A 72089-nucleotide genomic window follows, 5' to 3' on the forward strand; every position below is an offset into this window, starting at 1 on the left:
TTTTAAATGACAACATAAAAATTCTCCCCATATTATGCCCCCTCTTATATTTTGGACACAAATACCCTCCTCCCCTCCTCACTCAAATTTAACACTTCACTCTCTCTATCTCTTTCTCTCATCCCTCATTTACAGCCATTTTTTCACAGCTCGGAGGTGGAACGGATTGGAAGTTTCTTGGCATTTTTAAGAGAAAAAATCATGGGTAAGTATCATTTTATTAATTTACTTATGAATATGAAATGCCATAGTTAGAAATTAGATTTGAACTGTTCCGCAGTTGAGTTTATATTTTTTTCTGCAACTTTTGAACTGTTCTTCGGATCTGAGATTTCCAAAATCGATAGTACATCGATGCTCCATCGATTCCCAATCGATTCCATGTCGATGCTAATGCGAACATCTAAATTAGATGATATTTTCGATGTAATATCGATGGTGTATCGATGTTGCATCGATGTCATATATGTTGATTTGGTTCAGCGTCGATATGGACTCGATATGGACTCGATGTGGCATCGATATTACATCGAAATTGAATCGCATACATAGGGCAACCATCAACATCGATTCCACATCGATTCTACATCGATTCCATATCGATACTGAGGCAAATTTCGACGTTAGTATCGATGTAATATCGATGGTGTATCGAAATGCAATCGATGCCATATATGTTTATTTGGTTCAGCGTCGATGTAGCATCGATGTGGCATCGATGTAACATCGACGCTGAACCAAATAAACATATATGGCATCGATGGCATTTCGATACACCATCGATATTACATCGATACTAACGTCAAATATATAATTTCGATGTTGGTATCGATGATGTATCGATGGTGGTATCGATGTTGAATCGATGCCATATATGTTTATTTGGTTCAGCGTCGGTAAGGCATCGATGTGGCATCGAAATGGTATCGCATCGAAATGGCAACCATCAGCATCGATGATGCATCGAAATGTCATCGATGTGGCATCGATTTTGAACTACAATACAGATTTTCATAGGCATCGATTTACCATCGATTCTTCATAGATTACACTTTATTTTTATAATTTTCTTATGTTTTTTTTTTTGTAAATTTGCAGGTTCCAGAGTTAATATAATTGTTTCTTACAACGGTGTTTGGGAACAGAAAGGAGAAAAATGGAATTTCAAAGCTGGTTCGAACACTATAATACATGTACCAATTGATGTTGGTTACATAGAATTATTGGAGAAGTTGTATTCAAAGTTGAAAGTGGATAGGTCATTGTTTGACTTAAAGTTGGAAGTGTCGTTTACATGCAATGATTTTAGTGTAGATCCCATTGAAATCACAGATGATGAAGGAGTTAGTGCTCTTATTCTTGAAAATTCAAAGTCCTTAAAACATCGGGTTCCTTTATGCGTTAGTTCGATTGCAAAGAACATTGCTCTTATTGATCCATCTCCTAGAGCGAGTGTTAATATGGAAAATCATAATCAATCATGCACGGCTATTCCACAAACAGCTACTGGGCCAAGTGTATGCATGGGAGGTCCTAGTCATAATGAAACTATTTTTCCCCCAACAAATCTCCCGCATGATGATGGGTATGAGTATGAGCCTTATGTCAATGACGATCCAGTTGCCCTTTTTGGTGATGATGATGAAAGAGTTGAGGGGTGCAGTAGTTCTGATGATAACTCAGAGGATCAGTTGTCGATGCTACATGTGGTTCAAGTAGATAATTTAAATGTACGACCATTGCCAAGTCGTCAAGAAAGCCAAGGACGGAGGACTACTGGATCAGAGAGCAGTCGTCCAACTACACAAGATGATGGAAATAGATGGAGTTCTCCAGCGTATACTGCTAAAGATATCCCATGCCCCTCTTATGTTATCCCCACGTTATCTGGGGTGAGTTGTGGAGTAATAGAAGTTGGGAAAGTTTTTGAGAACAACTTAGAGTTGAAGACAAAGGCACACTTGTATGCAATGAAGCAGAACTTCGAGTTTGTGGTGAAGAAGTCAGGTACTGAAGTTTGGTATATCACTTGCAAGGATCCTGATTGTGGGTGGAGATTGAGGGGGAAGAGAATTCCTAAATCTGATATGTTCGAGATAACTCGTTTCACCAACAAACACACTTGCTCACTTGACCTCCGACATAAAGGCCATCGCCAAGCTGCACCTTGGGTTATTGGTCATTGCATAAAGAAAAAATATCAGACTGGATCGAATGCGTACATGGCAAACAACATAAGAGAGGACATTAAGAATGATTATGGCATTGAGTTATCATATGGAAAAGCTTGGAGATGCCGAGAGAAGGCTCTTTCTTATGTCAGAGGGACACTGGAAGCATCCTACCAGAAGTTACCATCGTACCTGTTCATGCTTCAACAGAAAAATCCCGGGACGTTGACAGATTTTGTCACTGAGGAAGATCGATTCAAATATTGCTTTTTCTCACTCGGAGTTAGTAGAAGAGGGTTTCGTACATGTCGTCCTGTGTTATGTGTGGACGATACCTTTTTAAAGACAAAATACGGTGGGCAGATGTTATGTGCAGTCGCACTGGATGCAAATAACCATCTATATCCAGTTGCATTTGGTATTGTGGATAGTGAGAATCATGATTCTTGGAAGTATTTCATGTCAAAGCTAAAAGAAGCGATTGGGGAAGTCGAGGACCTGGCGTTTGTATCTGACAGGCATGCAAGTATTACACATGCCTTGGAAACTATTTTCCCCGATGCCTATCATGGTGCTTGCTACCACCACATTAGTATGAATGTGGTTGCTAAATTCAAGACTGATCATTGTCATGTGTTGATGTATAATGCGGCATATGCTTTTAGGAAATTCGAGTTCCACGCTAACTTCGAAAAAATCAAATCAAAAGACCCAGCCATTGCTCAATACCTAGAAGGAATGGGTTTTGATAAGTGGTCCCGTGCTTACTTTCCTAGAAATGGGTATGTCATTGTCAATTGTATTTTAATTTTTGAAATCTTCTAAATGTATGTTACTATTAAATTTTAGTTTTCCTGGATACTAGGTATAATATAATGACAAGCAATTACGCTGAAAGTTTCAACAATAAGACCCGGGACGCTAGGAGCTTTCCGATAACTACATTCGTCGAATTTATTCGCTTCACACTACAGTCCTGGTTCTGTAATAGGAGAGAAACTAGCGAGAAGACAACTACCACTCTTGCACCGACCTATGAGAAAAATTTGGTGGATATGGCTGAGAAAGCTCGATTCTTGATTCCTTATGCAATAGGGAGGCATGAGTTCCATGTGTTAGATGGTGAGCTGAATGGTGAAGTCGACCTCCTGAATAAGACATGCACATGCGGCGTGTTTCAGATTATTGGTATCCCATGTGCTCATGCACTATCTGGATCCCTTAAGCGAGGGGTGAACTTTTATTCGTTGTGTTCAGATTACTATAAAATTGAGAAATGGAGGTCCTCTTACATAGAATCTATATATCCTACTAGTAACGAGGAAGAGTGGATTGTTCCACATGACATTATGACAATAACAGTGAGAACACCTGCGCAGAAAAACCCGGTTGGTCGTCCAAAGAAGAAACAAGGTAGGCCTAAGACGAAACGTCATCCTTCCAATGGAGATAAATTGGTTGTTCCACGCAAGTGCAGCACTTGTGGAGGTCTAGGCCATAATAGGGCAACTTGTAAAGTTCGTGTTTGAAATTTATGGCATCAATGTTAAACTTTTTATTTGGGTACTAATGGTCTTTGTTACTCTTTTTATTTGTGTATTGATGGACTTTGTTACTCTTTCTATTTGTGTATTAATGGACTTTGTTACTCTTTATATTTGTGTATTAATGGACTTTGTTAATCGAAACGACATTTTTTATATACAATACTAAGGAGAAATATACTATTGTGTGTCATCGAAATCAAAATAAATGTTCTAACATTAAGGGTACACATTCTCATAAAAAATGTCGATGCATAATTTATCCCTGAAGTACTGAATGTTGTCCTCGATGGCATATGATAAGGGAATGTCTCCAAGAATGAACTCCAAGTGTTTGATGGCGAATACACCGCAATCTCCGCTGAAACCAAGAAATCTTTATTGTGAGTGTATTGAAAATTAAAGGAGAACATTATTGAAAATATGAATTTAGTACGTCTACCTGGTTCTAGACTGTGGGACAATATCAGTGGACATGCGCCGCCAATCAAAGTTTGGAACGGTGATCTTCGGTCTAGCTATTTTTAACTTGGGGTGTCCTTTAAACATACCAGAAGCGTTGAGTAAAGATGGAAGCATCCTAGTCCAAGGCTCCATCAACTCAGACAACTTATTATGGCTAAAGTTAGAATGATCTGAGTCAAATACAGTGATCATCCAATCAGCGAAATTTATTTCGCAAAGGACCCAGTGCCGATTTTCCATGCACCAGTGGAAGTAGACCTCGTTGCAATCACCCCAAGGCTTCTTGTACTTTTTGGCATCTCCTTTCAGGAAATCAAGAATGTCCGAGTCCCATTGGTAAGTCCTGCCATTTTTCTTGAATTCCTCGTATCTGGCAGGAATATATTGTGCAAATGATAAATCAAGTACGGTGGCTTTCACGGGGTACGTCTTCGGCAACTCAAAAAGACGTCTCCGTATAAGATAATTCGCAGCGTCGAGATGCTGCAAATAAATAGAGTAACGTTAAGGAAGAGTGGATTGTTAAAATGAGATAAATGTTCTAACAAACATAAGAGACTTACAGTTTCTGCCAACCATTCTTTTGCCACCTTCAACTTCAAGAACCAAACAGGGGTCCCATCACAACATTCCAACTTCCTCGGTCTGCTGTTATCAATCTCACCGAGTACCCATCGGTTAAAAGTTGTCAACATTTCTTGATCCAACACCTTTAAAGGAAGGATCGTAACTGGGTCCTTGAACTTTGGTTTCTTGGCTGTTGGAGTATAGTCCTCGTACCTTACTGGTCTCTGTCTAGTACGCTTACCTGTAAAGGAGCAATTAGTATCTAATCTTTTTAAAACAAAAAAAAACTCATGGATTAGTCGTACCTAAGACCGTCTGCACTGGCTGAGAAGGTGTGGCTTCTCCAACAGAAGGCTCGTAACATGAGGGGAGAATGTCGTACTCTACATCATCTGTTGGAGTGGGTGCATGAGTATGTGCAGGAGTAGGTGCAGGAGTAGGTATACTACCTAGTGTTGCCAGCTTCTCTAATATGACTTCTTGATTTTTAAGGACGATACCTAGAGTGGCCTTAACATCGTCCACTTCACCTGATAGTCTGGCTATCTCACCCAACACCTCCTCATAAGCCCCAGGAGCAGGAGCAGGAGCAGAAGTAGGTTCTGTACTAGTATCTGGAGCAGACTCTGTCGGGGCATCCTCCACAAATATGCCAGCCTCAACGGCTATCTCAGCCACCGCAACAGCCTCTGCCTCAGGATCGTAAGGTCTTCCATCCTCTGGTGCAAGCTGGATCATATTCTGCAGCATCGCATACCTAGGAGCATCCCCCTCTGTCCTCTGATATACGGCATCAAAGAAGTCTCGCTCATTTGGTCGAGGCCTTAGGATAGAAATGCATGACAACTGTAATGGAAACACAACAATCAAATTAGAAATGACATAAGTTGATTAGTATAATTCAAAATTTCTTGAATTATTTAAATGTTTTATAACTTACATGTCTCCTCGCAAGTACATCCTTCAAATGCAAATGCTTCGGCTGGCCTATGCTCTCCCACTGTAGCATCCTAGGGAACTTGAATCCACAGGGCTTGGCGTGTTCCTTCTGTAAATCAAGAATCGTCTCGTACGCCCAATATTGCAAGGCTGGTGGATACCCCTTGCAAGTGTACTTTGCCTCCACCTTAAAACCCTTAGAAGACTCCGCCTCAATGATCTTCTTCGCCTTCTTACCTGGTATTGTACCACCAATCTCTTTCATATCTCTATTGAATTGTTTCACAGTTGTATCGAATGAAAGGGATCCCCATGGATACTTCTCAAAATAATCTAAATCCTCGACCATCGACAATGAATCTCGCCAAATAGCATTGTCGTTCTCAGCGCCCAATAGTATCCCCTCCACAAAGTAAACCAAACCGAGCTTGTACAAATCATCAGGTACATCGCACATACTAAAAGCTCGTTCCAAGATACTGAACCGAATGTCTTTTTCGGGTTCCACACTGAAATATGTATCAACTAGGCGGGAGGAAGTAATGTGAGGTTCAATGTCAACGGCAAGTGGTGGACAGGAGCAGCTCAGGCCGGTGATAATGGTGAACTCGTGCACCCCAAACTTACATAAGTTTGGGCCCATCAAGAAGTGCACCTCATCGCCACGCGGAGACTTGACCTTTCGCAAAAGTAGTGTGTGAACCAATGCCCCAGAGAACGAAAAGGGAGGGGCTGTGAAGAATGGTCCAAAAACAGACTCATTCACCCTCCCCAACAATCCATGCTCCTCAAATCTTTTCTTCAATTTTGTTAACCTCCCGGAACCCCTATAGGTCATACGACCGACATAATGATCCTCCATAGGGATCTCAAGTGGTGGGATACGTTTGGGTGGCATCTGCAAAATATCAAAAAAAAAAAAAGAATTAGTTGAATTTATAAAAAATACTCAATCTTTTGTTCAGCATCGAAATGGGCTCGATGTACCATCGAAATAGCATCGATGGAGCATGGAATCAATGCCATATATGTTCAGCATCAATATGGCATCGATGTGGCATCGATAAACCATCGTTTGCCATCGATTATGCATCGGTATCGACATGGCATCGATGTAGCATCGATGCACCATCGATGGCCTTTCGATGGTACATCGATGCAGCCTTTCGAGTCCACATCGATGCTCCATCGATGCCATGTCGATGCTGATGCGAACATCCAATTGAGATGTTATTTTCGATGGTGTATCGATGGTGTATCGATGTCGAATCGATGCCATATATGTTCAGCATCGATATGGACTCGATGTGGCATCGATGTGGCATCGATTATACTTCAGTATCGATTATGCATCGATTATGAAAGAATCGACATGGCATCGATACCATTGATGGAGAATCGATGGAGCATCGATTACTCACTGTATGTCATCGATGGAGCATCGATGGAGAATCGATGTGGAATCGAAAGAACATCGACCCACAAAATTTTTGCAGAATTTGCAGAATGCACATAGAATCAAACCCATTTTAAGCTACATTTTTTGCAAAATAAAGATTAACAATCAAACCCATTTCATCGATTTATACATTACGATTCAATTTTTTTTTAAAAAAAACACATGAAAACCGAATGTCTTACCTTACCGTGGCCGGAGATGGAGAAGACGGTGGCGACGGCGACTGTGGGGGAGAGAGAGAGCTTCGCCTGTGATGGTGAGAATGTGACCCGAGAGAAAATAATGAGATAGAAATGAGAGAGTTTGGCTGGGAAGAGGGAAGAATTTGGTTTGGCTGGGAAGAGGAAAGAGTTCGGTTTGGCTGGGAAGAGAGAAGGTGAGGGGTCCTGATGGGTATTTTTGTCCACAATTTTAAAATGGCATATATATGAGAGATTATTTTATGGTGGCATTTAAAAAAAATTAAGTATGTTATTACACATACTGTCTAAAATTTCCCTATATAAATTACAATAATATTTAAAAATAAATTAATAATAGAATAAAATAAAAATAGAAAAAGTTATAGTGTAGAGTGGTATATACATGCATCAACTATTTTTAGTTTATATTGTAACTCGCAATGTCCTTTGATGAATTTGATGAAGAAAAAAAGATTCAATCATATTAATATTATACATGGATTTTAAATTTAAGTTTGCTGCTAGTTTTTTTTTTTTTTTAAAAAGTTTGTTTCTAGTTGATAGTAGATTATATTATGTTATGTGTTTAATATGATATTATTCTAATATGTGAAGTTTAAGTTTAAATTTTATTTAAATTATAGAACGTATGATTTTATTATTTTTAAATAATTGTCATTGTAAAATATCTCAAAAATATCATATTTTAATTTGTTTAATTATTTATTTATTTTGATTTAAGTTTAAATCATGTTTACAATCTATCGTTAAAAATAAGAATATTCTGTTATATATAAAAAGATTCTGTTAAAGTTAACGAAAAAAAATAATTAAAAGTAAGAATTTATATTATCTACACACTTATTATATACAAGAGATATATATAATTAAATAAAATATCTTTTTTTAATAAAAATTTTATTCTAAAATCTTTTAAATAGTTTTTTTTAACAAATAATTTATTAAAATAATTAAAATTTTATGAGTATAAGTGTGCATTTAAGTAAACTAAAACTAGAAATAAAATGGTATATATTATTAATACTCTCACTAAAAAATAAAATATGATGACTTTAACACATTTAATAATATTTTGGGTCATTTGTCTCATTATTAATTGATTTTGAAATAAAATTCAATAAATATTAATAGGTGGTATTTGAATTACAATGTGTGAAATAACTTACATATGTGAGTGAGAGTCACAGTCATTGAGCTAGATTTTTTTTAAAAAAATAGTATTTTAACTTGTGGATTTTAATTTATTTTTGGTAACTATAAATTTTTAAATAATAGAAAGTAGTTACTACTTATTCATTCTGCTATTTGTTTAAATTTACAGTTTAATAATTAAATCTTTTTTTAGGGTATAAATACATTCCATTACTATTTCTTGACAACTATAAGTATCTCATCGTTATATGACGCTTAGACTACTACATGTCGATATTTGATGGGGCCACATCATTTAAAATTTATACAGTCATTTTCTGGTCTTCCACGTCACCTAAAATATGTCAAGTCACCTTTATTTTATGCCATGTCACCATTTTTAAAAAATTATTTTAATATTTTTTTTAAAATAAAATATTATTTAACTAATACAAATATAAATAATTAAACTTTTTAGTTATTAATAACACATAAATATAAAAAATAATTAAAAAATCAAATATCTTCATCAACCATGACTTCTCCTCATCTTCTTCTACGTGACTTTGATGCTTCTTCTTCTTCTTTTCTTGTAGGCTTGGGATATCGGTCAGGCCTCTAACATCTCGCAACTGGGACATTTGTGGCATCAAATGGAATCTCATATCTGAGAAGAAGTCCACATCTCAAATTGATGAATCTCAAATCTAAGGACAAACCCACATCTCAAAGAAATGAATCAAATAGAAGCTTACGACGGGTCTACGGCGGTGGCAAGGCTGAAGTTTTCAGATTTGGCTTGTTGGGTTTCACGCGACAGAGCTTTGATAGGGTGGGTGACAGAGCTTCAACGGAGGTGGGCGACAAATCTGATGAAGGAATAGACCTGGTTGACAGGTTTATGTTGAAAATGAGTTTCAATAATTTTGGGTATGTGTTGAACATGGGTTTGAATGGAAGGCCAATGAGTTTTTGAGCGAGTATGAGTTGGGAATAATAAGATTTTACTGTAACTTTGTTGTTATTAAAATTATAATATATACATATATTTATTTTATTCGATCTGTTGTTGGATATAATGTTGAATTGAAGAACATCAATCTCCAGTCATTTGTGGAATTGGTAGAAAAGCTTGTAAATAGCTTCCGATCAGATTTGGGTTTGATCGGGGTATTGAGTTCAAAGTTTGCACCTGTTTTTTATTTGTATATTTTGGAATATAGTGTTTTTTTTATGGAAGAACATCAATATGAGTTTGATATTATGGACCACAAGTTTCATAAAGAGAAGAATTAGAAATCCATATGAGTTGGTTGCAGGTTTCCAATTAAATAACTCCATTTGTTGGGCATGCAATCTCTACCAACCAAGGAGAAATCTAATTTGGATAAATGCTGAACTTATTGACTGAGTATTCTTTAGTTTTATAACAGTATATTTCATTCAATTTTTTCAAATCAACCCAGTAATACTCTGTGATGTGAAAAAAGAAATGAAGTACATGAAGATGCTCAGGTATCACCCATCGGAAAAAAGAAGAAAATGAAATAAAAAAAAATTATACATTTAAATTTTAGTGAAGATGAAAATGCTTATTTAAATTTTAAAAAGTTTAAGTTCAAGTGAACGACAATCTGAAAAAGTTTAGTCTAAATGAAGTTTGAATTTTTTTTTTTAGTTTAATTTTTGAATAAAGTGAATTTAAAAATGAATTTCAAATAATTTTTATTTAATTTTATAATTGTTAAATGATTTTCTTTTAATTTTAAATTAAGTGACATGGCAAATGATTTGGCAAAGTTTTGATGACATGTAAGATAGTTTGATGATTGGGCAAATTTTAATTGACGCGGCCCAATCAAATCTCGGCATTTGGTAGTCTAAGTGACATATAACGGTGAGGTACCTATAGTTGTACATAAGGTATTTACGCCATAAAAAAAGACTTAGGTATTAAACTACTAATTTTGAAGAACTTATGTATTTTCGTCACCAATTACTCGAGAATAAGCCGACAACGTAAAAAAGTGTAAATGTGGTTTTTTCAACCTTTCATTTTTTTTTAAATAATCATTTTCATAATTAAGCACCACCTCACCAAGACGAGATTGTGGACCAAATTACAGCCCCAACAAGTGAAAAAATTATATTAAAATTATTAGAATCTTTTAATTATGATGTGAATATTACAAAGAGCATGTTTGATTTGATGGAATACAAATTCTAATTCCTTTGTTTGCCCATGGAAAGTCTTTCCCTAGTAATCTTAATTCTATTATATGTGAGTTTTGTTTTTCTTACGGTGAACCTATACATAGAAGATTTCCGTTACCAAGACACAATAAATGGTAAGAGAAATGCTTGTTCTACCCTTTCTTTTTTAAGTTTTTGATATTTTAAAATATATAAATAAAAAATTAAAGTAGAGACTTTTTTGGCAATACACTGTTTATTTCATTTTAATACCAAATCAAACAAAAGAAGTGATTATTATTCCAATATTCATTCCATAAATAAACCAAATATCATGATCAATTTCTATTACTATTCTTATTCATTCCATTACCATTTGGGAAATTTGACTTTTTATATTTAATAGAGGGTTGTAATTCAAAAAAATACTAGGAATTTTTATCATTACAAAATAATGCCAATTCATTTTAGCATACCCAAAATACCCCTATCACAACTATCTCCTTTCTTCCCTCCTCTCTTCCCTCTTCTCTTCCTTCTTCTTGTTTCTTCCTCGCTCTCTTTCACTCACCTCACCTCACACCGCCACTAAGAGCACCACGGTAGAAGGAAGTCGAGCAACCCCTACGAAGGAACCCCTACGAAAGCCATTTGTAGAGATCAAGACCAAAGTAAGGGTTGAGAAATCTTGGAGAAAAATCTTATGGGCAAGCAATTTTTTCTTAAATACTTGGATTAGTGATGTTTCCTTTAAACTTTTTGGGCATTTCAAATAGATCTGAGCAATATTTGCACATATTTTTTGTTTTTTTCTGGTTTTTTGTCAATCTGCGTTTTCTAGAAATTTTCTGGATTTGAGTTGTGCTCGATGGCACATCAATTTTACGGTTGCATGTTGTGCTCGATAATTACTCGATAGCTACTTGATGGGTGCTCGATGGTAATGTGCATGATCTATATTTCATGCATGCTCAATGGTTGCTCGATGCCTACTCGATGCAGGCTCGATGGCACATCAATTTTTACGGTTGAATGTTGTGCTCGATGGTTACTCGATACCTACTCAATGGGTGGTCGATGATAATGTGCATTCTCACTATTTCATACATGCTCGATGGATGCTCAATGCCTGCTCGATGCAGGCTTGATGGCACATCATTTTTACGTTGCATGTTGTGCTCGATGATTACTCGATACCTACTCGATGCAAGCTCGATGGTAATGTGCATTATCACTATTTCGTGCATGCTCGATGGAGGCTCGATGGTCATGTTTTTCAGCATCCTTAAAATACCATTTCCTACCATCTGGTTTTCAACTAATTATATTTGTGTTTTTTTATTTCAGGTTCTACTGTTTACGTATTTGTTTCTTACAACGGTGTTTGGCAAACAGATGGTAGGAAATGGTATTTTAAGGATGCTGAAGGTGAAGTGATACCAGTAGAGAATGATGTCACTTACTTGCAACTACTTGACATATTGCACGAGACATTTCAGGTGGATAGAGAGGTGTATGAATTGAAACTCGAGGTGCCATACGTATGCGGCGACCAACCATTTGCACCGATTCTATTGAGGAATGATCGTCAAGTTTGTGTATTCTTAGGAATAAGCTTGAAAGAATGGATAGTCTTGTGTATGACTCAAGTTAAGAAGAATGTCATATCAGATCATTCTCCTAGTGTGAACAAAAAAGACACGACCAGTGTCGATCCATCTCCTGCAGGTAGCAGTTACAAGCATCTTAGCGAGGTGGGCACTTTTGTTCCAGTTACTGATCCGATGGCTACTATTCAGCTTGTTATACCACAAGGAGATCCCACAGGTGTGCTTGAGGCATACGAGTACGATCCCTATGTGAATGATGATCCATTTGGTAATTTCTTTGAAGATAATGATGATGGTTTTGAGGATGACTCGTATTATAGTGAAAATGTTTCAAATGAGGAGTTAGACATTTCCCAAGCCCAACAAGTAGAAGAAGAGTCAGGACTGCCTCTTGCACAGGTACACCTCCCAACTCAAGGATGTCGAGCACTTGCTAGAAGCAGTAATCAACCTGCTAGGACAGAAGATAACACTTGGTGGAGGGAGACAATTGTATCAAGAGAAGATCACACCAGATGGAGTGCCCCAATGTTTACAAAAGAAGATATTGAGGCATCTGCTAAAACCCATTCCTCATTATCTGGTGCACCAATGGGAGAAAATATTAAGTGAATGGATCCGCCCATAGCTGCCTATTTGGAGGGAATTGGTTTCGATAAGTGGTCTCGTCCTTTCTTTCCTAGAAAACGATACAATATAATGACAAGCAACTACGCTGAAAACTTCAACAACAAGACCAAGGACGCAAGAACCTTTCCAGTTACAATTGTTTTGGAATTCATTCAGTTCACACTACAGTCTTGGCTTTCTGAACGACGTAGTGTGACAGAGAAGACTACCACCAAATTATCCACCCTGATGGAGGCAGATGTATCGAACAATGCTGACAAAGGAAGGTTCATGAATATCTATGCCCTTGGCCAATTCGAGTTTCATGTAACTGGTGCAGACAGCGATGCTGAGGTGAATTTGATAACGAAATCGTGCTCATGTGGGGTATTCCAGCTCATAGGCACACCTTGTCCCTATGCAGCTGCAACAGCTATAGAGCATGGGTGAACCTTTACTCTTTGTGTTCACCGTTTTACACCATTGAGTCATGGAGGAATTCATACAAAGAAACCATTTACCCAACTAGGAACGAGGATTACTAGATACTTCCAGATGACATTAAGAATATGGTAGTTGGTGTACCCATAGAGAAACAACAAGTTGGTAGTCCAAAAAAGTCAAAGCTAGGAAGACCAAGGATAAATTGTTGGCCATCCGGCGGGGAAAAACCAGTTACAATGCGTAAGTGCAGTAGATGTGGTGGTCGTGGCCACAACAAGTCCTCATGCAAAGCTCAACTTTGAGTTTATTTTTTGTTGTATTTTATTTAAACTTGAAGTTGAAGGTTATTTTTTGTTTTGTTTTTTTATTGTCTTTAATAAATTTTGGTCGCTTGGATTTTTACTGCTAATTGTCGTTAATGATTTACATGCTCGATACAAAATTTTTTCTTAATAACTTAAATTTTAAGCAAAGAAATATAACAAAAAGAGAATGTTCAATGTCTAACATTCTGATACCATAAGTCGACTGTCCATTTGTTTCTGAACAACTCCATGTTGTCATCACAGATCGTGTGAAGTGGTAGCCTACCCAATAAGTGCTCGATGTGCTTGATGGCGTACACACCACAATCTCCACTGTGAAAGAAACATAAACTGCAGTAGTAACAACATCAACGTAGAATTTAATTTAAAAAACTTGAATAAAAACTAGAATTTTGATTACCTAACTTTGGTTTGGGGTACTGAATCAACTGGCATGCGGTGCACGTTGAACTCTTTGCATCTTTTAGCTTCAGGTGGAATCGTCAACCAAGGGTCGTCCTTGAAAAGTTGTGATGCAATAACAACGATGGGAACAAAGTAGACCATGACTTCATAAAGGATTGCAGTTGTTTATCACTTATCACTGTCACGTCTGAATCATAAACATTCAGAGTCCAAGTAGAAATGGAGGCTTCAACTGCAAACCAATGCGCTTGAAGGTAGTTCTTGTTAGGAAAAAATAGATTACCCCAATGGAAATGGGTAAGAATATTACAACTCTATGCAATAATATTACAGATAAATATAGATTGATTAAATAAGGTTACAACTCTATAACTGAAAATACAAATAAACTAAAGAACAAGAAGAAGAGAAGAAGAATAGAATAGTGAAAAATACAACTCAAAGTAAAATATTACAAGTAAAGTAAAAGTGTTTTGAAATAAAGAAAAGAAGATTACAACTCAAAACAAGAAATACAAATAAACAAAAGAGAAGAATATGAAGATGAAGAAAAATAGAACAGAAAGAAAGAACAAACAAACTAAATAGAAACAACTCTCACTCACACTACCAAAGTGAAGAGTGTTGGGGACACCAACTTGAACAAGGTTTGAAACCTTTGTCCAAAAGCTTATTTCCCCCTAACTCAAGCACTAAGGGATCTCTCATAGATTTTGGAAATGCTTTATGGAATTATCAAGCCTCAAGGTGTTTCTAGCCAAGTGCTCTAATGGATAGAAATGTTGTGTCTTTCAAGTGAGCTATAGACTCATATTTATAGAGTTTAGAGACACTCTTTGAATTTCAAATTCCACCAACCACCATGGTTGTTACCAATGTTTAATTGGATTAATATGGAATTAAAAATGAGATTTGGGAGTTATTTGGGTTTTTTGAGCCGTTCAACAAAGATTGAAAAAACTGAAGAAAAAAAAAATGGCCAGTTTTGGCCTGTGGCCGCGGGCAGAGACATTAGTGGCCGCAGCCACTACTCTCTGTCCCACTGGCTGCGGCCACCAACATTCAGTGGCCATGGCCACTGACCATTTTCAGCACAAAATTTTGTGCTGTTTTTCTAAACGGTTCCAAACCCTCCCAAATAATTTTGTAACCCCCAAAATACATTATTGGGGTTAAAATCATATCTCTAACAGCCATTTCACATATGGATTTATGAAATTCATCTCAATATTGTGTAACACCAAATTTACACAATAAATGGTAATATTTGGAAGTTACAAATATGTAACACCAAATATATTGCATTATTTGGATATATCTCATATATCTAAATATTGTAACTCTCTATTATATGTTACAATATGTGACACTCTTTGTCACATTTATTTAATCTAAAACATTATATTATAATATAATATAATATTACATTATATTATAAAATAATATAACAGTTCTGGCACCAATATACAGTGTCTACTCCCTTCCACGACACAAGAAATTGATTGTCAATTCCCGTAATCATTGATATCACATCTGAATCCCACAAAAACCTTCTCTTATCCGCTTCCTTGGCATTCTGATATGCATCATAACGGGCCGGTACCACTTGTGAGAACATAATATTCACCACAATAGCATCTTGCCGATATGCCCCGGGATAGAATTGTTGACGCCTACGTAGCATATGCTTGGCCGCATCAATATGCTGCAAAAATGATAGGAAAGCAATTTTTAAACCATCAGCCTCTATCCATCGAACCAATATCGAACCCCTATTGAAACCCTATCGAACCAAATTTAATGCTACTACAACCAAACCATCTGCCTCTATCCATCGAACCCCATTTAAAGGTACTAGAACCCAAACCATCTGCCTCTACCCATCGAAACCCCATCGAATCCAACTTAAAGCTATTAGAACCAAACCATCTCCCTCTATCTATCGAACCAACACTGAACCCCTATCAAACCCCATTTTAAGGTACTAGAACCCAAACCATCTGCCTATCGAAACCCCCATCGAACCCCTATCGAACCCCATTTAAAGCTACTAGAACCAAACTATCTCCCTCTATCCATTGAGCTAACATTGAACCCCATTTAAAGGTACTAGAACCCAAACCATCTGACTATTGAACCCCTATCAAAACCCATTTAAAGGTACTAGAACCCAAACCATCTTCCTATCGAACCCCTATCGAAACCCCATCGAACCCCTATCGAACCCCATCGAACCCAATTTAAAGGTACTAGAACCCAAACCATCTGCCTCTACCCATCGAATCCACATCGAACCCCTATCGAACCCTATCAAACCCACTGTTTATACCAGATAACAGATATTGATAAAATTACTTACCCCATCATCGATCCAAAACTGTGGTGTCTTCATCGTCAAAAACCAACTCGGACCATACACACCAGTTTGGACATCTCTCTTCGTCTTGTTCGGAATATCTCCAAGAAACCACTTGCCGACCGTCCTGTACTGTGTAGCAAGTGGCTTCTTCAGAGGGTCAAGGACTAATGGCACGTCATCAATCGCATCCAGACGAGCTTTCCTCCTGGTTGGGTCGGTGTAGTCTTCAAATTTCTTAGGTTTGCGTCTTTTCCTCTTGGCCAATTCAAACTCTACACCAGCAACATCCCCAGGTTCTATAATAGCAACACCTGGGGTCTCAAGATTTTTTGTGAGTACTATCGGGGGAGGAATACCTATGTCATGTACGACAAAATCATCTGGGAGGTCAAGTGAGTCGGAATCAGAATCATTTAGAACTTGTAGATCTTGTATGAATGTCAAGATCTTATTGATGGCATCCATGATGACCACCTGGTTCTTTAGGATGGTATCCTGACGACTCTCGACTCGCTCCAACCTCTCCAACACCTCCCGTAAATTAGGTTGATCAGGATTGGGGTGTACCGATGGGGCCGGGGCCGAGGGTGTGGGGGCGATGGGGACTGAGGTATCCTCATCATCAGGGCCATCAACAAAAATATTGGCTGCCCTCGCAACCTTAGCAGCCATCTCCGTCACCTTCTCAAAATCAGTGGGAGTTTCTACCTCTTCTTCTTGGCCCAACCCGGGATACAAGGGAGCATCACCCTTAGTCAGAGCGCTATAATAATCTATCTCCGAAGGTCAGGGCTTCAACATGGACAGCACAATCAACTGCATCAAATACAAAGCATTAAGTTAGTTTGAAACCACCAAAGAATATTGTATTTTGACATAATATAGCAGAACTTACACTCGTCTTCTTGAACATCGGTGCAAGGTCGGCCTTCGAAATAGGACGCTCCTTATTGCTCGACCAACTGAGCATCCTCGGAAACTGGTTTCCATGGTTAATACCATACTCACGTGCAAACTGTTGGATGGCTTCGTATGCCCAATACTGCAATGCAGGAACATAACCATACAAACTTTATTTTTCTTCTTTCTGTTTCCCCTTAACTTCATTCTTCTTCTCATAGTTCCTCTTCTGATGATGCATGTCTTTTTTACATGAATCCATAAGCTTGTCAAAAGACACCTTCCCCCTTGGGTAAGTAAAGAAGTACTCAGTGTCCTCCACCATCTTCAGCGAATCTATCTAGACATTTAGCTTGCTCTCTCGTGCAAGTAAAACCCCCTCAACAAAGAAACATAGGCCCAACTTGTAGGCATCTTCAACTATAGTGAAATTTTTTAAAGCAGCCTCCAAATGCATTATCTTCATTGTTTCTTCATCATTAAAGTACTCCTTGATTAAGCGGTCACTAGTCAAGTGTTTCTTCAAATCAGTCTTAGATGGCCCGGAACTGAAGTTCAACCCTGTAACCAAAGCAAACTCGCCTCTACCAAATCTACAAGGTCTAGATCCCAAATGAAAATGCAACTCATCCTCTTTGATGCACTGGATCTTGCGCAACATTAATTGATGTATGAAAGATGCAGAGAATTCTAACTTCTCAGCAACGAAAAAATGTTTGAAAGGGGATTCCTTCACCCTTTCTCTCAACCCAAGCTTCTCAAACTTGTCTTTGATTGTTTTAAAGTAACCATTACCCCTATATGTGACTCGACCAGGAAAGTGATCTGTCAAGGGAAAAAGAAACTTCGGCATTTGCAAAAAATAAAAATAAAAATAATACAGTTAAAGTCGCATGAAAAATATATAAATAAACATATATGCAACCATCGAACCACTATCGAGTACCCATCGAACACCAATCGAACCCCTATCGAACTGGACATTTCCATAAAAAACTACTGTAACGCCCTGGCTACCCCAGAACAGTTACGGTGAACGGTGGACCGGAAATTTGACTCATTGCCTGAGTCCTTTGGTCAAAAATGTGCTCTAAGTGTGATTAACAGGTTAAGGTACAAAACCAATAAAAAGGACATGAAGATTTTATTACAAACTGCTCTGCAGAGCTAAGCAAAACATTTACAAGTGGTTCTCAGTACAAAATGGTCATTATAGTTGTAAAGTTACAGTCCCGCCAACCTAAGCGGCAAAAATAGGGTAAACCCCCTAGTTCCTCTGAGAACACCTTGACTGTGGTGGTCAAGCGGCCGCATATGTACACATCACCACATCAGCTCTCCACTCAAGGCTAGGTGAGCTTCTCTTTCCCTTTACCTGCACCACATAGCACCCATGAGCCAAAGCCCAGCAAGAAAACATAATACTTTTCATAACATCATCAAATGATTATCATTATAATCACACTGAGTATAAAGCTTTCAAACAAATGAATAACACATGATTTTAGCAGGAGAGTGGCTGTTAAGTAAGCCACTAGCCTCCAAGCTCTCTTTTCTAGCGGGAGAGTGGCTGATGGGTAAGCCACTAGCCTTCAAGCTCTGTTTTCTAGCAAGAGAGTGGCTGATAGGTAAGCCACTAGCCTTCAAGCTCTGTTTTGTAGCGGGAGAGTGGCTGATAGGTAAGTCACTAGCCTTCAGGCTCTGTTTGTTCATCGACCCTCAGGGTCGGTCAGGCATTAATGCTCCTTGAGTCATTCAATGCTAATGGTCGATTAGATCTAATCTCTGTTGGCTTGCGTGATTCACGCTAAGACCGTTCTAACAAGTAAGTCAGCGCTTCCTGACCTGTGTCCAGTAACACTGCCGAGCCTGACAAATAAGTCACAGCCTCACAGCTGATACTAACACTTTTGTCGATTCTGTATTCAATCCATGTCCATATTTATACAATCAACATGCCTCACAAATATCCATGCATGTCACACTTTGGGTGCAGTTTTCTTACCTTTGATTCGAGCTAGAATGAGCAAAAGAACAACCTTTGAGAACAGTTTAGCTTTTAGTCCTTTAGCGGTTACCTAATCACAACACATTTGGGATACCATTAATAATCAAGATAATCAAGGGTTCTCAAACCATTATCTAACCTCCAAGAGGTCAATCCAAACTAATCCAAGTAGCAAGGACACTCTCGAGGCCTAAAACTAGGTTTCCGGGGTCAAAACGAGCAAACGGGGCGAAAACAGGGCAAGGGCTGCGGCCCTAGCACCTTGGGCCGCGGCCCCCAGAATTTTCCAGAGGCAAGCGCCGCGGCGCCCCACACAAGGGCCGCGGCGCCCAGTGAAACAGTAAGGCCACCTGCTTCTTCAAAGAAGGGCCGCGGCGCCACAAGAACAGGGCTGCGGCGCTCCACCCTGGGCCATTCCCAACCGCGTTTCTAACACTTCAAAGCCTCCAAAATCATCCCTAAACATTCCCCAATCATCAAAACAAATTTCCCAAGCTTCCCCATGCATCAAAACCCTCAAAACCCAAGGCTCGAACGAACCGAAAACTCAAAAATTCACAAATTCAATTCAAAGCTTAGAAACTCGGAAAAACTCAAAACTTAAACTTCGATTACCTTCAATTGGGTTGTTTTCCGTCAAATCCTTCGGTTAAGAAGCTTCTAATCTTCCCTAGGATCGATATGCCTCGATCCTCACTCGATTCTGACTCCTAGAACTCAAGATTTCGTCAAAAAGGCTTAAACGGTAAAACGAACTTTGAAAAGGGAGAACGGAAGGTTTCCTTATCGTATATTCTATCTGATAAGCTACTTCAACCTTAAGTAACCTCAAATAAAACCTAATGCTCGGGGTCCCGAAAACACCCCCGGGGACATTATAGTCAAAACCTCCAGAATTTCACCCTGATCTCAAATATTTCCAATGTATCATCAAATGAACATTTCTATTACCCCAAAATTGACCCCATTATGGTAAAACCGCTAATCCACTAAAAATAACTGTCTCATGTCAAATAGCTCGAATATATCTCCATAATAATGGAATCTCATTCACAAATCACATCATGCACCCAAATACACAAATTACCCTCAACGGGCCAAATTATCATCATACCCCTGTAATTGTAAATATGGACTCATATGCATGCATTTCACATCATATCATAATATAATCAACATATACATGCATTTAATCAATTAATAACATAATTAAGCAAGTATGGCCCTCCTGGCCTACTATTCATGCCGTTAAACTCATCGGAGAATTCGGGGCATTACAACTACCCCATCGAACATCCATCAAGCATCCATCGAATCACCATCGAACCAACCCCTAAGACCCACCCTATCGAACAACCCTAGAGCATGCATCGAACCACCATCAAGCATGCATCAAACCATAATTGAGCATGCATCAAATCACAGAAGCATAAACCTAAAACCCCAAATGACCTAACCTATCGAACACAATCGAGCATGCATCGAGCGCCATCTAACAACCATCGAGTATGCATCGAACCCCCTAAATGCCTACCCATCGATGCTCATTGAACCCCCCAACGATGCCCATCGAACCCCCCATCAAACCATCGAGCAACATCAAATAAACAAAGCAAAAGCTCACACTCGATATTCAACATACCCATTCCAAAATACTCAAATAAATCAGATCAATATGCTCACACATGTAAAGTATACAACATTCACACAAAAAAATTTAAAAAAAATCAAGGGAAATCGACCTACACCTTTGTGATTTGATAAGGAGGAGAAGAGATGCAGAGGTGGGGGGAGGAGAAGAGATGCGGTCGGAGGGGTCTCGGTGCTTCGACGAGGGGGGAGGGGTTGTGTTCGACGAGGGCAGAGGGGTCTCGGGGTCTCGATGCTTCGACGAGGGCAGAGGGGTTGTGCTTCAGGGTCTCGGTGCTTCAGAGTTTCGACGGAGAAGTGGACGGAGGCCAGACAGTGGTTCGACGACGGCGAGACAAGCTTCTCTGATTGGGTTCGATGGGTATCGGGGGGGGGGGGGGGAGATGAACGGAGAGAGAGAGAGAGAGAGAGAGAGAGAGAGAGTGAGATAGTGGAAAGAGAGAGAGAGAGAGGAGAATCAAAAGTGTGGGAAATTTTTTTGTGACAAGGGCATTTTGGGTACTGTTAAAAGTTTTGGCATTATTATATAATGATAAAAATGCCTAGTATTTTTTTAAATTACAACCCACTGTTATGCATAAAAAGTCAAATTTCCCTACCATTTCTACTACCATTAATATTTTATTCTACTGAAACAAACGCCACCTAATATTATTATTATATAGATTTAAAGAATCTTGATATTTATATATTTTTTTAAAATATCATTATTAAAAAATAAACACCAAAATGAAGAGAACCTATCTTTTTTAAACAAATAAACAACCACATGACTCACATTATAATAATTAAAAGTTATTATTTTATTTTATTTATTATATTATATTAAAAATATTATTATTAAAATAATTTATCTAAATATTTTTAAGTGATGAATGTTGCTGAGTGCTCACTATGAGCATGGTGCAATAGTCTTAGGGTCTTATCCATAAAACTTCTAGAGGAAGCCAAAAGCAAAAATGCACTTTTCTTTATAACCGCTCTTATCAAATAGAAGCAATAAATAGAACTAATAAAGGAAATTGGTTGGAAGACAAAAAAAAAATCTTATTATTGGTTCTTATTTATATATTTTAAAAATATAAAAAATAAAATAAAATTCATTAGGACACTCCCAATAAATAAGCTAAAATAAGTTATTCTTTATAATATAGAGAAAAAATGGTTAAGTAGTCTTCCGATAGTGATGTAAAGTTATATTTTTTTACCTAAATTAATAGTATTTCTCTATGTAGTGAAATACTATTCATCAAGATATAAATATTTTATTATTTTTTTATAAACTTTTGTATATATATGAATGTGATACAATTATATTTAATTAATTTATTTCTTAAAATGAATAAAATATTTTTTAAAAAATATAATATATAAATAATGTAGAGAAAAAATAGAGAAGTAGATGTACAGTATAATGTAAAAGTTTGAGGTAAATTATAAAAATGTATGTTTTTGTGATATATTTTGTAATACACTTTCTCTATAATATTTAGCTAAAACTCATAAAAACATCTTCCATCAGCTCCTTTATACATATATTTATAATAACTATGCATAAACTCCAATTAATACATATCTACATTTACATATAATTTATATAATATTGTAATAATTTTTTTTTTATAAGCTCTCTTTCCATTTAATATATATTTATTATTTCTTTTTTCTTTTTCAAATATTTTATTTTACTTTACGTAATAAAATATATTTAAAGATATAATATTTAAATGATATAAATAAATATATAGAGAAACTGATGTATGATATAATGTAAAACTTAGAGATAAAATAAAAAAATGTGTGTTTTAATAAAGTATTTTAAAAAAGTGGAAATTAGATCCAGTACCCATTTTAAATTATCAATTTTAATTTTTACCCACTATTTTTAACTCTTATTTTAGTACCCAAATTTTTAATTAATGTACCAATTATACCCCTTCAATTACATGCTTTTTCTTCTCCTTAAACACGCTACAATTAGAATGCATTTCTAATTTAATTATAATATGACACATATAATATACATTACAATAACACTTGGAAGTCTCATGATAATAATGGGTAAAGTTCAACTAAATATATTTAGTGTCTAATTTTAGTTAACTAATCCTAATAGTGGGTAGTTCTCAACTTTTCCCTTAAAAAAATGGAGTAGAACACTTATTGAAAATGCTCTTAGAGGTCCACTGATCAACATTCACTTCTATCGCAATTATTGGGGTTGTTGTACTGTTTGTTCATCTTCATCACCTAATTTGTTTAATGAACTCCCATCCCCACTACTTGTTTTATTTTAAAAAAAAATTAATAATTTGAATAAGAAAGAAAAGATTAAAGTGTTTTGGTTAAATAAGTATAATTTATAAGAGTATGTAATGGTGACGAAGGCAAGAAAAAACATCCCAACCCCATTTAGTCGAGGAATCCACTCTAGGCTCAATCTTACTGAGACAATATGCACGGTATCTCTCTCCTGAACATAACTATATAGGCCAAATCTTTAGATACATGAGCGTAACTATATAGGCCAAATCTTTAGACATAAGTTATATATATGAAAAACAGAGTTGAAAGTCAAGTCAATATAGTCATTATCATGGCATCATCTCAATTAGTGCACTCCTAGAATTAGTAAAGTAGTGACAATTTTTTATTTTTTTTATTTTCACTTTAGAGTTATTGTTTCTATCTTGTAATTGATAATTTATTATCCACAAACAGATTACGGAGAATCTTCACTGCAGGCTATTTTCCCCTATTGATTGTTGAGGGCTACCAATATTATGTAAGCATGTTATATGCAAACGAAGCAATAAACCTCTCTAAAGTAGATAATTAACACAAAATTAAGATGAACAGAAAGCTATAATATTAAGAGAACAACATTTTAACCCTGAGTCTGACACTTCCATACAAACAAGAGAAAAAACTTGAAAGTGGATACTAATATAAAAAATGAAAAATGCATAAAGTTATAATTACTTTGTGTTCTTTCCTAATTGTCTCTCCTCTCTTCTCTTTTAAGTATTGAAACCAAACTGTTGGGGTTTGAGTAGGACCTGCACAACACAACCAATACAGTGCACAAAGAATAGCAACAAAGAAGAACAAGTAATAGATAATTTAAACAAACCCAAAATAATCAAAAGGAAAACACAAAAGAAAGAACACCAAGAATACTTGGTTCAGATACAACCAGTTTGGTTGATCCTACATCCAAGGCCAGGCAGCAATGCCTAAGTCAAATCCACTATATCTGAAACCAGATTATACCCTCCAAGCTCTCAAGATTACAACAACACTCATCCAACTTCTCTTGAAACACTCTCTCACTAGAGTATTACAACACAGTTCTTGCTCTCAGCCAAAACTCTCAGAAATTGAATACACTTAGGTTGATCAGGCCTAAAACTATATATAGGGTCGAGATACAATGTAACGACCTCCTTTCTTAACATACATATATAGTGTAAAAACAAATTTTAACCTAAATATGACAATACTGAAATTCTGAATTTACAAAAAACTTTATTAAACAATACATAAATAATGTTTATAACCTCAAACCACATAATACTCACAACTAAATAAAAACTTTATCTTACATACAAAATCTTAATACTTTTATAAATCATTTTCGTGGCGTTACTACACCTTAACGTAGAAATGAAAATGTATCCAACTGATAAATTGAAAAGCTTTATGTAAATTACAAAGTTCATGAAATACTTTTAAAGCTTTAAGTAAATGATAAAGTTCACAAAATACTTTTAATGAAATATAATAAAACCAAGTTTCTTGTTTATTTATGAAATAGCATAGCAGAACTCCACTCCCTTCAGGTCAGCCCCATATGTACAGTCATGTTGGCCCCACGTATACTCATCAACAATTTATATTTGGGGTCTCTTACCTACAATACAAAACATTATCTGATGAGCTAAGGCTCAGTAAGTAGAATAACTACCTCATATGCATTAAAATAAACATGCAACATGCTATGTATTTTCTTTCTTTCACTTTCCTTTCTTTTGGGCCCTAGAGGAAGCTGCTGCCGGCATTACATAGGGAATCACATTCCCACCTGAACATAAACATGATAATAGGGAATTTCCCTCATAAACATTCATCATATAGGGACGTACATCTCCCTCCTTACATTTTTGGGACTTAGGTCTCCCAAGCAGCACCTCTACTTTAACGTTTTCAATAACTTGTCTGTGAACATTAAGCGTGCTTATGCATAATATAACATTCTTGAAAATAACTTATGCATAAGAACAATATGACAGATTAACATATAAAGCATATAAATGCACATAAGACACATAAAATACTTGTATTGTAGATGAGGATTCTACTTACCTTGCGTCTTGATAAAACAATCGAAATTGTTAGCTTCCTGATAAAAACACAAACTATTAAATTACATAAAATCTACATTATGAAATGTTAGCTTAATATTGTTATTATCCCATTTTTCCTGTTTTAGTGCTTATTTTATGTCCAGGCGTATGGTCATACTATAGTTGTCCATGACAAGGTCCTGATCTAAAAGTCGTGGTCATGGTCATACTAAAAAGTCCAGGTCATAATACTTGTCCATAATAATAGGGAATAAGGTCATAAGAGTCCAGAATAATAGTCCAAAGTATGACCATAGCCTATATAAGTTTACTATTATGAGGATACATAAAAAAATAGTTCATATTTCAATTTTGGCATTTGTAAAATATGACGACATGGTAAAATAATCCATATATAAATTTTAGCATTTTAATGGCATAGTAAAGTAATCTATATAAATTTTGGCATTATAATGGCATGGTAACATAATTCATATATAAATTTGGCATTATAGTAAAATAATCTATATATAAATTTTTGGTATTATAACGGCATAGTAAAATAATCTACATATAACTTTTGGCATTATAACGTCATAGTAAAATAATCTATATATAAATTTTGGCATTATAACGGCATAGTAAAATAATCTATATATAAATTATAACGGCATAGTAAATTAATCTATATATAAATTTTTGCATTATAACGGCATAGTAAAATAATCTATACATATATAATAACTAAATAACTGAAAAGAAAGGCTCGGGAAGAGCTTACCTAAAAGGCTAGCGTTATGGACAGAACTTCGCCTAGATCTTCGAGGTTTAGAACTTTAGAAGGATGTTAAGAATATTTTTGGGTAGAGTAAGAGAAAGGAAATGAGGTTTTTGTGATTTCAAGATGAGTTTTGGAAGGGCTATTTATAGGAAAAACTTGGGATACTATTCTAATAAAATATTAAAAATAATAAGCATAGTGGAATAATAACATATTCAAAATATCAAGCATAGTAATTTGCTTAAGTCATCAATGTGTCACTACTGCATCAACATGTGGAACCCATGGGGTGGACTCTGCTGTGGGACCCATGTGGACCCTACTGTGGGACCCTTGCGGACCCCACTGTGGGACCCACTATGAATAGTACCTGGTGAATAGTAAAAAAATGAAAATTTCCCAATCTTCTTATATTACTTAGTCTAGCATTTTTGACTCACAAACTTTTCTGAAAAAGTTTCTCTAACACCCATAAATTAATTATTCCCACCTATTGGTTACTTCAACAACTTAGAATTGTTAAAATCCCATAATAGAAAACAACTACACCCCCAACGGTCATGAACACTATTCACCAACGGTCATAAACGGCTAGTTTTTGCCCTATAAATACTTGTTCCTTCAACCATTTATTTGCACAACTTCTTCATCTCTTAACCTTCTAGATAAAATTCATCATCAAAACATGAATTTCTCTTTATTTTTCATAACTTTAGTGATTGTTTGCTTGTATTTAGCATCATTCTATGGGTATTATACTAATGAAATGCCCACGAATGTTATAGTTGCATATTCATTAGTTATTCTTCCACTTTACTTAATAGCTCTAACATTCGGTTAGCATTGTAATGCACTCAAAAATGAATAAAAATATCTTCTCTATGAGCTTCAATTTTGCTAATCTTTTGATTGGTTGAGGAAAGAAGTCACAATCTTCACAATTCTCCACCTTGACTTCTTATTCCGAAACAAGGTTCAGTGGATTAGACAATGCTGCCTTAGCTTTAGCTCTAAGGGATTCCCATCTTGATGCCAAGCAAGTTCAAGGCCGAAGTGAACTTGCTCACGGGTATGACCTTAGTCATCATATCAGCTGGGTTAATCTCAGTGGATATCTTCACAATCTTAGCAAGTTGTTTTGAGACAATATCCCTGAGAAAATGGAGCTTAACATCTATGTGTTTCGTTCTTTCATGAAACACAGTATTCTTAGACAAATGTATTGCACTTTGTGAATCACAATGTACAATCACATGATCTTGTCTAAATCCCAGCTCACTCATCATCCCTTTTAACCAAAGAGCTTCTTTTACTGCTTCTGTGAGAGCTATGTATTCTGCTTCAGTCGAGGAGAGAGCCACAACATGTTGTAAATTAGACTTCCAGCTTACAACATTCCCTCCAACAGTGAAAACATACCCAGATAAAGATCTTCTTTTATCATAATCTCCAGCAAAATCTGAGTCACAATACCCCATAACTTCACATTGTTTCTGGTCTGATTTTGTGTACAAAATCTGTAGGTTTGCAGTGCCCTTCATGTACCTTAGTAACCATTTCACAGCTTGCCAATGTTCCAAGCTTGGTTTGCCCATAAACCTACTAACCAAACCAATTCCATATGCTAAATCAGGTCTTGTTGATACCATAGCATACATAATGCTACCAACAGCATTAGCATAAGGAACTCCCTTCATCTTTTCTTCTTCAAAAGACGCTTCTTCTTCTGTAAGAGACTTTAGCTTGAAGTGGGCTCCAATGGGAGTGTTGACAGATCTGGCTTCCTTTTGATCAAACATTCCCACTACCTTCTTGACATATCCTTCTTGAGACAATCTCAACATGCCCTCATTTCTGTCTCTAGATATCTCTATTCCCAAAATCTTGACAGCAGCCCCCAAATACTTCATATCAAATTCTTGACTTAGCATCTCCTTGAGCCTTTCCATTTCAGATCTGTGTTTACATGCTATAAGCATGTCATCCACATAGATTAACAAGTAGATGTAGCTTCCATCTTCAAGAACTTTGAAGTAAACACAACTATCAAACTTTGATCTTTGAAATTTCTGTCTTAGCATAAAATCATCAAATCTGAAGTACCATTGTCTTGGTGACTGTTTCAAACCGTATAGAGATTTCTTCAGCAAGCACACCTTCTCTTCCATCCCTGGCTGTATGAATCATTCAGGTTGTTGCATATGTATTTCTTCATCAAGATTACCATGAAGAAATGTTGTCTTCACATCAAGTTGATCCAATTCTAAGTTTTGAATTGCAGTGATAGCCAATATAATTCTTATAGAAGTGTGTTTGACAACAGGAGAAAATACTTCATGATAGTCTATCCCTTCAACTTGAGAAAAGCCTTTTGCCACCAACCTTGCCTTGAATCGAGGTAGCTCAACTCCTTCAATCCCTGGTTTTCTCTTGTAAACCCATTTGCACCCTATTACTCTTTTGTTCTTAGGTTTATCCACCAGAATCCATGTCTCATTCTTGGATAAAGACTCAATCTCTTCTTTCATAGCCTTATTCCATTTACTCCATTCAGCACTATTCTTGGCTTCCTTGTAGCAAATAGGCTCATGTAGCTCTAGTAAATCAGCTACACTAAGGGCAAAAGCAGTAATATCAGCATGTGCAAATCTCTCAGGAGGTCTGATCTGTCTCCTTGCTCTATCTCTAGCCAAGAGATAATCTGAAGCTTGAGTATCTCTGCCATCAGCTTCAGTGCCATCTGCATCACTTCCAGATGCATCTCCAAGTTCACTCTCCTGAACTCCACCTTGGTTCTCATTCTGTGATGTTTCTCTCAATTCAATCTGCATAGTATCTTTCTGCTCAGCTTGTTTAGAGCTGGCTTGATCACTAAATTTCATGTTAGTTTTATAAAAGCAGTGCTCATTGAATATAACATCACGACTGATAATGCATTTTTTCTCATCTATTAACCAAAGTTTATAACCCTTGACACCACTTGGATAACCAAGAAACACACCCTTCATAGACCTAGGATTCAACTTCCCCTAACTAATATGAACATAACCTATACAACCAAAAGGTTTCAGGTGACTGTAACTTGGTTTATGACCGGACCAAACATGTTCAGGAACCTTACAATCTAATGCAGATGAAGGTGACCTATTAATGAGGTAGCAAGCAGTAGCAGCTGCCTCTGCCCAAAATGTTTTTGGCAAACCTGAATCAGCTAGCATGCATCTAACCTTATTCATGATTGTTCTGTTCATTCTCTCAGCAAGACCATTTTGCTGAGGGGTGTTCCTAACCGTATGGTGCCTAACAATGCCATTTTCAGTGCAATAAGAATCAAACTCAGCATTACAGAATTCCAAACCATTGTCAATTCTAAGTTTCTTAACTTTCTTCATGGTTTGATTTTCTACCATAATTTTCCATTCTCTAAACCTTCCAAAAGCCTCATCCTTAGTTCTAAGAAAATAGATCCACACTTTCCTAGAATAATCATCAATAATAGAAAGGAAATATTGAGCTTTACCGAGAGATAATGGAACTTGGGATGAACCCCATAAGTCAGAATGAATGTATTCCAATATTCCTTTGGTTTGATGAGTTGAACTTGCAAATTTCAACCTGTGAGCTTTTCCTACTACACAAGTTTCACAAAACTGTAAGTCTGAAATATATTTAGAGTTCAAGAAACCTTGCTTACCAAGTTCTACCATTCCCTTGTGACTCATGTGCCCAAGTCGTTTGTGCCATAATTCTGTGGTATTAGGTTCTGTAGTTGAAACTCCAGCAGACCCAGTTATGGTCTCTCCTTGTAGTATGTAAAGTCCTTGTCTTAGCTCACCTCTCATAAACACCATTGTACCTTTGGATACTCGCAAGACTCCACCTTCAGCTTTGTAGCTATATCCTTTGGAATCTAAAACACCAAGAGACAACAAATTTCTTTTTAGTTCAGGTATAAATCTAACATTAGAAAGTACCTTTATGGTGCCATCTCTCAATTTGATCTTGATAGAACCAATTCCTTGAATTCTGCATGTGCTGTTATTTCCCATCAACACTTGCCCTGTACTTTCTTCTTTTAGATCAAAGAATCAATCTTTTCTTGGTGACATGTGAAATGTACACCCAGAATCCATAACCCATTCATCCTTAGGATCACTGGTTGACACAGTCAGAACATCAGCTTCCATAGATCCATCTGTGACATGAGCTTCATCTTTGTTGTCTTGCTTTTGTCCTTCATTTCTTCTCTGTGGGCAGTTTCGTCTGAAGTGACCTTCTTGGTTACAAATCCAGCAAGTTTTCCTTGGTTTTGACTTGGATCTTGATCTCCCTCTGCTTTTTCCATTTCTATGGTTGTTGCCATCTTTTCTTTCAGATCTTCCTCTCACATTTAGACCTTCGGCTTGAGATCTTGACACCTTAACATTAGCTTTCAGATCTAATTCCTTTGAGTATGCAGCACCAATCACTTCTTGCAGTGACAATGTATCTTTACCATACTTCAAAGTGTCCCTCAGATTATCATAGGCCTTTGGGAGTGAGTTCAATAGAAAGATTGCTTGATCCTCTTCTTCAATCTTTACTTCAATTGACTCTAAATCTGAAACTAGCTTGGTGAAGTCGTCTATATTATCATCAATAGACTTGGATTCCTCCATCTTGAATCCATAGAATCTTTGTTTGAGATAGATTTGATTTGGTAATGCCTTGGTCATGTACAACTGTTCTAACTTCTTCCACATATCATGAGCTGTTTCTTCTTTGATTACTTTCCTCAAAACTTGATCATTCAAACTCAGAATGATTGTGTTCTTTGCCTTTTTCAGCACCTCTGCTTTGTTTTCCAACTTAGCCATCTTACTTTCTTCTTTTAGGGCTTCTTCACATCCAAGATTACCCATATGAGCCATCATCTTTGCACGCCATAGACTGAAATCATTCTTGCCATCAAATTTCTCCACCTCAAACTTGGAAGTCGACATACTGAAGAGAATTGCTCCTGGTCAGCGAACAAGTTCTCAATTGCGGAAGTACTTCGAAGTTCTTGATCTTTCTTGGAGAAAATCGCAATCGGAGATGGTGAAGAATGCAGCCACTCTAACCTGGCTCTGATACCAGTTGTTGGGGTTTGATTAGGACCTGCACAACACAGCCAATACAGTGCACAAAGAATAGCAACAAAGAAGAACAAGTAATAGACAATTTAAACAAACCCAAAATAATCAAAAGTAAAACACAAAAGAAAGAACACCAAGAATACTTGGTTCAGATACAACCAGTTTGGTTGATCCTACATCCAAGGCCAGGCAGCAATGCCTAAGTCAAATCCACTATATCTGAAACCAGATTACACCCTCCAAGCTCTCAAGATTACAACAACACTCATCCAACTTCTCTTGAAACACTCTCTCACTAGAGTATTACAACACAGTTCTTGCTCTCAGCCAAAACTCTCAGAAATTGAATACACTTAGGTTGATCAGGCCTAAAACTATATATAGGGTCGAGATACAAGGACTAAAGAGACAAACAGAAACTAACTCTAACTAACAACAATTAGTTAGTCTGTTACAACTTACTGGTGTCCGCGCAGATGCAACTAGAGAAAACGTAGATGCAACTGAAAACACCAGAAAACTATGAGCTTCCATTTTGCTAATCTTTTGATTGGTTGAGGAAAGAAGTCACAATCTTCACACAAACTTTTTGCATAAAAAAGAAGACGATTCCCATGACACAGTTCCAAGGAGACGATAGGATCACCAAGTTCTTTGCTATGAATGTTGTAGAAGATGAGCTCGCCATCTTTGGTTTCCATGAAAAGCACATCAGCATCCCAAAATTCTAGTGGGTATTTAATGTTTTCTAGTAGACCAATAGTTAGATATTTAGACCAAGAATAATCACCTCGAACACCACCAGAAGGGGCATCCATGACCCACATATCAATAACTATTGGATCCAACTCAAGATAGAAAAACAGAACAAGACGATCATTCCAAACTGCAAGCTTTGTCCATTCAGAAAGCGTAACTTATTCTCTTTCTGTGTATGAGACATTTTTTAGAAATGGTTTGATCTGAAATACCACGTTACTAACATCAAAGAAAGAATAGTGTAAGTCCTATACCAAAAGTACCAATAACAAACTCCACCATAGTACATCACTTGGTAGTCAGAACTTGGAAAGTAGAGAATTTCCACATCTCGATTTCTTTCCAACATCTCGATTTCTTTCCAAGAATTAGTACTTACCTTTATATGGACCATCTCCATATGTAAACTTAATGTTAACAATCTTATACTCATTAGTTCTTGAATCATAAGAAAATCCAACTCCTACTCGTTAGTTCTTGAATCATAAGAAAATCCAACTCCTACTCGTTAGTTCTATTGACATCAATAAGGTAAATATGAGAGGATTCAATAATATAAAAATGTCATTCATGGCATATGATGCCATTACAATGGCCAACCAGTTTAAGGGAAGAATAACACATAAGAAACTTGAAATTTTCATCGAGATCATCACCAAACATAGGGAAATAGTTTCTTTTTTGGCTTTCAAGGTTCCTAGTGGTTAACACATTCTTGAACGGAGACCAACACAACTTATTGTTCTTCATATTTGAGAGGTGTTTGGACACAAATGCAGAGTTTCTGATGAGAGAAGTGATCAGAACGCGCCATAACTTACAAACGCACTTGAATTTCCTCAGAGATTCAGTAGACAGCCAAATTTTTCAAAAAATGTCTGCATATTTCTTACCCAAAAGAAAAGAAAAAAAAAATCAAAATCTGAACTTTATTAATATACCTAGCACACCAAAGAAAATAGTTAACGAAGTTGCCTGAATAGGGTTTTAAAAAACAAGCTCTTTTTCTCCTTTTCTTTCCTCTGGTGGTTTAATAATAATCACACTAATTGATACTGGTGTTCTTATTCCCAGTCCCAGACCTACTTTAAATACTTGCTAGGTTAGGTTGTTATTATTCCTAGTCCTACTTTTTTTTTTTTGTTTTTGAAAGAGTTTCCTAGTCCTACTTTAATACGGATAGGCTTTTACATATCCTATTATCCTATTATTTTATTTAATTTGAATTAATCATATATTAAAATGACGTGTTTTAACTGTTTTAAACAAAAATATCTCGTAACCCATCAAAATCCTAAAACAAATCGGTATGTTTTAAAACAAGTGTCCAATTGTTTTTAAGTCCACTAAAATTTAATGGTATTATTTTAAATATAAAAAACGGATGAGTTGTTTATTTATTTTTTCAATCACTTCACTGGAATAGCAATTTTAAATTTTATGATTTTTTTTTTTTTAAATTCTCACTCTTTAGCCAACTAACGGGAGAAAACAACAATAAGTCAAGGATCAATCAGAAATATCACTTGAAAAATAAGATTAAAGTATAATTCGAATGTGTATATGTATTTTTTTTTTTGAAATGGTGTATATGTATTTTCATTTTTATATAATTTGAATGACAGACTTACCTCGATCCTAAACTCTTAATTGTATTTCCTTTAATATAAAATTTGGTTCCAAATAATAGTGTCTAAAAAAACAAATTCTTTTCAAAATTAATGAGATGAAAAAGAGTAGTCATCATCTTAATAACACTAGATATAAACTTTCCACATTTACTTAGATTTATTTATAGAATTTATTAATTATTTTTATTAAATTTATATTACTGTCATATAAATTTTGAAATAAATATTTTATTTATTTTTATTTAAATCTATGTGTGTTATAGTATTTGAATTTGGGAATGACAACAAGAGATTATATATTATATGTTTAATGTAATATTAAATATTATACATGGATTTTAAATTTAAGTTTCTTGCTAGTTTTTTTTTTTTTAAAAATTTGTTGCTAATTCAGAATAGATTATATTATATGTATATTATGATATTATTATAATAAGTGAGTTTAAGTTTAATTAAATTTTATTTAAGTTATAAAACTTATCATTTTTAAATAATTATCATTGTAAAATATCTGAAAAATATTATATTTTAATTTGTTTAATTATTTATTATTTTAAAATAATTATCAATGTAAAATATCTCAAAAATATCCTATTTAATTTTTTTTAATTATTTATTTTATTTAAGTTTAAGGGTTTACAAACTATCGTTAAATATAAGAATATTCTGTTAAGTATAAAAATATTCCGTTAAAGTTAATATTAAAAAATAAAAAATTCTTAAAACTAACAATTTTATTTTGGGTCAAGTCCCACATCAAAATAAATAAATATATATATTTTCTATATAAGTGTGAATAAAGAAAATTATTGGTTTTAATAATTTTTTATTTTTTTTAATGTTAACTTTAACTATATATTCTTATATTTAATAGAATATTCTTATATTTAAAGGTAGTTTGTAAATACTTAAATTTAAATATAATTAAAAAAAATTAAAAGAAGATGTTTTTGATATATTTTACATCATAATTATTTAAAAATAATAATAATTAAACAAATATTATATAATATTTTTGAAATATTTTATAATGATAATTATTTAAAAATAATAAAATCATACATTTTATAACTTAAATAAAATTTAATTAAACTTAAACTTACTTATTAGAATAATATCATATTAAACATATAATATAATTTATTGTGAATTAGCAATAAATTACTTTTTTTTTTAAAAAAAAAAGTAGCAAAAAACTTAAATTTAAAATTCACGTATAATATTTAATATTAAATTAAATATATAATATATAATCTCTTTTTGTCTCTCCCAAATTCAAAAAATAGAACAAACATAAATTTAAATAAAAATAAATTATTTAATTAAAATATGATATTTATTTAAAATTTATATGACATTAATATAAATTTAATAAAAATAATTAATAAATTTTATAATTAAAACTAAGCAAAATGTTTGAATTTCATCTAGTATATATATAAATAGGAGAGTCGCGTGCTTAGAGGGCAAGTGAAAAAAATATTAGTGTGCTTTGTACAATTGTCTTCAAGAGTTCTTTTATCAACATCTTGTATTGCCTTTCAACAATAATAAAAAAATTCTATTGTAATTTTCCACTAAACTAAGTGCACAGCGAACAAAAAAAAAAAAAAAAGGTGAACAACAGGCTATGTAATATTAACAGATATTGCCAGCACTCGAATTGATGGTACACACAAAAAACACATTACAATGAACATGAAAGGGGATAGTAACATAAATATAAAAAACAAATGAAATTATTACTATTCCATGATCTTTTCTAGTTATGTCTCCTCTCTTTTGAGTACTGAAACCAAACTCTTTGCATAAGTAACAAGACGATTCCGGTGAAAAGGTTCCAAAGAGACAGTATGATCATTGAGTTCTTGGCTGCGAAGGTTGTAGAAGATGATTTCACCATCTTTGGTCTCCATGAAGAGCTCATCAGCATCCCAAAATGCTAGTGGGTAACTAATGTTTTCAAGGGGTCCAATAGTTAAATGTTTAGACCAAGAATAAGCACCACGAACACCACCAAAAGAGGTATCCATAACCCACATATCAATAACCATTGGATACAACTCAGAATAGAAAAACAGAATAAGATTATTTTTCCAAACCGCAATCTTTGTCCATTCAGCAAGTATATCCCATTCTTTTTCTGGTTCTGGGACATTTTCTGGAAATGGTATGATCTGAAATACCTCATCACTAACATCAAAAGAAACAATGATGCAACTCCCGTCCCAAAAGTACCAATAACAAACTCCATTACAGTACACCACTTGGTAGTCACAATTTGGAAAGTAGAGAATATTCACATTAAAATCGATTTCTTTCCAAGAATTAGTACTCAAAGTGAATATCTCAGCTTTATATGGACCATCCTCATCTTCATACAAAGACTTAATGTTAACAATCTTATACTCATTAGTGATTAAATCATAACCAAATCCCACTAGTCTCTCTCCTGAGCCATCACCAGGGGACGCATTAGGAACAATCTTAAATTCTTTAATGGCAGGATTCAATAAAATAAAGATGTCATTTTTATCAAATGCAGAGAGACATATGATGCCATTACAATGAGCCACCAGCTTAACAAAAATATTGTGCAGATTGCAGGTAAGAAACTTGAGATTGTCAGTAACACAAGGAATGTATAAATTATCGTCGAGATCATCGGCGTAATCATCTTCGAGATCATCATTGGCCAATGTAAGGAAATAAGTTCCTTCTTGCCTTTCAGTGTAATTAGTCGTTATCACATTCCTTAGGTGTATCAATGGAGAACACACCTTCTTCTTCTTCATATTGGCTAGGTGTTTGGCCACAAATTCAGGGTTTTTGATAAGAAAAGTGATCAGAGCATGCCATGATTTACAAACGCACTTGAATCTTCTCAGAGAATCAGGTGGCAGCCATGACATAATTTCCTCCCATAACTCCACTGGAAAATTCTCACTAAATCTCCCCATTTGGATCTGTTTTCCCCAATTCAAACTTTGCATAAATGGTCAAAGCACAGCATTTTAATTTAACATAAAAAAACCCCAAAACCGAAAATAATTCACCGTATCTAAACCCCAAAACCGAAAATAATTCACAGTATCTATAAGCGTATCTATAATCTAGGGTTTGAACTAAATTAAAAGGTTTAGATTACTATATAAAATCTAACCCTTTCCTCTGAGCTACACCAAATATGGACATGATTTCAGCCAAAAAAAAATTGAATAACTATATATAACGGTACATACACATATAAAATAGCATAGATATTCTAAGAGAGAGAGAGTACCATTTTGGCATGTAAGACTTTGAAGCTAAGGAACTCTGTTCCGTTCCTGTTCTTCTTCCCCAGTTCAGAAGAAAAGTGTACTTTATTTCCTTTACGAATTTATAATTGAAACCTCAGTTTTGTATATTTATATTTAGTGTTTTGTTTTATTATTTTCATTTCTCATCTCGCCCATAATAATTAGCCATATATCCCTTAACTTTTCTCTTGCTATGAATTTGACCCGTACTTTTATTTTATTTTCTTCAACGGACAAAATAAGGCAAAGGCAGTACTACTTTATTTTGCTATTGTTATTTGAAAAGTCACCGTTGATCATTGTCTCTTTTAATTTGTGGACACATGAATCCTCTAATTGGAGCTTTAAAATCAATTTTGTAAACTCATAAGAGCACATCTGGTCCAATTTATATGTGAAATTCTGCATTAATAAGAAAAAAGTTTGAACAATACACAAGAAGACAGGACACTAATACAACCACGACTACTTTGCTAAATTTGTGCATCATTTGGCAAATTTAATGCCAAGCTCTTCCTTTTGAGTACTGAAACCAAACTCTTTACATAAACAACAAATAAACGCTCATAATTTTTTTTTTTAAACTAGCAGCCTGACAACCAAGATTTTTAGTACTAAAACTGTACAAAACAATTTTTTGATCTTCTGTCTCCATGAAGAGCACATCATATGTCCAAAATTCTAAGGGTCGTTGAATACCCTGAGAAGGTCCATTTAGTCCAAGAATAAGAACCTTGAACACCATTTCCATCACCACTCTTGCTCTTGCTCTTGCTCATAGTCCACATATTAATGACTGCTGGATTTTGACTTTTTCTAGCGTCCTTCCACATTGCCATTCTTGTCCAGTCTTGAAGTTGTTCATATTTCCAAGGTTCCCACCAATTCACATGGTCATCTGACATGCTTATGATTTCAAAGACTTCATCTTTAATATCAAAAGAAAGAGTAATATGGCTATCCATCTTAGGGCGATCCAGCATACAGTAACAATAACAAACATCATTAAAGTCCAACACTTGGCAATCGAAGGCAGGAAAACAATCAATTTCCAAATTCCAATCTATTTCTTTCCAAGAATTAGTACTCAAGCTATAAACCTCAGCAATAAAGGGAGGCAGTAATTATCAAAACACTTTACCATAATGACTTTATAATCATTAGCTCTTGAATCGTATCCAAATCCTACTACACGTAGCGTCTGTTCATCTAAAGGAAAATCACTATCAAAGTGGTATGATGAATCTGGAACTGAAACGATCTTCAATTCCCTCAGAGCTGGATTACATAAAGCAATAGTGTAAGCTGTATTGAAACAGATGATGCCATTACAGTAAGACACCCCATGATAACCATCATTTGCAAAGAAACTTGTGATTTGGAACACTGAAGATTCTATCAGGGGCGAGATCAACATTGGTCAAAGTGAGAAGATGAGGGGAAGGGACACCGAGACACTTGGTTACCAGGTTACTTAGATGTACGCTTGGAGAGGACAATCGCTTGGTCTTCATATTGGCACGGTGCTTGGCAACAAATTTAGAGTCCGCCATGAGATAATGAATGGAACTATACCATCTCTTGCAAACGAGCTTGAATCTTTTCAGAGACTCCGGAGGCAACCATGACATAATTTCAACTGCCATGTCCTCGTTCAAATCACAAAATCCGGTCCTTGTAATAATCAAGAGAAGAAACATAAACCCAACTAAGCTTTCTAGATGTTTCTTGAATCTTGCTCAGTTTTGGTTTTATTTTTCAGATGAAAGAAAGAATGAAGTGATGGTTTTATAACTTGTTACTAAACCAGATGAGTGAGCCATTTTGATTTGGCGGGTGAAGACTAGGATCGAGTGTTCTTGGGTCTACGGTAGTCTTATATTTGATAGCTGTAGTTTAAAAATATGGATATTCACACACATAAATATATATATATATATATATATTTATAGCATAAGTAATTTTGTTAAGGTATAAGCATTCTTATTTTTTTTAATTAAAATCTGCGTCAAACATAACTATGATACCACACCAATAGCATACACAAAAAAGTGTCACCTCTTAACCAAATGCCTCTATTATCTAATATTTTTTCAACTAAATTGACAGAAGCCCAGTCTCAATAAGCCCCACCAATCTGGATGTCGGGATCTTATACTGTGCGTGCAGATGCATGCCCTCATCTGGAGTTCATTGAGGAGTTGGTTAACTCTATTCCTAGTAAACTAGGATCATGCTAGAATTATGGGGTATGTTGGGAGTCTTTTTGAAGTATCTGGAGACAGAGGAATGCTGTAGTATTTCATTATCAACGTCAATGCCAGATGGATCATGGAATACAATGTGAAGGCAGTCGAAGACCCAAAAATGGACTTGGTGCGACTTCAGAGTTCTTCTACCCAGCCTCCCCCGGTCCCTTCTCCAAAAGTATTCTTCGCGGATGCCTCTTGGAAGGAAGGCGGGGCGGTGCTGGTTGTTTAGCTGTCGTTTTAGTGGAGTGACTCCAACTCCAACTCTGACAGGTACTCGGCAAGATGGAAAAAAGTCGCAGCAGACTCGGCCCTGGAAGCAGAACTTATGGCTATTGAGATGGCTTTAAGTTGGGCTTTGGAAGTGCACTAGTACAACAATATCCCTATTCTCTCAGATTCTCTATTGGCTATCAAAGCAATCTCTAAGAAAGCCAAACCTCCTCACTGGAGGGTGTGCACCACTTTCATGAATATTATGCAATTACTTAGTAGTAATCTGGCTTGTTATTTTCGTTGTATTTACAGAACTCAGGATGTATTAGCCGAAGGTCTGGCAAAAAAAGCTAGAGTTTCTAGTTTAGAAGCTGGATTGAATGTAGCTCTGGGGAGGGAATTTCCCGTGTAGTTACCATCGTTTTTCAGTAGTTTCAATGAACCGTTCCATCAAAAAAAAAAAAACTAACTGGTTGTAAATTTAAACTAGGGTGATTTCTTTTCCGCAGCTTCAGTGTCTTCCCAATCCCAAGGGCCCAAGCTGAGTCCAATTCATATGCATTAAAAGAAGTAGTCTTCATAATCTCAATTGGCATTCTATACGGACGCTTTACCAATGGCTTTAGAAAACTGAGTCCCTTGTTAAGGCTCTTATTCTTCAAATCAACTTCTTCATCACCACCACAATGTTCTCGCATTTCTGTTGCTCTTTCTTTTACCAGAGTTACTGACACTTCTTCCTCCAATATCTCTATGGGTTTTTTGGATTTGTTCTTATACTTTGAGTATAGTATAAGCTGAGCACACCCCAATATAAATCCTAATGCCTTGGGTATCTGAAACAAAACAAAAAAAAAAAATCATACTTATAAGGTTGGATAACTTGCATTGTCAAGTCATTTGGTATTGGTACCTAAATTTTATATGTAAGAGAGAAACTTCTACTCGCATTAATTGCTTGATTAACATATAACAAAGAGAGAGGGAACTTACACCAGTGAAGAATTCTTTGACCAGCACAGAATTAATTAACCAAATCCCAGCATTAAAAACAAGAAAAATGAGAGGAAAAATGGCATGTACTCCACACCTCTTCATTCTAATCATCAACCCCTGACAAAAATTTTCCCTCTCTTTTTCTAAATTTTAATAATAGTGAAAGTGGTATAAAAATTAACTTACCATGACAGAAAGAGGTGAGGCTCACATGCCTAGGGATAATGCAGCAAGTTTAGTTATTTTTTATTACTGATGCATGATGACACGGTTACTAAACTATAATCGGCATTGAAATAAATTAATGGCGAAATGAATAGAAATGGCAAATTCTCCGTTTAAAGGTGGCATTGCCTACTGATAGTTGAAGGCTAACAATATGTTGGAAAAATTATATTTTATATATAATAAATAGCCAATTTAGGCTAATGTGTGAATGGAAAATTGATGCTTTAAATGTGGTCCATTGATAGCTGCTAATAAATGCAGATTTGGTCAAGGATGTAATCACCGTAAAAATGGTGAATATTCTGATCGATATCAGAAATTATGGTAAAGATTGTGATTGATCAATATCACTAATTTTGTGGGATTTTTGGCATTAATTCCCTTGTGTTCACACTTGGTATTCCACCCCATATGAAGTCTATAAAAGGAGGCTTCACCTTTCATTCTAGACACACCAACAAAATAGAGTCACTCATTAAAAAGCTCTCTTGTCTTCTTCTTCTTGTTTTTCGTAAGTCTTAAGATGATAGAGTGAAAGTATTAATCCGAGTTCGCTGGAGTAGTGAAAGTGGTGTATTCCTCTACTCGTTAGTCGTTGTATCCTGGGAAGTGGTTGCTCACGTATCCTCTAACACCAATCAGGTAGAGGGGGCAAATCTGCTTTAAGGAAAGTGTGTTTTACGTGCCTCGGCTTTCTTTTCACTTATCAGTTTTATAATTTATTATTTTGTATTTATTTTTTCTGTTCTTCAATTAAAAATATTACTATATATTTTGTTCTTCTCCACTGTATGATTTCTAACAATCTTAATCCAGATTTTGGACTCCTTCGGAGAAGACGAAAATATTGAAGGGTGGAAATCATTTCTGAATTTTTTGTGTTTGATTGCTGCTAATAATAATTTTATTATCTTTCTATGCTCTCAATTTTCTTTAAGATATATATATATATATTTATGTATTAATATGAAAGTTTTACATATATTTTATATGCTTAATTTTCTTGTCTCAATTATTAACATATATGTGTTAGTCATATTTTACATATACACGTGATTCCTTTTAATGCATGTTTTATCAAGTTATCACATAAAATAGTCTACATGTGACTAGTTGGATTATTTCTAGGGAAAATCACGTGTTGCTATTCCAATTTTTTTTTTTTTATATTGAGCTATTGTATTCAAGCACATGTGGGCATATATCTATTTTCTTCGTGTATCATTTCGGTGGTAGCAATATATATTTGCATAGTTATATGCACTGTTTTTTTTTTTTTCCCAGTACTTTCATATTCTGGTATGTTTTCATATGAAATATATTCTTTGTATTTATATGCATGAAACACACATATATAATGTCATATATGTTTAATGTATATTTTAGAATTTTAAATATATCATATATTTATAGTTTGAGCATATTGTCTAATTTAACTATGTATATGCATATTGATGAAATGTTCCACACATTCTTATAATAAATAGGGAAATGTATATGCATATTCACTTACCTTAATTGGTATTGTCATTACAACTATTTATTTATTTATATATATAATTTACTGCCACATATCAGTAGGTAATTATATAATTTTTTGGTTCACATATATTATCTTTCTAATGTTGTATTATTGCCTAATTATTTACAAATTATGTAACCAATCAGATATGGCTGAAAATATGGATGTCATTGCTACTGGAAGCATTGAAGGATCTCCCCATACTCCAGCTTCAACCACCAAGGACCAATCTAAGGGTCAGGCTGTGCAAGTTTCGGTACCATTGGTACCAACGGTCTCAACGGTTCCTGTGAACCATAATGAGAAACCGGATAAGTTCACTGGGGTGAACTTCAAAACGTGGCAGCAGAAAATGCTTTTCTATCTGACAACATTGAATCTTGCGAGATTCCTAAAAGAGGATCCTCCCTTTATTGGAGAGGATGAGATAGATGTGCAAACTCAGCAAGCAATTGACGCTTGGAAGCACGCTGAATTCCTGTGTAGGAATTATCTTCTGAATGGCTTATCTGACACTCTGTATGGTGTGTACAGTGTGAAGAAAACAGCCAAGGAATTGTGGAACTCTTTGGACCACAAATATAAGGCTGAAGATGCTGGCGCCAAGAAATTCTTGGTTGGTCAATTCTTGAACTTCAAGATGGTAGACTCCAAGAATGTGATAAGCCAAGTGCAAGAGCTTCAATTGATCATCCACGGGATCCATGCTGAAGGAATGGTTTTGAGTGAATCATTCCAAGTAGCTGCAATTATTGAGAAGCTACCCCCTGCATGGAAAGACTTCAAGAACTATTTGAAGCACAAGCGAAAGGAAATGAGTGTTGAAGATCTCATTCTTAGACTTCGCGTTGAAGAGGATAACCAAGGTAATGAGAAGCGAACCTTGAATCCTAATGCTGCCAAGGCAAACTTGATGGAGCATGATAGAGGCTCAAAGGGGAAGAATCCTAAGCACAAGCAAGGGCCTAAGTTGGGACCAAAAGGTGGAATTGCAAAGAAGCCAAAGTTCCAAGGGAAGTGCTTTAACTGTGGCAAGATGGGACATAAATCATTTGAGTGCAAATTGCGCAAGAAGAAAGGCAATGAGACCTATATGGTGGACGCGATATCCCAAGAGGTCGCTGAATTAGACTTATGTGCCGTGGTCTCTGAAGTCAACCTGGTGGATGCGAATCCAAAGGAATGGTGGCTCGACACTGGAGCTACTCGTCATATATGTGCAAACAAGTCAGCATTCTCTGATCTGACTACACTGGAAAATGGTGAGAAGCTCTACATGGGAAACTCAGCAACCTCTGAGATAAAAGGGGAAGGAACTGTGTTCTTGAAGATGACGTCTGGAAAGAATGTCAAGCTGCAAAATGTACTGTATGTGCCTGACATTCGTAGGAATCTGATATCTGGAACTCTGCTGAGTGTACATGGGTTCAAGATGGTGTTTGAATCTCAGAAAATTGTACTCACTAAAGCGGGTGTTCCTATTGGGAAGGGTTATGTAAAAGAGGGCATGTGGAAGATGAATGTAATGGATGTTAAGCCAAATGCTGTTATTGATAATAATAAAGCTAGTACTTCTTCTGTTTACCTTCTTGAGTCTTCAAATTTATGGCATGGTAGACTAGGTCATGTTAATTATAATTCTCTGCGTAGATTAATTAACTTGAATCACATACCCACGTTCAATATTGATTCAAAACATAAGTGCGAAACTTGTGTAGAAGCGAAATTAACCAGGTCATCGTTCAAAACAGTTGAAAGAGACACTGAACCCCTTGATTTAATTCACAGTGATATTTGTGATTTAAAATTTGTTCAAACAAGAGGTGGTAACAAATACTTTATTACTTTTATTGATGATAGTATAAAGTATTGTTATGTGTACTTGCTAAAAAGCAAAGATGAGGCTATAGAGAAATTTACTCTCTATAAACAAGAGGTTGAAAATCAACTTAATAAGAAAATTAAGATGATAAGAAGTGATCGTGGTGGTGAGTATGTAGAACCATTTAGTGAACTTTGTGCACAAAATGGAATCATTCACGAGGTAACACCACCTTATTCTCCTGAATCCAATGGAGTGGCAGAACGGAAAAATCGCACTTTAAAAGAGATGATGAATGCCATGTTATTAAGTTCTGGATTACTGCAGAACATGTGGGGTGAAGCTATTTTGTCAGCTAATTATCTTTTAAATAAGATTCTCCGAAAGAAAGATCAAAAGACACCATATGAATTATGGAAAGGTAGACAACCTTCATACAAATACTTAAAAGTGTGGGGGTGTCTGGCTAAGGTGATTGCACCATTGCCAAAAAGAATGAAAATAGGTCCAAAAATAGTAGATTGTATTTTCATTGGTTATGCACAAAATAGCAATGCATATCGATTTCTTGTACATGAGTCTAAAAACCCGGACATTCACAAGAATACGATAATGGAATCAAAGAATGCATCATTCTTTGAACATGTATTTCCTTGCAAAGATAATGGGGTTGGACCAAGCTCTTCTAAGCGAACATCTGAAACGATGGATGATCGAGAACAAGAAGAGGAAACTGGTGAAGTCCAAGTAGAGCCAAGGCGAAGCAAAAGGGCAAGGATAGAAAATTCTTTTGGACCAGATTTTCTAATTTATATGATAGAGGCAGAACCTCGAACATATAAAGAAGCTGTGAGCTCTATTGAAGGTCCTTTTTGGAAGGAAGCCATAAGGAGTGAAATTGATTCCATCTTGCAAAATCATACTTGGGAACTAGTTGACCTTCCTCTTGGATGTAAACCTTTAGGTTCCAAGTGGATTTTCAAAAGGAAAATGAAAACAGATGGAACAATTGATAAGTACAAGGCCCGATTAGTAATAAAAGGTTACAAACAACAAGAAGGCTATGGCTACTTTGATACTTATTCTCCGGTGACGAGAATAAATTCTATCAGGATGATTTTGGCAATTGCTGCATTGCGAAATCTAGAAGTCCATCAAATGGATGTAAAAACTGCATTTCTAAATGGAGATCTTGATGAAGAAATATACATGGAACAACCCGAGGGTTTTGTAGTTCCAGGGAAAGAAAGGAAAGTTTGCAAACTTGTTAAGTCACTGTATGGACTTAAGCAAGCACCAAAGCAATGGCACGAAAAATTTGATAGTGTCATGATGACAAATGGATTTAAAATCAATGAGTGTGACAAATGTGTGTATATCAAAACCACAAACGAGGGATACATCATTCTATGTTTGTATGTAGATGACATACTCATTGTTGGAAGCAACCAACGAATGGTTAAATCCACCAAAACAATGTTAAACTCAAGGTTTGACATGAAGGATATGGGACTGGCTGATGTAATTTTAGGGATAAAAATTATAAGGACGCCAGATGGACTCAGTTTGAGTCAGTCACACTATGTGGACAAGATACTTGACAAATTCGGTAAAAATGATTTTGGAATTTCCAGAACACCAATTGATACAAGTCAGCATCTATCCAAGAATAATGGTGAAAGTGTGTCCCAAGTAGAATATGCTAGAGTAATAGGAAGTCTAATGTACTTGATGAGTTGTACTAGACCAGACATTGCCTATACTATAAGTACTTTGAGTCGATTCACGAGTAATCCAGGTGTTGAACACTGGAAAGCAATTGCAAGGGTACTTAGGTACTTAAGGTATACTCGTGACTATGGGCTAAACTACACCAGAGATCCAGCTGTGCTTGAATGATACACTGATGCAAGTTGGATATCTGATATTCATAACTCAAAAGGTACTAATGGATATGTCTTCACTCTAGGTGGTGCAGCGGTTTCATGGAAATCTTTGAAACAAACTGTAATCACTAGATCTACAATGGAATCTGAGTTTGTTGCTCTGGATAAATGTAGTGAAGAGGCAGAATGGCTACGTAATTTCCTAGAGGATATTCCAGACTGGCCTAAACCTGTGCCTGCAATATGTATATATTGTGATAATCAAGCAACAATTGGCAGAGCAAAGAATGTTCTATATAACGGTAAGTCAAGACATATACGTCGACGACATAATACCATTAGACAATTGATCTCAACTGGAGTTATCTCAATTGACTATGTGAAGTCAAAAGATAATATTGCGGATCCGCTAACCAAAGGGTTAAATAGAGATCAAGTTGAAAAGACATCAGAAGGAATGAGACTTAAGCCCAGAAGAAATAAGGTAGATATAAAGGAAAACCCAACCTAGTTGACTGGAGATCCCAAGATCTAGGTTCAATGGGACAACCTAATTATATAAACCTTATAAGATCACTGTGGGGACTAACCCTACCCATTCTGTTGATGAAACAGTGATTCTCGTTGGAAAAAGGATAAGCATTAAGCTTTTAATGACCCTTATGCGTCGGAAGCCCGAACGGGGAAATGTGAGATTGTTCTTAATTAAGAGGTCACCTATGTGAGAGAGAAGTGGGGCCGCTTCAAAGGAGAATTGTGGGGGCTAAATTCTCTAAAACCTCTCGCAGAACCAGGCGGATGTTCATGGCCAAAATGAACATAATCATGAGAACCGATATGATGCCAGGAAGATATCTGTGTGAGATATATCGTCATTTACATCAACAGCAGACAGTTCAAAGACATCGCGTCCACTGATCAGCTAGTAAGGTAAATATATTTTCACAAGGGAAGGTTCAAAGGTTAACACCCACCTATCCTATACAGGTATCTACCGTAGAATTCTATCACCGTGTTGAGTCGAGTCGAGTCTTGTCAATTCATTGTGAGTCTTTTCTCTGTGTATTCCTTATCGTTGATCAATTTCATTCATGTGGGGGATTGTTGGAAAAATTATATTTTATATATAATAAATAGCCAATTTAGGCTAATGTGTGAATGGAAAATTGATGTCTTAAATGTGGTCCATTGATAGCTGCTAATAAATGCTGATTTGGTCAAGGATGTAATCACCGTAAAAATGGTGAATATTCTGATCGATATCAGAAATTATGGTAAAGATTGTGATTGATCAATATCACTAATTTTGTGGGATTTTTGGCATTAATTCCCTTGTGTTCACACTTGGTATTCCACCCCATATGAAGCCTATAAAAGGAGGCTTCACCTTTCATTCTAGACACACCAACAAAATAGAGTCACTCATTAAAAAGCTATCTTGTCTTCTTCTTCTTGTTTTTCGTAAGTCTTAAGGTGATAGAGTGAAAGTATTAATCCGAGTTCGCTGGAGTAGTGAAAGTGGTGTATTCCTCTACTCGTTAGTCGTTGTATCCTGGGAAGTGGTTGCTCACGTATCCTCTAACACCAATCAGGTAGAGGGGGCAAATCTGCTTTAAGGAAAGCGTGTTTTACGTGCCTCGGCTTTCTTTTTACTTATCAGTTTTATAATTTATTATTTTGTATTTATTTTTTCTGTTCTTCAATTAAAAATATTACTATATATTTTGTTCTTCTCCACTATATGATTTCTAACACAATATTATACATGTGAAATACCAAAGACAAACCAATAAACCCCTCTAAAGTATACGGTATACCCAAGAGAAACCCATAAGCCCTGTAAAAGTAGGTACATAATTAACACAAAAATAAGGTGAACGACAGGCTATAATATTAACAGCTATAGCGAGCACTGGTATTGATGGTACATACAAAAAAACAAATTAATGTTACCACCGAACACGAAATAGAGCTTGAAAGTTACTAGTATAACTATGAAAAACGAATGAGTTATTACTGTTCTGTGCTCTTTTCTGATCATCTCTCCTCTCTTTTGAGTACTGAAACCAAACTCTTTGCATAAGAAACCACATGATTCGGGTGAAAAGTTTCCAAAGTGGCGATATGATCATTGAGTTTTTGGCTGCGAAGGTTGTAGGAGATGATTTCACAGTCCTTGGTCACCATATAAAGACCATCAGCTTTCCAAAATTCTAGTGGGTAATTAATGTTTTCCAAAGGTCCAATAGTTAGATATTTAGACCAAGAACAAGAGCCACAAAAACCACAAGAAGAGGCATCCATAACCCACATAACATATCAATAACCATTGGATCCAACTCAGGATAGAAAAATAGAACAAGACGATCGTTCCAAACAACAATGTTTGTTCGTTCATTGAGTGATTCCCATTCTTCCTCTGCGTCCAGGGCATTTTCTGGAAATGGTATGATCTGAAATACCTCTTCACTAACATCAAAAGAAACAATGCAAGCCTCATGCCAAAAGTACCAATAACAAACTCCATGACAGTACACCACTTGGTATTTAGAACGTGGAAAGTAGAGATTATCCACATTTTTAGTACTCAACGTGAATACCTCAGCTTTATACAGATCATTCTCATCATAATCATCTTCATCTATAGACGTAATGCTAATGACCTTTTACTCATTAGCATTTGAATCATAACCGAATCCGACTATTCTCCCTTCAAAGCCATCACCAGGGGACACATTAGGAACAGTCTTGATTTCCCTGGTGGCTGAATTGAATAGAAAGATTTCAGCACATGCTGAGAGACATATGATGTCATTACAATGACCAACCAATTCAACAAAAAAAATAGGTCACATCATAGGTAAGAAACTCGACACTTTCAGTAACAAAGGGAATTGAATAGTCATCTTTGACATCATCACCGAAGAAATAAGTTCCTTCTTGGCAGGGTTCCTATTGGTTAACACATTACATTACTGAATTGTATGATAACACATTCCTGAATTGTATGATGGAGAACACAACTTTTTCTAGTTATTGATAAGGTGTTTGATCACAAATTCAGGGTTTTGTAACACGTGCCATGACTTACAAACGCACTTGAATCGTTTGCAAATTCTCAAAAAATCTCCGCATTTTGAACTGTTATTTATCCAATTCCGCCATGTCTTACAAACGAACTTAAATCGTTTCCTCCAATAACTCCTCTGGCAAATTCTCAACAAATCTCCGCATTTTTATCTGTTATTTATCCAATTCTGTCTTTGCATAAATGCTCAGAGCAGATCTATTCAACTTAAGATCTCAAAACCCTCCAATTTATTTTTTTCAACAATAATTTACAGTATAGGGAAGCTAGGGTTTGAACTTGATTAGATGCTAAGGAACTCTGTTGCGTTCTCGTGTAGTCCTTCTTCAACAATGGCAATTCAGAAGAAAAGTTGAGTTTTTTTTTTTTTATTTGGTGATTTTTTTTCTTTTACATGGATTAGATATATATATATATATAAATATATATTTTAAAATCTTAGGATTATATACTCTGATTTGGGAACCTCAATACTCTCACACCTGTTGGATTGAATTTAAAGCCTTTCTTTTCTTTTTTTTTATCCAACGGCTGACATTTGTACAAATAAAATAAAATGAGGGGTAATACGCAAACAAAAACTGGGAACTGGCTGACCTGCTTTAGTACCATTAGATATTAAAATAATATGGGAATGTTGGTAAAGTAAGTTCAGATTTTTCTCTGTTTGATGAAGGTTTTTATGACGAAAGAATTACAGAAGGGAATGAGGGAAGGCGAACGTATTATGCTTAATTATTGTTATTCATTTTAATAAATATATATAGTTGCTGAAATATATGTGAATTTTGAAGATGCTTAAATTAAATTAGGGGTTAATCAAACCGCCCACACCGTACTGCACCACATCTCATCTTGCAGTTTAGAATTTTTCGCGACACGGTTGTGGTTTTGAATTTTATAAATGCAGTTCAAATCGTACTGTACTACCCCACATTGTTATATATATTAATTTTTTATATATATATTTTTTTCAATTTTACTTCATTTAAACTTAATATATATAGTATAATATACACAATATCTAGAAAAATCATTATGTTTCATAAATTGTTAACACATATTCCACTTCAACTTAAAGGTATTCATCCTTAATTAAAATATTTACTTCTATATCACTTTTTTTCTTTGTTATTAGTTTGTTGTATTTTTATTATTTTGCTAAAAGTTTATTAGTTTGTTGTATATTTATTATTTTGTTAAACACTATTTATGTAACGTCCCAAAATTTATAATAAGGTTTAGTGTCTTGATTAGGGTGTCGGGAGGGCATAACTGGAATTATATGTAATTTTTATTGAATATTATGTGATTATGTGAATTACATGAGTTATATTATAATATGATTGATTAGGCATATTTGAGTGTATTAATGTGCTTAAAGACTCGTTTTTGTTAAAATGGACATTTTCATAATTTTAGCCCGTTGTGGGCATATATGTAATTATATGTGCTATATGTGTTGAGCCCACATGGTTATGTGAGTATATTTGAGATATTTGGCAGGAGTCGGTCCTTTTGAGCAAGATAGCAGTTTAGTCACAACAATGACTTATACTTGGCTCCGGGTGAGCTAAAGGGTATTTCGATAATTTGGTGAGTTATCGAGACTCATTGGAGTAAGAGTCACATTTAAGAAAATAGTGATATTTCGGGATTGGTGGAATTAATTGGGAATTATAAGTGTAATGTGGAATTAGAATGTCTAATGACCATTTTTCCCTTGAGGGGCTTTGAGAGGAAAGTGGTAGAGTGGGGGCATTTTGGTCTTTAGACCATTTGAATGATATAAGCTAAATGGCTGAGCTATTAACTCATAAATACTCTCTCTTTCTCTCCTTGAAGTTTTCTTTTGGCTTTGAAGAAAAGCTTGTGAATTCTAAGCTTGGAAGTGAATTAAGTTGGGGATCAGTTTTGTGAAGGATTTGGGAATGTCAATAGCTTGGATTTGAGCTCGGGATGCTTGATTCTTAGAGGTAATTTAAGCTGGTTTTAAGTTAGTTATGCCATGTTCTTGATTTTGGGTTTTGGGTAATGTTTTAGAGGTTTTGGATTGGTATATTTGTCTATCTGTGTTGCTGAGACCATTTTCTGTGGTCAATTCTAGTTAATAGGGTGTTTTGGAATGGATTTGGGAGACTTGCGATTTCTCAAAATTGCTGGAGAACTGGGTTTGCAGGGTCGCACCGCGACGCTGTTCTTGGGGCGTTGCGATCTAGATGAACTCCCCTACCTCTAATCGCCTTAGCATCGCAGCGCTAGGCGGGCTGCGCCACTTGCGTAGGGAAATTTTGGGCGAGCTCTCTGCCTGGTCAGGTGCCGTGACCCTTAGTGAGGAGCACCGCAGCTCTAATTAGGGAAAAAACAGAAATTGGGTTTTGGGAACCCAAACCTAAGGGCTCGGGCATGGTTCTCTACCCGGGTTAGTGGAATTCAAGGTCCTGGAGGCTAGGACTTGGTCTGGAAGTCTTTATTAGTTCGTTTCTTGATAGTTATTCCTTGTTATGGTTGTGACTAAGGTGAAACGTTAGGCTCTGGAGGAAAGAACCGTACTCGGGGTCGTCATACATTATTCACTCAAGACCTGAGTTAAGAAAACTGCACCTAGACTATGGTTAGGGCTTGAGCCCCAGTTATCGAACATGACTATAATCATACTTAGAGTATTTTATTAACCTTGTTGATTGCGCTGTGCATACCTGTGTTTAATGGAAAAATTATAACTCAATTGTTTTTTCATGACAATGTATATTATAGTTATAGCAGACATCCCACCAATTTTTAGGAAATTCCGAATAATTTACAGTGCCAAATCAGATTTCAAATAATATGTTTTCCACACATATAAAAAAAATTTGTCACACGTGCAATTGACTGTTTAAACTCTGATTTGGGCGTTGTAAATTTTTTGGAATTTTCTGAAAATTAGTGGGATGTTTGCTATAACTATAATATATACGGACATAAAAAAATTATGGTTATAATTTTTTCAAATGCCAAAAATAGTAAATACCCCTACGGTAGGGGCATTTTCTATACGCTACAAAAGAATTGTCCTATATTATATATGTAAGTATAATCTAGCAATAGTAGTTCTGTTTTTTCTTCTAAGGGCCAAATCTAGTGCAATTTATATATGAAATACAATTTGAATAATGAAAAAAAAAAGGTTGAACACTACACAAGAAGACACTAATAAAAACCACGACTCCTTTGCTAAATTTGTGCATCGTTTAGGTATTTTAATGCCATCCTCTCCCTTTTAGTACCGAAACCAAACTCTTTACATAAACAACAAATAAACGCTCCTTAAAAGGTGTCAAAGTGACAATCTGATCCCCAAGTTTTTTGATACGAATTGTACAAAACAATTTGTTGATCTTCTGTTTCCATGAACAAATGATCATCTGTCCAAAAATCTAAGGGTCGTTCAATACCCTGTAGGAGTCAAATCGTTAGATGTTTGGTCCAAGAATAAGAACCTTGAACACCATTTTCACTACTACTGCTCTTTCTAATAATCCACATATTAATGTCTATTGGATTTTGAATCATTCTGGCATAAAGAAACAAAACAATACACTCTTTCCACAATGCCATTCTTCAAGCTCTTCATATTGCCAAGGCTCCCACCCATTCTCATGGTCATCTGGAGCGCTTATGATTTCAAAGACTTCATCTTTAATATCTGTTATTTCGGAATTGAAATAAAAATTGGAATGAATTACCGATTAAATTTCTGGTTGAGTCGCGGACTATGTCACTCTCTTTAAGACGTTTCGTGGCTTTTCCCTAAGTGTGCACGACAACTTATTAACTACGCTGTCCCCTGGATAAAACAACCACTATGTACGAAACCATTCTGCACCGAAAGGAATCGCTCATGTACACCCTCAAAATTACTCTTCGAAAATTCAAGTTTTTTTTCTTTTCTAAAAAAAATTGTTATCTCATGTAATTCTGATGCAACTTATGAAGATAAGTCGATCAAAAATAAAATGGTAAGAAAACATTGATTAATTCGTGGGAGGAATCGTGGTCATATGCAATTAAAAATGAATCATATTTACTACTTCTAATAAAATGTTTTAAAAATTAATTAATTAATAAAAATATTTATTTTATTAAATAATTTTTTCAACAAAAAAATAAAGTGTGACACCACACCACCCGCACGCCAGCTCAGCTCGGCACGACACGTTCGGTTAGTGGCAGCGATGCACGCACGCGTGTGGTGGTCAGATGTGTGAGTCCTCACCCATGCACACAAAATTGGGTGCCCTTAGGGCCCAAACCCAATTCTCATGGTTGTCTATTATATACCCTTATGAAAAAATATTCTTATCTCATGTGGGACTCTTTCCATCATCACACACTTTACACTTCTCTCTTTTAAAATTTCACACAAAGTTCCAACAATATCAAAAGAAAGAATAATATGACTATCCATCATATAGAGATACATCATACAGTAACAATAACAAACATTCTTAAAGTCCAAAACTTGGTAATGGAAGCGAGGAAAACAATGAGTTCCCACTTTCCAATTTATTTCTTTCCAAGAATTAGTACTCAAACTATAAACCTCAACAATAAATGGAGGCCCACAACCAAAATCAAAACACTTTACCGTAATGAATTTATAATCATTAGCTCTTGAATCATATCCAAATCCTACTAGCTACTACACATAGTGTCTGATCATCTAAAGAAAAATCACTATCAAAGTGGTGTGAAGAATCAGGAACTGGAACGATCTTCAATTCCCTCAGATTTGGATTACATAAAGCAATATTGTCAGTCATATTAAAACAGATGATGCCATTATACACCCCCATATGATGCCATTACACTAAGACACCCCATGATAACTAGCATATGCAAGAAACTTGAGATTTGGAATACTGAAGATTCTATCAGGGGCGAGATCAACATTGGTCAATGTGAGAAGATATGGGGAAGGGACATCGGGACACTTGGTTACCAGGTTACTTAGATGTATGCCTGGAGAGGACAATCACTTGGTCTTCATATTAGCATGGTGCTTGGCAACAAATTTAGAGTCCGCCGTGAAATAATGAATGGAACTATATCATCTCTTGCAAACGAGCTTGAATCTTTTTAGAGACTCCGGAGGCAACCATGACATAATTCCAACTGCCATATCCTCGTCCAAACCACAAAAATAAAAAATATGGTCATTGAGAACCCTACGAAGCTTTCTAGATGTAGTTTATTGAATCTTGCTCAGTTTTGGCTTTATTTTTCAAATGAAAGAAAGAGTGAAGTGATGGTTTTATAACTTGTTACTAAACGGCAGATGAGTGAGCCAGTTTGATTTGGCGGGTGATGACTAGGATTGAGTGTGCTTGGGTCTACGGTAGTTTTATATTTGATAACTGTAAATTTATGTAATTTAAATATTGGGACATGCACATATAGTATAAGTAATTTTGTTAAGTAATAAGCATTCTTATTTCTTTGGGGTGAAATAGCTCAAATTTAATCACACGGATTAAAATATGCTTCAAACATAGAGTTATACCAAGTATACACAAAAGAAAAGTGTACAAAATTCTCGCATTGTCCAAATCAAAAAAAAAATCCTATATTTTTCTAATTATCTCGCCTCTCTTTTGAATATTGAAACCAAATGTTGGGAATAATGCCATTAAAGTAATTGTAGTTGACAAATGTTTTAAATGAAATAAATAATTGAATTGAATTATTATATATATAGACTATATTTGATATTATGTTGATAATATTAAGTAAATATCAGAAAATTCCAAAGTTTATATATGTGGTCTCAATCTCATATTGACATGAGAGGATCGAGATTAAGATAATAAACTTGAAACAGTTCGCAGTAAAATAAAGTTATGGAATCTTTAGATTAATTATTGCTAGTACGATTCGCTAGTATTATGAATACAAGTGACCTAGATCCGGGTCACTAGTGTAGTAGGACACTTTAGTGAAGGTACTTTATGTATAGTGATGTATAGAACTTGATTAGATGTGATTTGTTAATACTTGTTTAAACACTGTGTCGTAGTATTAATCAAACACATCAAATGATGATCATATACATGATGATCTTAATCCTGAGGTTACTATGAACTCCTATATATGTTATCTGATCATTTGATTCATGTGTTAAGGTTTGTTAGAATGATCAAGCTAAGAACAATTATTTTGGGGACTCAATGATATATATGGTTGGGGACATAGTTTAACAGATATGGAATCTATACCTTCTTGTAGATTGAATAATGGTTCCTTATTAGGTTGACTTTTGGAACTGAAAAGGTTATGAGCACTCACGTCGCAAACTTGTTGTGACACGACCTTTAATAGTAAAGTTAATGGTACACTAGGAACAAGATATAGTTACACAACAACATTTTTTCTCAAATATTACATAATTTTAGAAGTGTTATTGATATATGTTAATAAAAAAAAAAAAGACACGGAGAAAAAAAATTTAGGCGGCAAATGAAACACTTTTTGCCGCCTGAAATTGACAAAAGAAAAAAGCAAATGAAAAAAAAACTTATCCCTAGTCTCTCTCTCTCTCTCAAATCCCTAATCTCTACCAGTGCATGCCTCTCTCTCTCTCCCCCTCACATTCAGTCTTTCTCTCATTCGCTCTCTCACATTCTCTCGGCTTTCTAACCCTCGCGCTGTTGAAGCACACCACAACCACACCCCTGCTAAAGCCTCCCTCATGCCGGTACTCACACAACTGAAGCACACCACGACCACGACCGTGCTATAGTCGTTGAGTCTCTCGTCCCTCTCTCTCTGTTTATCTCTCCCGCTGGCTTTGAGCAAGAACAGGAGACCTCTGTTTGTCTCTGTGAGGTATAATTTGTTTTTTTTTTTTTTTTTCAGATTTCAATTTAATATCAAAAAAATATTTTGAATATTATCAATATATATATATGCTTGTGTTGGAATTATTTCTAAAATCCTGACTTTCATATATATAGGCTTGTTTGTCTCTCGAGAGAGCTGTGTTTGTGAGAACTAGTTTTGTAACCAAGTAATTTTAGTTGTGTTCTCTTAATTTCTCTGTTATTTTTCATTTCTGCTTTCATGCTACTTCTTTTGTGTTAAATCTAAGTTTTATAAATCATGGATTTGGAGTAGTTAATCCTCACAGTGTGCCTTAGAGTTTAGTTGTTTGGGCCTGTGGGAAATTTTTCATGTTCTGTATGTCATTATCTTTTGTGGCATTTTTGGCTTGTTGGTCTTATTTCTTCTATGTCAGACTTTGTATTGTTATGTTTTCTTATTTTGATGAGAATGTATATGAAAAATGCCTTGGAATTTTTTCAGCATATGATTATCTTATTTCTATTTGGTTGGAGGTCTATAAATAAGAGTCACCTTTTCATTTTGTATGTGTTGAGAGAAAGTTTTGAGAGCACAACTGTTGTGAAAATGTTGGTTCTTGTGAGTGTTGAAGAACATGTTTGAAGGGTTCTCATTCTTATTTCATTTCTGTGCATACCGGCTGTTTGTTTAGTTGCTTTTCCTTAGTTTGAATGCCTCCATGCACGACTAATATGAAGGGTTCAGTAAGGTATATACTTATTCAAACTACTGGATAGATTGAGATTCTTGACTCACTTTGGAATTAATTCACCGAAAGTAAATGAAACTTTTAGGCAAATGAAGAGTGATTTTAAAATCAATTAATTAATAAATTTATTAACCATATAACTATTGAGTATTCTCTTGCCGGCAACACTTAGTCAATACTTTACTATTTGTATTTGTTAGTGTCTTTAGTTCTGTTAGTATTACTGTTTGGTTTGTTAATATAGACTCTTCCTGTAACTGATTGTAGTTAGTCTCTACCATGGTTAGAATTGCTTGTGTTGGTCTTTTTGTAGTTACCTCTCCTTTAGTCCTTTTTGCTGTATTTTTTTTTTTTTGTACGAAGTTAGGATTGTCTAGATTTGATTTATGCATGTTCTATTATCTGATTTTATTAAGCTTTTGTTATAAGTGCGAACTGAAGCTCTACTCTCTTAAAGTTAAACTATGATTATTTGCATATCAGTTTTTTGCAATTGTATTTCATTTGCATATTTTAGGTTCTTGATCACAGAAGTGAAAAGAAATGAAATTAGATTTAAATTTTTCATGTTTCGTAAATTTGTTCTTCTATTTTATTACTTATTTTTTTGCCTGAAATACTATGTTTTGCACACTACCTTTATGTCTTTTTTTTGTAATGATGAAATGGATATCATTGGCACTTGTCTAATTGAGGATACAACCAAATTGGAATGTGAGAATTTGGCCATTTAATAATTGAAAATTCGCTTCCATATGCAGGCAATTTATAAAATTATTGAAACCTGTTGTTCTCATTTGATAATGCCCAAGTGCTTATCTCCAATTACTCAACATGGTATGTACTCAACTCAATTTTTTTGAGTTTTTTATTTTGTTTCTTAGCCATTGAGTTGATATAATATATGGCTTCATTGTATTCTAGTTTCTTGCTTGACCTTTTATTTTCTTGAGTTCTTTGATTCCTTCCAGCTTTTCCTCTATTCTGAAGTTGTCTTTGAACTAAGAGAGATGAGTAGGTGTTTAGCAACTTTATTTTATAATTTAATTTATATTAATAACATGGAGGGAAGGAATCGATTGAGCGTTTTTGTGGTTGCCTAGTAATAATTTTACAGAACATGTCTATATCTATATGCATATTTATATTATTTAGGCTTCTTTGTTTGATGCTTTTGATAATTAATATGGTTTTTTTAAGAGTTACTATAAGCATTTATCAATGTTTTGGTAAAAGATGAAAGTATCTTTAGAATGGGTCCATTATTAAGAGTTGATCATTTATGCGCTAATTTCATCTAATATAAATATTCAACTAATTGCTTTTTGACACAGTGGTAATATAATATTTTGTATTGATTGCTTCTATGCTTTTAGCCAGGTCTTAATGAGAAATTAAAATGCATGAAGCAACATTCAATGTTGGAAGTTTCTTTGATTAATATTCAGGTTCAAGGTATTTGAACTTTCTTACATGGGTTTCTTTATTTATGTATATATTAATCAACTAATGCCTTAAGGTCTTTCTAAGCAGTTGGAAAGAGCAACAATAGAAATAGAAAACAAATTCAGAAAACAAAGCATAAAAAACAACCAGATGCACATAAAACAGAAAGGAAAAAATGGCAACAGGTCTTCACACGTGATTATATTTTATCTAATTTACTTAGGAGTTTTATCTTCATATATAGCTATTTGTTGATTTGTTTATTAATTCTTCTATTAACTTTCATTCAATTTTTGGTCTCTTATTTATAGGTTAGGAAGTCAATCAAAGAGACTGCCTTAATTCTCTCTAATGATGATGTTGATGGTGGCAGGGCTTGGCAAGGCGAGGTGTAGGCTCGATGGTACGTATCTCTTCTAACCAGTGATCAAGCTTGGCATTTTTTTAAGGTGCAACCTGTTGGCATAATCCTTTTTGTTGCTATCATGACTACACAAGGCATGATTCTATAGCTTGATTTCTTATAAGTTTTCACCATGTCATTTTAACTACTGATAGCCAAAAAAAAAAATTCTTACAATTTTAGATACCATGGTATTGAAATTGTTAATTTTTTATTACTTTTGTCTACTTTTGAAATGGCATGTTGCTTGCAAAAACTTAGGAGTGACGGGCTTGTCTAGTTTAATCAATGGCAGCCCCCTAATTTTTAGCTTGTGATGTTTAAATGATGAGTATTTCCATCTGTTATGGTGTATTCAGTATTTTCATCTGTTTTCTGTTAATTTTGTTTGCTTGTAGGGTCTACTTTTGTTTACAAAAAGTAACTTTTTTTCTTTGGTTGTCTTTCCAAGTATAAATTCCCATTAGGACATTGCATATTATATAAAGGCAAATGCATAGAACTTTTAAAGAGCAGTTACTATGAATTAAGTGTAGTGCGATTATTATTTGGTTGTCATGCTAGTCACTTGTCCCTCCTTAGTGACTCTCATTGGTCTATTTTGCCATTTCTGTCCTATTTTTTCTTAAGTTTTCTTAGTTCTGTTTCTGCTCTGATGTTGTTCTATTTGATGTATTTATTTCATGTATAGGTATTATATATATACAAGGATATATGTACATCTGTTTGTGTCTCCAGATTTAGTTCTTTCCCTCTCACCCACGATCTTATTCTCTCTCTTTCTTTCTCTGTTGTTGCAGATGTTAGCATGGAGGTGGGACTGTGGGGATGGTGTTGTAACGACGGGGACTTCAATGCGACTAGGGTACCTTTGCCGTGAAGAAAATGGTTTATTTTGATTACATCCCCACTTATCTAAAAGGGTAATGACGATTTTTTATTCTTAGGCATTATCTTTGATTATTTTTTAAAATAATTATTACATATTGTTTCTGTTTTAGGGATTTATGCAATTTTTAATATGAATTATTGATGATGTTTCTATTAACTTTAGGTTTTGTTTGTTTGAGGTTTTTGGATTACTAAATTTGGTGGCTTTGAGGTTTGTGGATATGCTGCTAGCTTTGGGTATTCTGTTTTTTATATTGGTTTTAGATTTAGAGTTTTTGTGTTTTATGTTTCTGTATATAGTTTGTTTGTTTATCCTAGTTGTGTTTACTGTTTACAACATGCTATACATGCTGCTAGTTTTGGGAATTTTGTTTCTGATAGTGGTGTGCTATGCAGCCTAGTTTTGTTTTCTGGCTTGTCTTCTCCTGTATCATTGGCTTAGTAATATAATCCATTTTGTATTCTTTGGTTTGAGACACTATAAGCATAAAAAATAAAGTAATCAGCTTGAGTTTTTTTGTTCTTCAGAATGAGTGGTTTGCTTGATTGGAGAGTAATAGATGGCACGTGCGGTAGAAAGCCCCTCTGTTTTGACTCGATCCTCATTTCAGATGCCCATTCCTCTCTTCTTGACACCGTTCGACATTGAAACTTACGAAGTCTTAATATTTATATTGGCTCTCTTTATAAACTCAGTATGTTTTGAATTTGTGTATGAGTTTTTATGAAGCTTGAATCTGTGTTTTCCTTTCTATTTGAATTGGAAAATAATTTTCAACATGGCAAGCAACTTTGTTTAAAACTGTACTACTACATGGCAATAAACATCTCAAATGAAAAGATTAGTACTGCAATTTTACTTTGGATGTGTTTTGGATGCTTCTGAATGGTATTATAAGAGTGTGATTTGGACATCAAATGAATCAATTGGTGTTTTATGGTTGGACACTATATAACTATCTGATTTATTAGTTTTTCCATGCACATACACAAACTTTACTAGGCTTAGTGCTGAAGTTATTGAACACCTTTGTAGATTTAAATTTGTCATTCTATGTAAATCTTTGCAGACTCACATTACTTTTTCAAAGTTTGTTGTATATTTTTTCTAACATTGTGCTGCCATGTTTGCTATATTCAGGTTTAACTCACTGTATTTTTTTTTTTTTTTTATATTGTGTTTCCACGATGTTGATATTGGTATTCTAATTGAGGATATAATTTGTCCTATGTTTACTGCATTAGTAAAGCAGATTCTTTGTTGCTGTGGTGAGGTTTAGATTTTTGTTTGCTTGAGTTTCTTATAAATGTTTATCTCATTTCTCTATTTTGATTTGGTCTAAAGAAATTACGGGTTCTATATCCGCTTTTACTATTTATCTTATTTGGAGACAATTATTCTGATCTAGATACAATTGTATTGTATATATGTATTAAGAACCTTGTAACTTGTGTTCAAAACTGGGGTTTTAATATGTTACGACTTTGGAGTATGATTAATGATATATTTTGAAGATTTTTTTTAATTTTTTTTTGGGCTAGTTGGTATTTTGAGGATAAGTGAGATATTTATGTGTTTGAATCTGTTTGAACTGCATTTTATGATCAATTCCCTCCAAATTTTTGTTAGGATCATAGATTGGTTTGTTTTAGTTCAGTTCATAGTGTGCCTTTTGCCTATTTTCTATTGTTTTGTTAGCTCAGTTCATAGACTACCTTGTCTCCTTATTTCCTTACCAATGTTGTGTTAGTTCAATTCATAGACTACCTTTTGTCTGCTGCCTATTTTCAGTTATTATATAATCCAACTACGATTTGAACTCAAGGATGAAAATAGATACCTTTGGATTCCTGAGAAATTAGTGGAAGATAATGAGTTTTGTATCTTTTTTGATACGCTATTACTCTAGCACTAGAATGAATGACTTTCCTTATGTTTATTTATTATTTTCTCCTCTAAAACTATAGAAGAAGAACACATATAACATATGTATTCTTTTAGGAGACTTTGAGCTTTAACCCTACTTTATTTACCCCTTTAAGAAGTGGTTTCACTTATGCATATTTCTGATTTCCCCTTTGAAAAATAAGGAAAATTCTCTTCTTCTGTTTTGAAATAGTTTATGTTGTACCATTTTTTTGGATGCTTTCTTTGCTAAAATGGGTTTAAAAGAATTATGTGTCTGAGGCCTTAGAATCCTGCCATGTTCTCAATTTTTTATCTTAATACATGATGCCTTCTAGTTTCGTAGCTATGTGTAAAGAATCTATGCTTATTTGGATGAGCTTCTTGTCAAGTCTCTTTCCTTTTCTTTTAAATACCATATTGTTAAATGCTTTTAATTTGTCTCATTCTTAGAAATACATTTATCTTTGACTTATATCGGTGTGCTTAGTTTATGCTTTGTACTCTTTGTAGTGTTTCATATATAATCTCAACATAACAATACCTTCACTCTATTGTGACATTTTAATTTAGTTGATTAGCTTATGGAAACTATGCTATTGGGTTTTCTTTATAAATTAGTTGTTGTATTTTATATATATTTATATGTTTGGTTGGTGTATTATTTGCATTTTCATTTCATAATCATAAAGTGTTTGAGCTAACTTTTCTAATGAGTATTTTACCAAGCATAAATCTTCAATCTTTCATGCCTATGTGTTGTAGTTAGTGTAATTGCATGGCCAACTTATAAAGTCGTAATGAGGTTATTAACTTTCTTTCTTTTTGTACTCTTTTAGTTTACTATTAACTCTAAGTTTAAGCATTAGTTATTTAAACTCTTGTGTAGCTAAGCAAATCAATCTCACAACAAAGACAAGTGCACAATGGAATGGATGATGAATTGGAGGGTGGAGCAAGCTTCATGGTTTACCTTTTGTTCTATTATTTACTTTTGAAGCAAAGGATGTGCAAGACTATAGAATTTTATTATGTATGCTTTCAAACTCAAGTTAGAACTAAGAACTTTTGAAGTGGACAGTGTCATGGTTTAAAGTAGTTCGTCTTCAAATGTAAAAGTACTCATTGTTTATCATATATATTGAATATTTTAGATTTTTTTTTATCTATATAATATTACACTTGTGATCAATTGTGATTTTTTTAATCAAAATACAATAATAAAAACATTTTACAAAAATTAAAAATGTATACTACAAAATAAAAAATGTTATTACTGGGAGAATTTACAATAATTATGGTTTTTTTGTATAATATATTATAATTGGGACAAAAAGTTATTATTGATATAATAGAATGAACTAAAAACGTTATAAAATGATCAAATATAACAATTTTCATAACAGTTGGAAAGTGTTATGCATAAAGTTTAAGATTAAACTTCAAATTTATAACCAAATACTCTAACTAAATGTTATTATTTGAATATTATAGCAACTAAAAATGTGTTATTAAATAGTTTAAGATAACATCGAACATAACATTTGAATACTGCTATAGAAAAGAAATGACTTTTAATAACATGGGCTATGTTAGCGTTTTCAGAAGCGTTATCAATACTCCCAGTTAGCAGTTTTTAAGTGTTATGAATACTGTTTTTTCTTGTAGTGTTAAAAAGGGTAAAACAGTAATTGTATTTCCTTTTAATTATGAACCATTAATAGAGAATTAACGTTGTATGTAACGATTATATCAATGGAAATTTTATTCTTTAATAAAGTACTATGTAAATATATGTCTATAATTATCAAGAGTTCAATCTTATATTTATACTGGAGTAATCATGAAATTAATAAATATGATTATTTAATCAAAGAGCTTTGATTAATAATCTAATATTTATTGAAGCTTGATATTATAGGTCCATAGGTCCTCATGGTGGCTCTATTAACACTATATCAAGGTAACAGTTGATACAAGGATAAAAATGTAAATTGAAAATTTGAGAAGAATTTTATTCTTGGATCAAATATACAATTATATGATAATTGGTGTTGAATAATTAATTTGGAATTAATTATTAATTTTTCAAATATATGTTTATTTATTTAAATATAAAATTTTGAAATATATATAAATGAATTAATTAAATTTAAAATTAATTATTTTATTTGAGTGAGAGAAAATACAATTGATAAGTCAAAATAGTTTTTGATTTATTGAATTTTAAAAGATGACGATAATCATGATCATCCATTTGAATTTTGAATTTAAAATTTAAACATTGAAATATGGTTGTGATCTTTTCCTTAGAAAGATAATACCATATATTTGTAGAATGATTGATTTTAATTAAATAAATAAATAAAAGAAAAATACAATATCCCTGAAAATGGAATAATGCTACACGCATGGCACAGTCTAGTAAGACAATGCTGATAAAGTCTCAATATTGTTTTTATTTTATTTATTTTAATTAATATTTGAAAATTGATTTTTTTCAAATTAGGTAAGTTAGATATTTACATAAATCAATTCACATCATCATTATGATAGTAATATTACTATTATTATTAGGAATAATAAGGTAATATATAATTTCTAATATATATATTATGTGATAAAAAGAAGAAAATAAGAGAGTAAGAAGTCAGAAAAAGTTTCAGAATTTGTCTGACAAAAAATTGTCTTCTTCTTTTTATTTCTAACATTTCTCAAGTCATAATCCAAGTTCTCATGTGTTGAGATAAACTTGTGATTTCTAAATTACAAACTCTTGTTCTCTATATGCCCACACACATCTTGAGGTGTAGAGAACATTCTGAAAGATCATAGTTTGAGTACTCAAAATATTGGATAGGAAGATTGTTATATATACAAAAAGACTCAAGGACACTTGATAGGCTTCAAGAGGTAAATATTTCTGTTCTTGATTATTTGTATATATATATGCATATGATATATATAAGTATGTATAATTATATATATGTTGCATGATTAATGATATTGCACATTAATGTTTCTGTCTGGATATTTTCTTGAACATATAAATTGTTTATATGATAGATGGAAAAATTTTGTGTTTACAAACTGGGCCCACCACGCCAATTCCATTGTGCACTCTGATTGTTTTTCCAACACCAAACTCTTTGAATAAATAGTTAGACGTTTATGGTGAAAAGGTTCCAAATTGTTGGTATGATCACCAAGTGTTATCCCAAAATTTCAGTTTGATGACGTGGCAATCAGAAATGACAAGTGGCAATGCATGGTCACTAAATGGCACATTAATAGTCAATAAATGTGTTGGCTCTTCGGACTTGTGATAAAGTGATCGGAATGACCTGATAGAATTTATGTCCGACCGGTAAAGATTTTTGACTTACCAGTTAGGAGTTTGGCCGACCAGTCAGTCGTTTTGACTGGCCAGTCATCTGTTTTGGTCGACCAGTCAGTCGTTTTGACCGACCAGTTATCTGTTTTGGCCGACCAGTCAGTCGTTTTGGCCGTCCAGTCATTTATTTTGGCTGACCAGTCATTTGTTTTGCCCGACCAGTAAAGTGTTTTGCTAGACCAGAGATGTGTCATGCTAGACCAAATGTGTGCTATAGGAGTGCTTTGCCTATATCAACCATAGGTGTGCTTTGCCGACGAGAGGTGATTGCCTATGTCCTCAGTAACAGCTTCAACCCAAATCATTCTCAACTGCCGCGGGAATCTCTCAGATATCCCGGAATAATAGCTATGTTATTATAATTTAAATTCATTTATATTTTATTAATGAAAGTCAGTTGGAAGAACCAAGGACCCTGTCAAAGGGAGATATCTGATGTACGATCCATGAGCCTATAAATAAATGGTTCATGGCATCATTTTGAGGGGATCTGATCTTTTTAGACTGAGAAAAACTCTATAGTTTGGAGACTTTGGGACTGTTACTTGGGGTATTCTTGGGGCATTTTCTGAGAGAATTTAGAGAGAGAAACTATGTATTTTTCTACTTACACTTAAGAAACTCAGTTGACTCAAGTTCATCTGATCTTAAGTGTAGGATATATATCACAACTCCAAGTGGATTAGGCTATTACCAATAAATTGGGACTGAACCACTATAAAATTATCAGTGTCGTATTTTTCTCTTGAAGGATTATTGTAGTTTTGACGTCTACTCGTCATTGGCCAAAATCGTGGTCAACATTTTGGTGCTTTCATTGAGAGCCTGAGGAGAAGAAACACATGACTATCAGATCAAGATGGCGCCCAAGAATACCAATGTGGCAACCAAAAGTCAGGCACGTCAAAAGAGCCTGCTAGATCAGAAGGTCCTGGACTGCAGAACCCAGAGAGTGAGCCCGGGGTCTCTCTCGAGGAGACCACTCCAGAAGTTGAACAACTCCAGGAATCAATAGGCGCTTTCCAAGAGGAGATGATGCAATTCAATGCTCGACAGGAGTCTTTCGCTGAAGAGATGGCCAGGCAGAGAGCTGTGTTAGAGCAGCAAAGGCGCGATATGGAGGCCAGAAGCGAAGAGCTTAGACAACGACATGAGGAAGTCGACTGGAGACATCGGGAAGTAGCACTTGCTCTAAAAGCAGTTACCTGATTAGCCCAAGCCAATGCTCAAGCCGCAACACAAGCAGCCACCCAGGGAGAAAGAAATAATAATGTTGGTCGGAGGACCACTGACAGAACCAATTCTCAGGGACCGTATAGAAGCAGGAGTAACCCCTCTGGTCGAGAAGATGATGGGGTCTGATCCAAAACTGCCTCGACGCAAAGGGAGAACTCTAGAACCCCCTCCAGGAGCCACCGATCAAAAAATTCTAGATCAGGGAGTCACCAATCGGGCAGTAAAAGGACTCCACCTAAGCAGGATCAGACCAGGACTCCTCGAAATAAGAGGACTTCACAGCTCAAAGATGGGCATGGTCGTGATGAGGCTGATAGTCATCACACCAATCAGTCAAAGGATAAAGAAGACAACAACCCACAAGGAGGAAAAGACTGCCCGGGACGTACCGAAAAGCCTCCACTGCACCCCGGCCAGCAGCGTAGTAGGAGAGAGAAAGTCCCGCGTAGTAAGCCCTCTGAAAAATAAAAGAGTACGGTGTTCGATCGGGCAGGAGAGCATGCTTCCCGGAAGGATCTAAGGGATGTTTTCACCAACAAGAGGAGGACCATCCCGGTCGAAGGGCAAACTTTGAACCGCCCTGCCAGTCAAGTAGAAATACTTGACGACAGTGCACTAGATGGTAATGTCCGACTAGGCGGTCAAGACCTTAGAACTTCATCAGTTGCACCAGCCATCCAAGCCTAGCTTGACGTGCTAGCAACTGCAGTGCAAGGTTTGTCAAAATGACCTTTCGGGATGGATGCGATAGACCACCGGAGTGGCAGCCCATTTCATGCCCAGATTAGAGCAGCCCAGCCGCCGGCAAAATATAAAGCACCGGTTATGCTAGTATATACATAAAAGGCAGATCCCATAAGATATGTTGGGAAGTTTGAGGACAAGATGGAATTGCTCGGAGTAAGTGACGATTATCGGTGTAGAGTTTTCCCGACTACATTGTCGGATACTGCCCAGGAATGCTGGAAGTTCAAGTCGAATTCCATTACCTCTTGGGAAGCATTCAGGAAAGATTTTTGTAGACAATTCAGTTAGAGAATATATATTATTGCTCAATGGAATTATGGAAAAACCAAATACAACTCTATGCAAAAATACAATGGACAAGATAATATTGATTAAATAAGTATTACAACTCAATTGCTCAAAAATACAAGTAAATAAAAGGATGTAGAAGAATAAGATTACGAACTCAATACTATAACAATACAAGTAAATAAGAAGAACAAGAGGAACAAAAGAATGAAAACACAAACAAACTCTCACACAACCAAAGTGTAGAGCAGTAGGGATCACCAACTTGAACAAGGTTCAAGACCTTTGTCCAAAAGCTTATTTCCCCCTATTCTCTAAGCACTAAGGGATCTCTCTAGGAAATAGCTCTTTGGAATTATCAAGCCTTTTGGTGTATTTTTCAGCCAAGTGCTTTGTGGATGAAAAAATGTTGTGTCATACAAGTGAGCATTAGGCTCCTATTTATAGAGTTTGAGATACCCTTTGGATTTCAAATTCCACCAACCCCCATGGCTGTTACCAATGTTTAATTGGATTAATATGGAATTAAAATTGAGATTTAGGAGTTATTTGGGTTTTTAGAACCGTTTAACACATTTGGAAAAAACTGAAAATTTGGCCTGAAATGCACCTGTGGCCACGGCCAGGGACATCAGTGGCCACGGCCACTGCTCTCTGTCCCCTAGGCCGCGGCCACCATCATTCAGTGGCCGCGGCCACAACCCATTTTCAGCACTTGAAAATGTGCTGTTTTTCCAAACGGTTCCAAACGCTCCCTTATGATTTTGTAACTCCCAAAACACATCATTGGGGTTAAAATCATATCTCCAACAGCCATATTTCATAATGGCTTTATAAAATCCAATCTCAAATGTGTAACATATAATATACACATTATTGGGTAATATTTGGGAGTTACAAATTTGTAACTCCAAAATATGTCACATTTGGGCACACACATTAGTCCAATTTTGTGACTCTCAATAATATGTTACAAGGTGTGACAAATCACATTTGTGTGACAAATCACATTTTGTCACATTATTTAATCTAATATTATATTATATGAAATAATATAACAAATTCAACACTGCCCGGACTCCACCAGTTTATGCCAACCACTTGGCAGATATCAAACAAGGAAAAGATGAGTCTTTAAAGAATTACATACAGAGATTCATGAGAGAAGCCTGTTGCGAAATTTTTAAGCTATGCAAGTGCACACAGTCGCAATTTGTAATAATATGGTAAAAACCAAGTATCGTCCTCAAGGACTGAATTCTCAATTACCAGTCAATTAATTTCTCTTTATATTTGATCAATTAAAATTCTTGATTCTTTTAGACACCACAAAAGAAACTATAATATTCAGAAGCAATAATTAAAAATTAAACAAATAACAAATAATAGCAAAACCTTGGATTGAATTCACCGTAAAACAAATAGGAATCCTAATCTTCTCTACTATCCACTCTATTAATCTTTAATGCAATTACTACTGAAACTCTTCTTCACTGAAATGATAGGTTTGCAAAAGTGTTAACTATTCGAGTTAAGAAATAGAAAACTCGACCTAGTGTGAATTCCCTATATTTCTATGGTAAATTCAAACAATAGGAAGCAGTGAATACAACCTTCAATCACATAAACCAATTTGATACTCTCGTTCTAAATTGAAGTCTATGTCTATTCAATTTTAGCATATTCAAATCTCACTTTTCAAATTTTGATTCAAATTCATAAATCATATGTAAAAGATGGGCAGTCAAATACATACACAATAAACACAAATTGAATAGACTTCAGAATGAAGAGGAAATAGATAAATGCATTAAATCATAATAGAGTTTCAAGAGAGTCAATTAGAAAACCTAAACAGAAATTTAGTTCATAAACATGACTAAATCAAACATAAACATAGAATCAAAAGATAAAGAAAAAGAACTCTGAGTTTTCTTGTTGTTTCTTCTCTAGCCTCCTTGCTTAATCTAGGGTTTTTGTTAATCTCCCCTCTTCTAAAAACTGCTAAAGTCACAACATTATGTTTCTTAAGTAACCCTCCAAAGTTCCAAGTGAAAAGACCAAATTGCCATTCAAAAAGTGGTCAGAAATGTGAAAATCGCGTCACTAGCGCTGTAGCGCTACTTTTGGAGCGTTGTAGCGCTATTAACAGTGGAAAAATGCCTCAAAATCTGGTGCACTAGCGCTGTAGCGCTCTTATTATGGCGCTGTAGCACTAAAGTCAGAATAGAACGAAACTCGTTTCGAATAGCCTGCAGCGTCATCTCATCGTATTTTGATCATAACTCATTCGATATAACTTCGAATTGAATGATTAAAAAAGATATGGAAATTTAAGAGAAATATCGACAACTTCTATTTCTATAAGTGTTTCCAGAAAGTGAATAAATAATGGTCCAAATGCGGCTTGAAGTCTCAGACTTGCGTTATAGAGCATAAACGACGTGTGTTGAGCAACTTCAATGTAGTATTTTCCACACATAATGTCTTGAAACTCCACAATCAACACGAAATCCATCTTATTTATCATATTTAACATGTTTTCACTCATTTCACTCCATATTATGTACTTGACCATTAAAGCCTGAAACAAGAAGAAAACAAGCATAAATCTGCACTAAACAATCCTAAATAACTAAAAACATAACATAAAACAATCTCTAAAAAAAACCTAAAATGAACCTAAAAAATTCCCCTAAACTTAACCTTTACTCGCCCTCGAGTAAATAATCTAACTAGACTCAAACCTAACAAACCAAGTTGACATAACTAACCAATTCAAACACTCAAGACTGTTATGCATATATAATTCTCAGGAAAAACAATCATGCAATTTAAACTTTAATCTAGATTTTCAGTCTTAACCACTTCACAATTCACTGCAATTTCTCAACATCAAAGATCATTTACTCATAACTTGCAAATAAAATAATTGAACTACTTTATGCACATCAAATTCTCACCAACTAACCACAAACTCAAGTATTCCATATGCTTGCATTACTTACTATTCTCCATTAATATAAACAAATGCACAAATAAGAATCAATAGGACTTTATAAGGGTTGAAATAGAAGGCTTAGGTATAGGTGGACAAAGAGACAGTTTTTAGACTTAATCATACCACAAGCATTCCATTAAACAAGCTCCCAACAAATTCACACCACTCATCCCTTGTTACCCCTTTTTCTGTGCAATGATTGAGAATGTTTATATATATTTTTTTCAATAAACTCCCCCAAACTTTGATTTTTCAATAAATAATTGTTTGGGGGCATAATCATTTTTCACTTTCCTTCCCTTTTCTTTCTTTAATTTTTTTTTTCAATCAAAAGTAATTTTTCGAATAACACATATTACCACATCCCCTTACACATTCACTCCCCTCATATAATGATTTTCATGCTCATGGTATGGGTCAAAAAGAGTAAATGGTATTTCATTTTACAATTAGGCTCAAAAGAGTGTGTTAATCAAGAAAATGGTTATAAGGCTCGAAATGGTTGACTAAGGATAAACTTTAATAGGGTTAGCTTGAAAGGCACAACCAGTCCAAAAATTACCTATATCATTTTCCTAAATGTGCACTGTTTCAAATTTCATCTCAAATAGTAAGCAAGCAGGTTCTAGAAATTTTCAAACTTTTCAATCCACAATCCAAATTTGACATGCATAAAATAACTCAAGTATAACATTTGCAATGTATGAACAATAGATCTCTGATGTCAACAAATCACAGTGAAAAACAAAGTAATCTAACCAAGCACACAGATTAATTTAGAAGCACAACAATTTTTCCTTTGGATTATACTACAAAACAGTCAATCAGATTGAAATGGCCATTATTATCAACTTAATTTATACTCTAAAACATGACTCTAAACGAACAACGGATTAAAATTAAAAACAAACAAACAAACCAAAAACGCAACAAAGAAAACCAGAAATAAATCTCTCCCCCAAACTTAAAAACCGATCATTGTCCCCAATGTGAAGTGAAGAGTAAGGAAAGAAGACTTACCTCAAAAAGCATGCCACGTCAGTATGGCGAAGGTGGAGGGGGCTTGAGTTCGGGATGGTGGAGGTGGTGGCCACCCCTTGCATCCTTGAGAGCCATCGTGTCATACAAGGAGAATTCCCTTCCACTATTAAGAATATTGAAATTATCCCCAATGTCATCGAAACCTTCAAACTTGACACACAATAATCTTTTCATACGACGTCGAACTGTTCGAAATCGTTCTTTGGTCTTCTTCTTCTTTTTACCAATTGAATCTTGAAAATCATTCACCACATCAACTCTACAACAGGTAGGAATTTCAGTTGCTGCAAAAACATTAAAACTTATTTCCTCATGTTGTACTCGCAACCTTAACTCCCCCTTTTGTACGTCGATTAAAGCTCGTCCTGTGGCTAAGAATGGTCTTCCAAGAATGATTGGGACGTTGGCATCCTCCTCCATATCAAGTACAATAAAATCTGCTGGGAAGATGAACTTGTCCACTTTTACCAAAACATCTTCAATAATACCCCGAGGATGTGCTATTGATCTGTCTGCCAATTGAAGAGTCACTGTTGTAGGTCTTGCTTCCCCAAGCTTCAATCTTCTGAACACAGAAAGCGACATTAGATTAATGCTCGCCCCCAAATCACATAGAGCATTCATACTCTCAAAATTCCCAATAGTGCAGGGTATTGTGAAACTCCCAGGATCTCTCATTTTCTAAGGAAGCTTTCTTTGCAGAATGGCACTGTACTCTTCAATGAGCGCCACCGTCTCATAATCTTCCATCTTCCTTTTCTTGGACAGAATCTCCTTCATGAATTTCACATAGCTGGGCATCTGCTCTAAGGCCTCGGCAAAAGGGATATTTATATGCAGCTTTTTAAACACCTCTAAAAACTTGGAAAATTGTTTATCCAGTGTTGTTTTCTAAGCCTCTGAGGATATGGAAATCGAACTGGTTGCTCATCAATAGCTGGCTGACACTGTTCTGAAAGCTGGTGATCTTCAGTAACCTCAGCTGGATCAGACTGTTCACCCTTCTCTCCATTCTGAACCACTGCCTGTGGAGATCTAGGCTGCTTAGTTGGCTTCCCACTCCTCAGAGTAATTGCCTGAACTTGCTCCTTAAGGTTGACTTCAGTATTACTAGGCAAATTTCCTTGCGGTCTGTTATTAAGCATATTAGCCAACTGCCCTACTTGTGTTTCCAGATTTCTGATAGAAGATCTAGTCTCTGTCATGAACTGAGTTTGAG

The 72089-nt window shown here is 35.1% G+C and overlaps 4 protein-coding genes across 5 annotated transcripts; 1 reads left to right on the forward strand and 3 right to left on the reverse strand.

Moving 5' to 3' along the window:
• Positions 1-1697: 1697 nt before the first annotated feature.
• Positions 1698-3700, forward strand: LOC133791513 (uncharacterized). The gene is made up of 3 exons (XM_062229436.1): positions 1698-2007; positions 2548-2953; positions 3037-3700. Exons 1-3 carry the CDS (start codon positions 1698-1700, stop codon positions 3698-3700), a joined length of 1380 nt encoding a protein of 459 aa, XP_062085420.1.
• Positions 3701-3934: 234 nt separating this feature from the next.
• Positions 3935-17097, reverse strand: LOC133791515 (uncharacterized). The gene is made up of 9 exons (XM_062229437.1): positions 16782-17097; positions 16426-16649; positions 15535-15771; positions 7328-7393; positions 5688-6584; positions 5053-5593; positions 4744-4988; positions 4158-4663; positions 3935-4076 (listed from the first exon to the last, which is right to left on the reverse strand). Exons 1-9 carry the CDS (start codon positions 17095-17097, stop codon positions 3935-3937), a joined length of 3174 nt encoding a protein of 1057 aa, XP_062085421.1.
• Positions 17098-35117: 18020 nt separating this feature from the next.
• Positions 35118-37021, reverse strand: LOC133790994 (F-box/kelch-repeat protein At3g23880-like). 2 transcript variants are annotated; one of them, XM_062228870.1, is made up of 2 exons: positions 36901-37021; positions 35118-36583 (listed from the first exon to the last, which is right to left on the reverse strand). In XM_062228870.1, the coding sequence occupies exons 1-2, from the start codon at positions 36901-36903 to the stop codon at positions 35384-35386; spliced, it is 1203 nt and encodes a 400-aa protein (XP_062084854.1). In that variant the 5' UTR covers positions 36904-37021; the 3' UTR covers positions 35118-35383. The 2 variants fall into 2 exon arrangements, with proteins under 2 accessions (XP_062084854.1, XP_062084852.1); XM_062228868.1 differs by having other exon boundaries at positions 35118-36602; positions 36901-36999.
• Positions 37022-48087: 11066 nt separating this feature from the next.
• On the reverse strand, positions 48088-55658 carry LOC133791516 (uncharacterized). Its single transcript, XM_062229439.1, has 3 exons — positions 55557-55658; positions 54034-54093; positions 48088-48501 (listed from the first exon to the last, which is right to left on the reverse strand). Exons 1-3 carry the CDS (start codon positions 55656-55658, stop codon positions 48088-48090), a joined length of 576 nt encoding a protein of 191 aa, XP_062085423.1.
• Between the last annotated feature and the right edge of the window lie 16431 nt (positions 55659-72089).

The sequence above is a fragment of the Humulus lupulus genome, chromosome 7 (assembly GCF_963169125.1).
Source record: "Humulus lupulus chromosome 7, drHumLupu1.1, whole genome shotgun sequence".
Taxonomy (NCBI): Eukaryota; Viridiplantae; Streptophyta; class Magnoliopsida; order Rosales; family Cannabaceae; genus Humulus; species Humulus lupulus.

Excerpts from the sequence above, each read along its gene's own strand:
- LOC133791513 (XM_062229436.1), top strand. The coding sequence starts at position 1,698 with ATGCTACATGTGGTTCAAGTAGATAATTTAAATGTACGACCATTGCCA. Across the intron at positions 2,008-2,547 it reads GTTTGTGGTGAAGAAGTCAG|TCGCACTGGATGCAAATAAC; the intron begins GTACTGAAGTTT and ends TGTTATGTGCAG. Across the intron at positions 2,954-3,036 it reads GCTTACTTTCCTAGAAATGG|GTATAATATAATGACAAGCA; the intron begins GTATGTCATTGT and ends CCTGGATACTAG.
- LOC133791515 (XM_062229437.1), bottom strand. The coding sequence starts at position 17,097 with ATGGCTGCTAAGGTTGCGAGGGCAGCCAATATTTTTGTTGATGGCCCT. Across the intron at positions 16,650-16,781 it reads TTTTGTCGTACATGACATAG|ACTACACCGACCCAACCAGG; the intron begins GTATTCCTCCCC and ends AGAAATTTGAAG. Across the intron at positions 4,077-4,157 it reads GTCCCACAGTCTAGAACCAG|CGGAGATTGCGGTGTATTCG; the intron begins GTAGACGTACTA and ends TCTTGGTTTCAG.
- LOC133791516 (XM_062229439.1), bottom strand. The coding sequence starts at position 55,658 with ATGAGGGAGGCTTTAGCAGGGGTGTGGTTGTGGTGTGCTTCAACAGCG. Across the intron at positions 54,094-55,556 it reads GAATGAGAGAAAGACTGAAT|GATATGGCAGTTGGAATTAT; the intron begins GTGAGGGGGAGA and ends GGTTTGGACGAG. Across the intron at positions 48,502-54,033 it reads CTCTAAAAAGATTCAAGCTC|GTCATTAGCATTACGTCTAT; the intron begins GTTTGCAAGAGA and ends AATGAGTAAAAG.